Consider the following 56,417-nt stretch of genomic DNA (forward strand, 5'->3'; position numbering starts at 1 on the left):
TTATTCATCTTGTATTCCAGAACATAGTAGATTCTTAGAATAAGGTAGGCATTCTATAAATGCCTATTGAATTCATCTATTCATTTTAAAAGTTGTCACTTTTTTTTTTTTGTCATTGGTTGGTGCTTGGTTTATAGTAGTGAACAACAAATGACAAGGTAATATAAGGAAGAAGCTGCAGGACATGAGTCTTAGGAAAGCAGATGGAGAATAAATTACAAAAGGCCAGGCATGCCATCTTAAAGAGGTTAGAATTAATTCTACAGGCAATTTTCACCAAGAGTTTATACGGAGTAAAGAGATGTCATATTTCTGATATAGAAACATATATTTTGTAGGACATTCAGAGAGAGCAGAGACTGGTGGCTAATAAGTATTGATGAGGTAGAAATTTAAGTAGGAATTTGAATAATGTAACAGAGAGAGAAAGTGCTGATTACTGAAGGGGCAGATCTTGTGGAAAATATCTAACAGTGACATCTAGTAAGAACTGAGTTGGTAATAAAAGGAAACCAACTGAAAGAAGGTCAAGCAGATGGGTGTGGACTTGAAGTAAAAAGTAGTAAGGGACCACTGTGAAAGGGAGAACGATGAAATGAGAACGATATTTGAGAAAGGGGAGTGAATAATCCTCCCCATAAAGGAAGGGCTGTGGCAAAACAGGAGAGCAATATGAGTAGCTTTGGCCGGTAACCAGTGTGGAAGTGATAAAAGCCAAGGAGAACAGGAAACACTGAAAGAACAAATATGAAATAAGCACCAAGAGACTGGATTTTATGAATAGTAAATGAAAATATTTTCTTAAGAGCTGATACCAGACATCTTTCTCTGTTTTTCAGGAAAAGTTTATTTGAATGCGGAATTGAAAAATCTGAAAGCAAGGTTCACCAGGAGCAAAACAAAGATCACTGATGTGCTTCATGAAAAGTAAGTGGAAGGGCCTTCTCTAACCTGGCTGACTGAAATTCTCTTCATAAAGTCATAGAACTACTGGATAAAATGTAACTATTGTTATATAAACCATATACCATGCACAGTAACAAAACCCAGAAAATTCAAAGTGCCAGAAACAAACTGAAAATGTAAAGAACATGCACTGACAGGCAGTCTTCCAACATTTACTTTATACTTGGCTATAGGGCTCAGGGGGCTTCCCATGTGGCTCTCCTGTGGCTCAGTGGTAAAAAATCATCTTCCAATGCAGGAAACACAGGAGGTGTGGGTTCAATCCCTGGGTTGGGAAGATCCCTTGGAGAAGGGAATGGCAATCCACTCCAGTATTCTTGCCTGGGACATCCTATGGTCAGAGGAGCCTGGTGGGTACAATCTATGGGGTCTCAAAGGTCAGACACAACTGAATGACTAAACAACAATAGGCCTCAGGAGCCAGTGGCTACGTTCTGAGGCACAAGCAGTAGCCCTTGAGCTTCAGTGAGCCAGAGGAGCTGGAACTAGGCCCTTATATGAAACCTGCAGCCTTAAAGATCTGCCAGTCATTGTGATTGGAAAAGCTCCACGTACTAGCCTCTGGAAGAGGTAAGAAGGTTTGTTTTTTGTTTGGAGCTTTGGATAGGGGGATAAAACAAAAGCTACTTGTGATAAATTAAAACCACAGACCTGCAACAGACATGAATTTACGATATCTGTATAATTCAGGAACCACAAACTGAGAAACAATCATTTACAAATGTTCCCAGATCTTTAAGAGCCAAAGAACGCTGGCAGAAACAAATGTGTAAGTGCTCTGAAGGGACCCTTTCACAACTTGGGGCATAAGAGACTCCCATAAACCAAACAACCCCATGCAAGAACAGCACCACAGGAGGAAACAAATCACTATGAGTAAGAGTCAGCAACTGTTAGAGAGTTAGGAACGCAAAAGCTTGAAATAGTAGAAGTACCTAAAAAAGAAGATAAAGATATTTAACTTGACTAAGGAGGCAAAATAATAGAAATCAGAAGGAAAATAAAAGCAGATTTCACAAGGAACCAAACAGAACGTGTAGTACTGAAAACAGTGTGCTCAGCTGCATCTGCCTGTTTGCGGCCCCATGGACTGTAGCATGCCAGGCTCCTCTGTCCATGGTATTTTCCAGGTGAGAATACTGGAGTGGGTTGCCACCCCCTACTCCAGAGGATCTTCCCAACTCAAGGATTGAACCGGCATTTCTCCTGTCTCCTGCATTGGCGGGTGGACTGTTTACCACTAGCACCACCTGGGAAGCCCACTGAAAACAATATTGTCATTGAAATGAAAATAAATGTGTCTACATGAAAGAATATAATCACCTCCTTTTCTAGTCCTCATTTTAAATTATGCTCAGCTGGCATTCTTTCCAAGTTTGCCAGATTGGTTTTATTTGGTGTATTCAAAATGTGCTGCTACTCAATTTTGCAATATGAACTTCAGTTCTTCCCACTGAAACCGAAATTAATCTCTCAACAAAATGAACCAAACTTTCCTTATTTCTGCACTGAAGGTAAAATTCCTTCATTTTTCTTTCTCCTTCTGTCCTAAATTCCAGCGAAAGAGGATTGACTCAGTTCCATAGATTTTGTACGACTCCAAAATTAGAAAAGTGAGGCTTTGGGAAGTGGGTCCCTCCCAATGCCCTGGAAGAGAAGATCAAATCTTTTTCCTAGGTCCTGTTTTATTTATCAGTGTCCTTGCTGGTACTACTGCCTTCTACATAAGGACAAAGACTCCACCTGCCCACTAGTGTTCAAGCTTTCAAAAGCTTTTTTTAAAAAATTAATTTATTTTTGGTTGTGCTGGGTCTTCATTGCTACATGCTGGCCTTCTATGGTTGCAGCGAGTGCGGGCTACCCTCTGGTTGTAGTGCATGGGCTTCTCATTGCGGTGGCTTCTCGTCGCAGGACACAAGGTCTACTGTGCGCAGGCTTCAGTAGTTGTGGCACATGGGCTCAGTAGTTGTGATGCATGGGATTAGTCGCCCTGTGGCATGAGGAATCTTCCAGGACCAGGGACCAAACCTGTGTCCCCTGCATTGACAGGCAGATTCTTAACCAATGGATCATAGGGAAGTACTCAAATGCTTCCGATTCACGGTGATGAAACAAGAACAGTGCCCTATTTATACTGTATCTACGCTATACTCCATGGACTTGAGTTTGAACAAACTCTGGGTTTGGAAGGACAAGGAAGCCTGGTGTGCTGCAGTCCATGGGACTGCAAAGAGTTTGACACTGTTTAGCAACTGAACAACAACCCTATAGTCTATCTTTACTTCCATTCCTAATCACCCCACATTAGAGGGGTTTTAGTGGCTTCATGCCTTGGTGTTCTCCACTTCTCTATGGCAACCTCAGAGGCCAGTTTTCACTAAGCCATTAGATTTCCTTAAGTTCATCTGTACTAACTGCAATTCGTTAGTGCCTCAGATATGCTCTAAGACTAAAACTGCTGTAGATCTCTCCTTTTATAGGCAATTTTCACTATAATAATTACTTTTAGTGGAAGTAGTTAGATGTGTCTATTTTTATAACTACCCAGAAGTCCTTATACAGCAAAAGTGTATTTGCATGTATTTTTTCATCCATCTGACATAAATAATATCAGCTGGTTATTAATTTATTAAAATAGTGCAAAGGCTAACAATGTCTGTCCTGACACTTACATTTTCACCCCAAAGAACTATTTATTTCACAACTTGATAAAATCCACATTAGGGTCTGTTTGCAAATTAAAATTCTTCATTCTCAAAGAGATGAAATGAGAACATACTTGAAAAGAAATGTATTTAAGACTGAAGAGAATCAATATCAAAGATAACCGCTTGACTAAATGATGTTAGGTCTGTAACGACTGACTTACCTAAGTGGGTGAGATAAGAGTAAATAAAGTAATTTTTCTTATACAAACAGAAACCCCCCACAAAACTTTTAATTCTCCCAAGTAGAAAAGATTTTCAAATCAATGGCCCATTCTTGGTAGCCTGACTGGCGTCCAATACTGCAAAGTCAATCGAGGCCAAGAAAGCAACTTTAAATATACAACCTAAAATAGCATACTGGCCGCAGCATCTCTTTTATACATCACCTAGGGAAAGCACCATAGAACACTATGAAGCTATGTCCTTCCTAACTCATTAGTATCAACATGCTTAACTGTGAGTAAATTGGCTGTTTTAAGAAAAACAGACACTGATAACAGCATCTGTTATTACTAGCACTGGAGGCTGCACATGAAGAGAAGTAAACATACTAGCTCTAGAGCAAGACTGTGTGGAAGCACACCTCAGCTTCCCCGCTTACTACTTGGAATAAGTTGCTTAACCTGCGGCTCAGTTTGCTCATTTGTAAAATGAGAACAATAACACGGATTTCATAGGATTGCTAAGATTTTAAAAAGCGCCTGAAACGCAACCTGGCACCTGAAATCAATAAATATCAGCTGTTAAAAGGTGTTGCCCCTAAAATTCTCTGAAATGTTAGTTCTGCCATTGCTTATCACTCCACAGCTTTTCAGAGAAACGAGGGGAACTCCTATTCGTCCCCATCTACTATCAGCCCCACTCAACTTCTCCCGCAGGCGGAGCACAACTCTGGTGACAGCCTTATCGGCCCTTTGGGACAGGAAACCCAAGCCCGCCAGGGTCCTCTGCCGGCGAGGGGCGGAGCCAGAACGCGATCGACAGTCCTCAGAAGTTCGTCCGGCGCCGCCCCAGCCGCAGCTTCCATTTAGAGAACCCTGGCCCAGCCCAGGGGGATTCTGAGGCAGAACGAGGAGACCGACACGAAGCCATCCTGCCTTCGGTACTCGGAGACCAGGGGGGCCTACTCCATTGAGTCCCCCCCGGCCCTGAGAGGAGGCGGGGCTTCCCGGGCGCGATGGCGGCCAGACCCGGCCTGCGGCAGGGCGGGGCCGGCGAGCGCGAGGCCCCCAGGCTGAGGTGCGGGGCTGCCCGAGGTGTGCCGGATACCGAGCTCAACATTTGCCGCCAGCTTCTTTAGTCCTCAGGTCCGACCCGTCGCTTTTCCTGAGCCGCTACCTTCTCGACCTTCTTTTCTATCTCTTTGTCCCTTTAACTGCTTGATGGAAGAGAAAAATGGAACATTTAAGTCAGGCATCTCTGAGGCACCAGCCAATGGACTAGGTAGTGGAGGTGGGGTCCTGCGCTCGCGCCGAAATTCAAAGGCAAAAATAGTTCCGCCCCGGTGCCGCGCGCGGGGCAAATGTAGGAGCAGCTTTAGTGGCGTTCGCCTCTTAGCGCCCGAAGCCGGGCAAGACTGGCGCACTCTTCGCCTTAGTGATTAGGAAGAGCTTCAGCGGCGCCTCAAGCCCAGGCGACCTGACGCAGCGGCGAGGCAGGTGCGTGCGCGCGGCCGGTTGGGCCTAGCCGAGCATTCCTGGCGGGAGATGGGCGTCGGGGGCTGGGGAGCAGAGTAGCAAGGAATTTCAGAGTAAATTTAGTCCTAAAGGGATTCCTGGCAGAATGATTAGTTCCTGTCCAACCTTGGAGTAGGGCGAACAAGGGCTGACAGAAAGGCCTGGTGGGGCGAAGGAAGAGCCCGAGTAAAAGCAAAAGCCTTCGGGTATTTATCTGGGGTATGTCTACTGATAATTAAGAAATATTTACAGACCGCCCGCCCATCCCGCGCCTTCGTGTTAGGCAGTATTCTGGCATACAACGGTGAATGTAGAAGATGCTACCGAAGATTACATTATGATAGATTGGGTAGAGCAATAAATAAGGACTGATTAGTGTCAGCTGTAAGTCCGTGAAGGAAAAAGAAAGCAGAGGGAGGGGATGGGTAGAGGGCACTTTTTTATATACGAGAGTTGGGAAGGAACCTAGTTAGGTGACGTTGGAGTAAAGACGTGAGTGATATAAAGGAGAGTGAGCCATGTCAGTGTCCGGGAGAAGTGCATTCTGGACGAAGGGGATGCGATGGTAAATGATCAGTAATCTGTGTTAGCTGGAGTATGTTAACGGTGGAAGATTATGAGCCTGGAGAAGTAGCTGGTTGGCTTCCAGGTTCAATTAATTTCTGCGTGTGTGCGTGCTAAGTCACTTCAGTCGTGTTTGACTCTTTGCGACCCTATGGACTGTAGCTCACCTGGCTCCTCTGTCCATGGGGATTCTCCAGGAAAGAATCCTGGAGTGGGTTGTCCTGCCCTCCTCCAGGGGATCTTCCCGACCCAGGGATGGAACCCACATCTCCCATGTCTCCTGCGTTGCAAGAGGATTCCTTTGTCGCTGAGCCACCGGGGAAGCCCAGTTAACTTCTAAATAGAGGCTAATTCTTGTATATTTTTAAGTTAAAGAAAGATACCTTTACATCAGAGGAAATGGCTTTGCAAGTGGCTGTTTTATTTCTATTGCGCTGTCATTCTTATGGTTTAGTCTGTTTATTATGATTCCAGTTTTACATTGCACTTATGCGTTGTTTTTCTGTTTTGTACAGAACTGCTTAGTGGCTTGATTCCTAGCAGAGATTTACCTGTCAGTAGTTAAAATGCACATTAAGTCAATCATCCTTGAGGGATTCAAATCCTATGCTCAGAGGACTGAAGTCAATGGTTTTGACCCTCTGTTCAATGCTATCACTGGTTTAAATGGTAGTGGAAAATCCAACATATTGGACTCCATCTGCTTTTTGCTGGGCATCTCCAACCTGTCTCAGGTAAAGTGTAAACTTTCTGACTTAGTGAATTTAAGTTTGAGGAACCTCAAGGGGGGAATCTTTGCACTTGGAGAGGGCCAATATTATCAATATTCTCTTCATTTGCATTTTTATGTGAATTATCTTATACCTCATTGCAGTCCTTTAAAGGTAGGTATTACTACTCCATATTTTAGGTGAGAAGGTAGAAACTTAGAGGAGTTGCTTAAGGTTAATCTTCTTAAGATGTTTGAAACAACACTGAAACTCACACATTCTCATTCTGGTTTGTATCCTTTCCACCTGCCCCCCCCCCCCCCCCAATGTCTTTTTGGGATCTGCTATTGGGATTGAATAAATAGTGAAATTTTTAGACACTGTCTTTCCTTAAATTTTTCAAATGAGCTCTTGTTAAGAAATGAGTAGAAAACAGTTTAGTTCAGGATTTAAAAAGTCCTGTGGGGAGAGAGGCCCATTTCAGGTCGATGCCCATTTTCTTTGCTTTCCTTGCCTATGAATACCACTTCCTGTTCCTGACTTCTTAATGGATACTACATGGGTGGTTTACCAACAGCAAGAAAGCTATTTTTAGTGCTGTTTTGTGCAGTACTGAGTATTGTAACTGATAAACTTTTCCTTTATTTTAGGTTCGGGCTTCTAACTTACAAGATTTAGTTTACAAAAATGGGCAAGCTGGTATTACAAAAGCCTTGGTGTCAATCACCTTTGATAATTCTGACAAAAAGCAGAGTCCTTTAGGATTTGAGGTTCATGATGAAATTACAGTAACAAGGCAGGTGAGTGACTACTAAATATTTGGTTCCCTAAAAACTTGCATGTCTCAGGTGCATTTTGGCAATACAATTACTGGAAAGTTTATGAGCAATCTGATGGATCAAATACTGACTAGATTCCTTAAGAATATCTTGTTTTGCTTAAGCAAATTCCACCATTTACCAAGTGGATTGAAAGGGATGTGAAATCCATCCATGCAAGCACTCAGCCATGCTCATTTAAACCATAAACCATGCACTTGAGTCTCTCTGTGCTGGAACACCTGTAGCTCTTGGGATCTCACTGTTTTCTGAGGTAACCCATTCTGTTTTTGGAAATTAGCAAGTTATTCTTGCAAATTGAGCCATACGATACTGTTGTTTTCAAGTTTTACACATAAATCCTAGTTATCTTGAGAGCACCAAGAGAACATGTAATTTATTCTTTATTTCAATATATCAGTGTTCTGCTGTAAGTCTGTTTTCTCAGCTAAATTCTCTAGGTCATTCAATTGATATTTAGTTGTTCCTAGGTCTTCCACTTGTCTCATCACATGGAATGCACATTTGCTCCAGTTTTATTTATGTACGCGTGCACACACACACACACAGACATTTTAATGCTTGGCACTTCAAATTGCGTGGACCAGAATTGGTCCGGCTGGGACAGGATTAAGCAGAATTGTCACTTCTTTCATTTTAAGTACTCTAGTTTTATTTTTCTCAATATGATGTTGAAGAGTACATGATATGTTATGAGTTCATATCTGATTTACTTAAAATCAGTCTAACTTGTTCATGTTATTACTTAGCCATATACTGCCATTTCTGCGTCTAAGCAGGTCCTTGAAACCAATGGAGGACCTTAACATTTGTCCCTTAAAATCTTATCTTATTATAATCAGACCGAGTTTTCAGTTTGTCAGAGTTTTATCTTTAAAAATTCTGTTAATTCTTATTTACCCTTCATCTTAACATTATGTAGCTTATAGATTTCCATCTCTATTTTAATGAAAACTCTGGTTGAAAAAAAAAAAAAAAAGGATTGACTAGATTGGGACAAAATCCTGTTCTCTATCATTAAACATCTAATCCTGTTCTCTGTCATTAAACATCTATCAAATAATTACCCTTTCAGGATTTTAAGAAAATCTGCTACTAATCTAATCCAAAATTTCTGTCCTTTTGTGGTCCATATGACTGTATCTTCTCCAGAATTTTGTTATAAAGACTTCCTCGAATTTCTTTAGGATATATTAGGATTGTTGTTCAGATATTAATAAATGATCTACCACCCTAATACTGTCAGGAAAAGAAGTGAATTCATATGTATTTAATATTTATTAAGTGCTTGATGTGTGCTGGGCATTCTCAAATGCACTGGGAAATACAGATAGAAAGAATGAGAAACGAATCTTGTCTTTAAGGACTTCAGCAAATGGGTGAGGTGGTCATACCTCCAAAATGACGATGTACATGCTGCAGTAGACTGAACAAGCTATTGTCCAGTATAAGTTGTTCTTGTTAAACCCATGCTGCAGTTCCATGATTATTCTTTTTCTTTCAAATATTCACAAGTCTTATGTTTTACTAGTCGTTTTAGAGTCTTGACGAGGATTGTTACTAAAACTGTGTCTTTCATTTTTAGTATTTGACTCCTTTGGAAATCAAAAAGTGGAGGAAGATGGGTCAGCCTCTGAGTATGGAAAGTAGTAGAAGAGGGTGGTCAGGGATAGAAGCTACATTTCTATACATCTTTGGAGACATAAGGTCGAAGGCACCTTAAAGACCTAGTCTGCCGCGTGGGAGGTTAGGAGGCCCTAGATTAGGAGTCCGTCTCACATTGTTTTTGACCACCTTATACTTTCTTCACTATTTACCCTAGATTCATTTTATTTATCATTAGTTGGAAAAAACAAATAAAAGATAATGTATTTGGGAATTTATCATCTTAGCTCAAGATATATGTGTTCATTTATGTCTTTTAAAATTATTTCTTTTGCAGGTAGTTATTGGTGGCAGAAATAAATATTTAATCAATGGAGTAAATGCAAACAATACCAGAGTATACGATCTCTTCTGTTCTGTTGGTCTTAATGTTAACAACCCTCACTTTCTCATCATGCAGGTATTTTGTTTGTGGACTTATATCTCTTTCATAATAGTTTTGGCATCTTTTTTTAACTTACAGGAGAAATACTTCTGTTTGGATTTTTCATTTTTTAATTTGTTGTTAGCCTGATGTTTGGACACCTGTTAATAAATGTGGGTTAGTTGTTTGTACTTACGTGTTCTAGTATATTGCATACATTTGAATTTTGAAGAATATCTGGAGTTAATTTTCTTTGACTTATCTTGAAGGGCTATTGTTCTAAAAAATCAAGAGATGTTCAGTAATTATGCCAACATTTATTTACATGCTTACCCATTTTAGAGTTGCAGACTTCTACATCATTACCTGTCTCAGAAATACAGTCTTGAGTTAACTTTGTATTATTTATGTAATTTATATCACTGGTAAGAAAGTAAGTAGCAAAATTCTAGAATTATAAGCTACCCTTGTTCTCAAATTTTAAAAAAGAAACACCTTTTCATGTAGGTGGGAGAAATAACTGCCCAAAGATTGGTATATTAGGATATAACAGCTTTAGTACAGATAAACAAGTATGCCTTTAGGTTATTCTTTCTGAATTTACCATTATTACAGTAAGTTTGTCATTGTATTTTCAGGGCCGAATTACAAAAGTGATGAATATGAAACCTCCAGAGGTAAGAGTACTCTTTAAGCACAGTAAAGATGGTCATTGTAGGTATTGTCTTAATCTTTAGGTAATCAATTTTTAAACATAATTTTTCCATTATTAAAATTCTTGGGAACATTTATTTAAGAATGATTAATGGAGAAAATAATTTTGTTTTTTAATATTTGACACTATGCCCTAGTTTTTTTTTTAAGTGATATAATGTAAACTTTCAGAGCCTTAGTTTCCTCATCCATAAACTAGGGTCTGTAACCTTTACCTCAAGATCTGTTCTGAGGATTAAATCAGAATCTTTAAAAGAAGTAAAAGGAAAGTCCTAGGACCTTGTTAAACAGTTTTTTTTAAGTTATTTTTTTAAATTGAGATATAATAAAGTAGTTTCAGGTGTACACCAAAAAGGTTTAATACATATACAATATTCAGTATATGTGTTTATCACAAAATGGTCACCACAGTTTAGTCAGCATTGATTACTGTATATCACATCTTTCAGAATTTTTTTTGAAGATGAGAACTTTTAAATTATACTCTCCGCAGGTTTCAAATATGCAGTTAAGTATTATCAACTATAGTCACCATGCCATACATTACATCCCCAGGATCTTTTATTTTATAACTGGCACTTTTAACTTTTGCTCACCACCTATCCCCCACCTCTGCCAGCCAACAATCTGCTTTCCGTATCTATGAGTTCAGTTTTGGGGTTTTTTTGGGAAAGAGCCTACATGTAAGTGAAATTATACTGTATTATCTTTCTGTCAGACTTATTTCAGTTAGCATAATGCCCTTGTGTTCTATCCATGCTGTTACAAATGGCAGGATTTCCTTTCTGTATGCCTCAATAATATTCTATTTAATTTATATATATAAATATTATATTCTTTATCCATTCATCCATCAGTGGACACTTGGATTGTTTCCATGTCTTTACTATTACAAATGATGTTACAATGTACATGGAAGTGCAAATATCTTTTCAAATTAGTGTCTTTTGTTCCTTCAGATAAATGTCCCGAAGTGGAATTATTGGATCATATGGTAGTTCATTTTTAATTTTTTGAGGAACCTCCATGCTGTTGCCCGTAATGGATACACCAGTTTATAGTCCCACAAACAGTACACACGTTTTCCCTTTTCTCCACATCCTCACCAGTCTTTGTTATTTTTTGTCTTTTTGATAAAAGCCATTCTAACAGGTGATGTCTCATTGTGGTTTTGATTTGTATTTGCCTGATTTGTATTTGTGGATGGTTTCCTTTCCTGTGCATAAGCTTTTTAGTTTGATGTAGTCTTGCTTGTTTATTTTTGGTTTTAGTGCCTTTGCTTTTGGTATCAAATAAAAAAAAATCATCACTAACACAGGCGTTGGGAGCTTACCACTTACTTATTTTCTAGGAGGTTTATGTGCCCATACAGTATTAAAAGAAATTTTGGTTCTAAAGTAGCTTTTCTCAGCTGGTGTTCCATGTCAGAGTTAAACCCTATATATAGAAAGAGATTTGAGTGAAATTAATTCATTAGATACAATGGATTGCTTAAGACACTAAGACTTAATTTTATCTTGGAGCCCCCTTGAGAAGAGTTGGTATGAAGGAATAAAGGTTTTGTATAAGAGCAAAGGCTCTTTTGGTATTTTTATCTATGGAGAAGAACTAAAAAGATGGCTGATAATTGATGATACTAGTCTGGTTTAACCATAGGTCACACTTACTTTCTTCAGATAACATCTTAAGGGAGAACTTCTCATTCAAAATCTGCCCAATATATAGAAATCAAACTGGTTTTCAGAGAAATAATCCTCTTGAGATAGGGATTGATAGTAATTAGAAGCTTCTGATAAAGGAGTGCTAAAAAATTGTCCTTATGAAATTATAATTAGTATTTGCCTTTTTCAGTGTGCTTCTCACATGAATTACTTTACTTCTCAATGACACCGAGATACTTTCAGTCCTCAGCAGATGAAAAAAGGGAAAACTAAATTACTTGCCCAAGTTCTAAAAGTATATGCCGCAGTTGGAATGTAAATGTTAGGCCGTGCTTCGTCCTTGGAGGAACAAAACAGCTGAAGTCTCGCTTGGAACAGTTTAAGCAGAAATTTATAAAATGAAATATTGGTTAGCTTTTACTTTCTTCTTATATTTGAAGGAAAAGAGAAAGAAAGAATTACTGGCTTCAGTTTTCAATGATATGTACTCTGGAACCTCAGTGTAGCATAAAGTTTGATTTTAGAATTGGGAGTGAAGGCCAGAAATGTTTGTTGAATTTTAGGGTTATAGATAATATGTACATTTTTTCATGTACTTATCTATTATGGTCCTTAACTATTTTGTTAAGATGCTTCATGAAGTTAAGGCCTTAAGTAATATCCTAAGGTAAATTCCAATGAGACTCACTGGCTTTGATTCTTAAAACATTAATGCAATCATCTTTCCAGATTTTGTCCATGATAGAAGAAGCAGCTGGAACCAGGATGTATGAATACAAAAAACAAAATGCTCAGAGGACTATAGAAAAAAAGGAGGCTAAGCTGAGAGAAATTAAGACGGTAATTAAATTTATATAAAATATTTTTAGGGAAGCAAGTGCTTTTCTTTTAGAGTTTCCCTGTTGTAAAGAGGGAAATTTTTACCACACCTGTCCTCTCCCCAGCCTTTGTTCAGTTTTCCTTAGTCTTCTCCCTTTTAAATTTCTTTAATGGTACTTCACATACTCAAAAATAGTTTTTCCTTTATTTTCCAGATACTTGAAGAAGAAATTACTCCAACCATTCAAAAATTAAAAGAGGTGTGTACTATATATGTGAGGACAGCCAGCTAGAATGTCTCTCAAAATTGGTGATGCATCCATGATGATACACATGGGGGCGACACGTGTACCACTCCTCAGAAATGTTTCTTGGAGATGAGATGAGGAGTTAAAGTTGATAGTCCACGCTCAACCTTCTGGTTATAGAGGACAGTGCAGTTCATATCTGTTAAGTCATAATGGTTTTTAGAGATTGACTGTCATAATCTCAGAAAACAGCATGCCAGATTTTCATTCTTTGTTGAAGACAAGTGTAAATTTAAATTTTCCTGGATAGTTAGAATTGAGTGGAATAAACATTTCTTAAAGATATGGCACTCTTAGAAACTCTAGGTAGAGTGAGTAACTTCTAGGGTAAGAAGGGCTATCACTGCGATTACCGCTGTCAAGGCAGTTAGTAGACAATAGGTATTGAAACGGATGGCTGTTTTCTCTATAATCTTTGCACTTCTGACATCATATCACTGTTTCAGTGAAAATATTTTAAATCATGTATTTAGAAATTTCTTAAATGTTCATTAGAATTTGGTAGTTCTCAAGCTCTCTTCTGAATCCATACAGTAGCATCGATGTAGTTGGAAAAACTGAAAAATTGCGAACTTGAAGGTTCTGCCTTTTGTGTGTATGATTTAGTACAAAAACACGAGATGACGAGTTTAAACCTAGGTGTCATATTTGATTTTGCCAAATTCTATATCTAATAATATGAAGAGCTCATTTAATCACCCTGAATTTGTTTCTTCATCTGCAGATTAGGAATTTTCATTGTTAACTTTGTCCTAGTAGGTCCCAGTGGGAATCAAGTTTAGTAATATGTGAGCAAATATTTATACATATATAGTTATATGAATGAATGTAGGGTGGGTATCTTGGTAATAGTACTATAAAATACATTTAATAGTGTATCATTCATAGTTTTATAGACTTATTCCCACCAGTCTGTGAATCTTATGTCCATATTTCTTTGTTAATCCCAACTGTGTGGTTATATAATCCCAATTGTGTGGTTATATTTGAGAAGAAATAGCCACAAAGAATTCACTAAAGATGACATTATGCTATCTAAAAAGCCACAGTTCTAACGTTTGAAGTTTCCTTAAATTAATAGTCCATAATTACTCAAGTTTTAGACAAAATCCGTTATATTTATTGTGTAATGGGAAACATTTTATGTGTTGCTGTATTTATTTCCAAATTTGCTTAAAAATATTAATGTAGAGTTATACTTTATTGGTGATTTCTCTTTTAGGAAAGATCTTCCTACTTGGAGTACCAAAAGCTATTGAGAGAAATAGAACATCTGAGTCGTTTATATATAGCTTATCAGTTTTTGCTGGCTGAAGATACTAAAGAACGCTCAGCTGAGGCATTAAAAGAAATGCAGGATAAAATTATGAAGCTTCAAGAAGAAGTGTCTGAGAATGATAAAAAAATAAAAGCACTTAGTCATGAAATAGAAGAGTTGGAAAAAAGAAAAGATAAGGTCAGACATGTGTAAGAATAATAATACACTGAAAAATATTAAATAGTGTAACTATTTTGGATTTACTGGGCATTGTGTTCTCTATTGAAAAAAATTTAATGTATGATATTGATATAGTTTCAGTTCAGTTCAGTTGCTCAGCTGTGTCCAACTCTTTGCAAAACCATGGACTGCAGCACACCAGGCCTCCCTGTCCATCACCAACACCTGGAGTTTACTCAGATTCATGTCTTACCGAGTTGATGATGCCATCCAACCATCTCATACTCTGTCGTCCCCTTCTCCTCTCGCCTTCAGTCTTTGGCAGCATCAGGGTCTTTTCGAATGAGTCAGTTTTTCGCATCAGGTGGCCAAAGTATTGGAGTTTCAGCATCAGTCCTTCCAGTGAATATCCAGGACTGAATTTCTTTAGGATGGACTAGTTGGATCTCCTTGCAGTCCAAGGGACTCTCAAGAGTTCTCCAACACCACAGTTCGAAAGCATCAATTCTTTGGTGCTCAGCTTTATTTATAGTCCAACTCACATATCCATACATGACTACTGGAAAAACCATCGCTTTGACTAGACGGACCTTTGTTGGCAAAGTAATGTCTCTGCTTTTTAATATGCTATCTAGGTTGGTCATAACTTTTTTCCAAGGAGCAAGCATCTTTTAATTTCATGGCTGCAGTCACCATCTGCAGTGATTTTGGAGCCCAAAAGAATAAAGTTAGCCACTGTTTCCCCATCTGTTTGCCATGAAGTGATGGGACCAATTGCAATGATCTTAGTTTTTTGAATGTTGAGTTTTAAGCCAACTTTTTCACTCTCCTCTTTCACTTTCATCACGAGGCTCTTTAGTTCTTCTTCACTTTCTGCCATAAGGGTTGTGTCACCTGCATATCTGATGTTATTGATATTTCTCCCAGCCGTCTTGATTCCAGCTTGTGCTTCATCCAGCCCAGCATCTCATGATGTACTCTGCATAGAGGTTAAATAAGCAGGGTGACAATATACAGCCTTGATGTACTCCTTTTCCTATTTGTAACCAGTCTATTGTTCCATGACCTGTTCTAACTGTTGCTTCTTGACCTGCATAGAGATTTCTCAAGAGGCAGGTCAGGTCGTCTGGTATTCCCAACTCTAAGAACGTTGTGATCCACAGTCAAAGACTTTGGCATAGTCAATAAAGCAGAAATAGATATTTTTCTGGAACTCTTGCTTTTTTGATGATCCAGTGGATGTTGGCAATTTGATCTTTGGTTCCTCGGCCTTTTCTAAATCCATCTTGAATATCGGGAAGTTCACTGTTCATGTACTGTTGAAGCCTGGCTTGGAGAATTTTGAGCATTCCTTTACTAGCGTGTGAGATGAGTGCAATTGTGCCACAGTTTGAGCATTCTTTGGCATTGACTTTCTTTGGGATTGGAATGAAAATTGACCTTTCCAGTCCTGTGACCACTGCTGAGTTTTCCAAATTTGTTGGCATATTGAGTGCAGCACTTTCACAGCATCATCTTTTAGGATTTGAAATAGCTCAACTGGAATTCCATCACCTTCACTAGCTTTGTTTGTAGTGATGCTTCCTAAGGCCCACTTGACTTTGGATTCCAGGACGTCTGGCTGTAGGTGAATGATCACACCATCGTGATTATCTGGGTCTTAAAGATCTTTTTTGTATAGTTCTTCTGTGTATTCTTTCCACCTCTTAATATCTTCTGTTCTGTTAGGTCCATACCATTTCTGTGCTTTATTGTGCCCATCTTTGCATGAAAATTTCCTTGGTATCTCTAATATTCTTAAAGAGATCTCTAGTCTTTCCCATTCTTTTGTTTTCCTCTATTTCTTTGCATTGATCACTGAGGAAGGCTTTCTTATCTCTCCTTGCTATTTGGAACTCTGCATTCAAATGAGTATATCTTTCATTTCTCCTTTGCCTTTTGCTTCTCTTCTTTTCACAGTTATTTGTAATGCCTCCTCAGACAACTTTTGTGCCTTTTTGCATTTCTTTTTCTTAGGGATGGTCTTGATCCCTGCCTCCTGCACAGTGTCACAAACCTCCATCCATAGTTCTTCAGGCTCTCTGTCCATCAGATCGAATCTTTTGATTCTTTCTCACTTCCACTGTATAATCATAAGGGATTTGATATAGGTCATACCTGAATGGTCTAGTGGTTTTCCCTACTTTCTTCAATTTAGGTCTGAATTTACAATCAGGAGTTCATGATCTGAGCCACAGTCAGCTCCTGATCTTGTTTTTGTTGACTATATCGATCTTTCCATCTTTGGCTGCAAAGAACATAATCAGTCTGCTTCGGTATTGACTGTCTGGTGATGTCCATGTGTAGAGTCCATAGTTTATTAAAAATAAATGTATATAAATTATACACTAACATTTTTAAGTACATGATTGAATTGGTGCATTTGATTATAGGAAGTTGGAGGTATACTTCGATCTTTAGAAGATGCTCTTACAGAAGCTCAGCGAGTTAATACTAAATCTCAAAGTGCCTTTGACTTCAAGAAGAAGAATCTGGCAAGTGAAGAGAACAAACGCAAAGAACTGGAGAAAAATATGGCAGAGGTAAGCAAATGGGTGATGGACAGGGAGGCCTGGCGTGCTGCGATTCATGGGGTCGCAAAGAGTCAGACACGACTGAGTGACTGAACTGAACTGAAGCAAATGAGAAGTGTTTAATTCTAGTAATATACATTCCTCCATTCTGTTAATATTTATTGAATGCCTGCTGTGGACCCAGAGTAATTGTTTAGGCTAGGATGTAGCAACTGACAAAATGACAGTAATGAACAAAATGCCTTGTGGATCTTCATTCCAATGAGGAAAACGATGATAAAGAAAATAAGTGAAATATGTAGTATGTTATATAGTGGTGACTGATGAGGAGAAAAAAAGCAGTGGATAGGGTTAGTGTTGGGCAGAGAGGTGCAATTTGGAATTTTAAATTGGGTAGACATTAAAGGTCTCATTGGGAGGCCTCTATTTCATTAGAGACCTGATGGTGGTCAGAGAACGATATAGATAGATTGGGAGGCTGTGGGGGAAGATGTTCCAGACAAAGGAGCAGCAGTTGCTCCAAGTGCCTCAGGTATTGAAAAAAGCAGAGAGAAGTAAGGCTGGTTACCACTGAGTAATAGAGATGGGGTGTAGGATCACATGTGGTTTTGCAAAATATGTGAAGGACTGCCCTTTATTCTGAGCGGCATGGGAAGCTGCTGGAGTTGGTTGAGCACAAGGGTGACATTTTAATATTTTAGTAGTACTGTTCTTGCTGTTTTGAGGATAAATTAAAAATTAAGGGAAGAAGTAGAGAAACCAGATAGTAGTTGGTAGTGCAGGTGATAGTCCTTGGATAGATACAACAGAAAGTGGAATATTAGAGAACTTGTGGGATTTTATGTGTACTTTAAGGGTAGGTCCAACAGATATACCCAGCAGATTTTTTTTTTAATTGAAGTATAGTTCGTTGGTTTAGAATGTTGTTTTCTGCTGTGTAGTGAAGTGACTCAGTTATACACATATTTTGTTTTTTTATTTTCTTTTCCATTATGGTTTATCACAGGATATTGAATGTAGTTCCCTTTGTTACACAGTAAGGCCTTATTGTTTATCCATCCTATACATAACAGTTTGTACCTGCTAATCCCAGACTCCCAATCCTTCCCCCCCCTTTCCACCCTTCCCCTCGGCAACAGGTCTGTTCTCTGTGTCTTTCTATTTTGTAGATAAATTCATTTGTATCATATTTTAGATTCCACATATAAGTGATATCATGATGTTTGTCTTTCTCTTTGTGACTGACTTCACTCAGTATGATAACCTCTAGGTCCATTCCTTGGTATCCATTGGTCCAGTGGCAACTTTTCATTCTTTATAATGTCTGAGTAATATTCAGTGTGTGTAACGTCTTCTTTATCAGTTCATCTGTTGATCGACATTTAAATTGTTTCCATGTCTTTGCTACTATAAATAGTGCCCAGCAGATTGGTGTTTGTTTAAATATGAAAGAGGACTGAAGAATAACTCCAGAGTTCTGTTGTTGACAGTTTGAAATATGGTTACCATTTGTTGAATGGAGAATAATAGGCTTGAGAGCTAGTTAGACATCTAAGTAGAGATATTGATTTGATAGTTGAAAATACGAATTTTGAATCCAAGTTAGAAATGCAAATCAAAATACATATTTTAGCATGCACCAGGGCTGGTGATCAGACTTCTTTATATATATTCATTTCTTCAGTGATCCCATCCAGCCCTGTACCCCTCAATACCATCTACATGTTGATACCTTTCAAACCTATAATTAACCTTGACTCCTTCTTTGAAGGACTCATTTGTCCAGCTATTTAATTGACATTTTTATATGGATGACTTTAAAAAATCTAAAACTTAGCATATCCAAAATAGAACTCTTAAAGTTTCCTCACCTACCCAAACCTGTCTGAGCTACTGAATTTTCCTCATGTAAGTAATGATGCTGTTCACTGCAGAACCTGGAGTCCTCCTGAATTTTCCTCTTTCTCCCAACCCTGTGGTATCTAATTCATCGACAGATTTTGTTGATTTTAAAAGTATATCCAGAATATCCAGATATATATGTATATCCAGAATAGAGCCACCTTTCACACCTCTTTCACTCCTCACGTGGTTCATGCCATCACCTCCCAGGAACTCAGTAATACTCAGTAGTATCCTCATTAGCTGTCTTTTTTTTTACTTGCTTATTGTGCTCCAGCCACAGTTCCTCCAATACCCAAGCATATTCCTCAGAGCTTAGCAAGTATACCATCTCCCTTGTATTAGCATGGTCACACCTTTAGTTTCATTTATATTTCTGCTCAAAATGTCATCACAAAAAGGCCTTTCCTCATCATTCTTAAAACAGTAGCTCCATCATTTTTTGCTTTATTTGTTTACTATGTCTTCTACCTTAGAAATGTAGGCTCACTGAGGAACCTGTGTCTTTAATGTCTTTAATAATTCCTGGTACATGGTAAATATCTAATAAATACCCAGTGAATCATGAATTAAGTGAGCCAAATTTCTGATCACTTTGATGTAAATACAACTAGATTTTTTTTTTTCTTTTATTGCTGGTATCTTGTATAGCATTAGATATCTGGTTATTAGAATTTAAGTGAGAGTGTTAGTCTTTCAGTCGTTCCAGCTCTTTGTGATCCGATGGACTGTAGCCTGCTAGGCTCTTCTGTCCATGGAATTCTACAGGCAAGAAGACTGGAGTGGGTGACCATTCCCTTCTCCAGAGGATCTTCCTGACCCAGGGATTGAACCGGGGTCTCCTGCATCGCAGGCGGATTCTTTACTCACTGTGTGAACCACCCGGGAAGCTGTTCCCATAATAATTTAATACTTAAATTTCATGGCCTTTAATAGTTTATAAAAGCATTTTCATACACATGCTCTTAATCCTGAAATTTCTTTTATGCTTGGGGTGGAGTGAATATTATTTCAATATTATAGTTTTAGAACCTGATTTTTAGTTGTTTCAAGTAGTTTGTTTAAATTTGCAATAATATTTTAACTCGGTCTCTCTCAGATTTGACTATAACATGGAATGAAGGTATTTCTATTAGGATAAGAGGTACATTTATCCTAAAAACTGAGAAATTTCAAAATGGGAATAAAATATTTAAAATTATGGTTAAATTACCATGTTCAAACTTGTATGAAATTTGATGACATTAAAGGTATATATGTTTCAGTGGTTTTCTAAAATATAATGCTTTCCAATTTCAAACTCTTCTAAAGGATTCTAAAACTTTAGCAGCAAAGGAAAAAGAGGTTAAAAAAATAACAGATGGACTCAGTGCCCTTCAGGAAGCAAGTAATAGAGACGCTGAAGCTTTGGCCACTGCGCAGCAGCACTTCAATGCTGTTTCCGCTGGCCTGTCCAGCAGTGAAGATGGAGTAGAAGCGACTCTTGCTGGTCAGATGATGGCCTGTAAAAATGACATAAGTAAAACTCAGACAGAAGCCAAACAGGTAAGTATAGACAGCAAGAACTATGTGATTGCAGTTTTTATTTATTATTATTTTTATTTTTTGTGAAGCTCCTTCACACTATGCTTTGGCAATTGTTAAACAAAATGTTGAAAATATTGAGATAACTATCAAGGAACTTGTTTATTACATTCTGCTGCTCCTTATAGCACCTGAAACAATGAAATTCAACTATATTGATTGCTGCCTATTGACAATGTCAGTATAAGATGCCATAAAGCATAAAATATCTTTATAGATTAATTGAAATTTTAAGTGCAATAAATCCTCTGTTCTGTTTTCAGCATTGTATGGAATACTTGAGGTTAGTGTATATGTTTTCATCTTTTTGGTATTTTATTGACATTATAAAGTTGAAGTTTTAAGCTCTAATAGGAAAACAAAAACCACTACAATATTGTAAAGTAATTAGCCTCCAACTAGTAAAAATAAATGGAAAAATAAAATATGCACAGGGCAGTTGAAAAAAAAAAAGAAAACAAAAACATCATCTTCATTTATATGCCTGCCACACTTAGTTTTTTTAAATTTTTGTGTCTGAAATTTTGTAATGTTCTCGTTGGAAGTGTTGATATCTCTACCTCCCTTTTATCCCCATTCCAGTCTTTGGTTTTCCTACTCTGATTTCATAATCTTCAACGGCTTTTCCATCTATCAAAATGGTTTTCAGATTTGTTTAGTTAGTTGTGCAGCTTGGAAGTCCTGTGAACACAGGAGTTTTGATGGCAGAAGGAAAAAAATGTATACACACATGCATTCTTCTATTTGTTTTTTAATGGAAAACTCATCTTTAAAGTATATGCAGGACTCATCATTTATAAAAATATATGTACATTAAAAATGTATTAATCCTGTTAAAGGTTTTCAATCATATATTTGCAACTTTTTCATTCAAAGCTGATGGTTGCAAAAAATTTGTAAATCAACAGAAAAACTTTAAAGTCCTTTCAGCGTTTTTGTTAACCTATTTTACATTGGGAACAATCCAACATTATTCCATTTTAAAGGAAGGATACACTCATTTAGATTTTAGAATACTGGTTCATGGTTTTAAGGAATAGTGCTCAATTATATAAACTATAGCATTTCAGTGTCAAACTTACAGCATATAAATTTTTCTGTCAATTTAGCATCCCTTTCGTATATACTTTTATTCCTCATCAATACAGTTAGGTGCACAGTTGGACAGCATAAATATATATAAGTGCAAATAAACATACCTAAGTGAAAAAGAAGGAAGTGATTTCTAGCTTTCTATTTTGTTTTTAATTTGATCAGCTAATGACAATTCTTTGGTATTAATCCTTGAGCTCATTGATGTTAGTTTTATAAATATTAAAAATATAGACTTCAATTATAAGATATTTAATGATTTGAGCGTATATTCATTTATATTCTGAGTAGTATTTTGAGAAGAATACATTGGAAAATGATTGACCTGTTGATATACTGATCCAAGTAGTCAGTTAAATTTTCAAGGCTGATGTCTCTTAAAACAATCTAAATCTGGCCATTTTATCTCTAGCACTGTCTGCCTCATAGGCTGTTATATGTTTTTCTGTTACAGGCTCAGATGAAGTTGAAACATGCCCAGCAAGAATTAAAGACTAAACAAACAGAAATTAAGAAGATGGATAGTGGCTATAGGAAAGATCAAGAAGCATTAGAAGCTGTGAAAAAACTTAAAGAAAAACTTGAAACTGAAATGAAAAGGCTAAATTATGAAGGTATGCCTTTAAAGACATGATGTTAAATCATTAGGAGGTAGTGATTATTAATAGAAACTTAAAAGAAATAGCAAGTAGGAAATTTTTTTATCTCATTAATGTTAATGGGAATTAGTATAGAAATTATAATCAGAAAAATATTGAAGTATAAAACAGTCCTTTGAATTTTTGAAACCTCTGTATTTAGCATTTCCTACTCCTTCCTCAGTACTGAGTATTAATCACTCTGAAGTGCTACTTGAAAACTCAGAAATGTTATTTATATATTTCTACATTAGTTAGGTGTCCAATTCATATGTTTCTTCGCATGAAAATGATTTTATGTGTTGAAAATATGTCTGCTTGACACAATAGAAATTCAAATGTTAAGTATGCTTTTCTTTAATATTTATCAGAGATTTGCATTTTGCTTTTAGAAATGCTTTGGAAATAGAGATTACTAACATTTTCCTTAAAACAGTAGAATATTTGAGTTTCTAAAGCTTGGTTTCAATTTACTTATGGCTTACTGCTCAGAAAATAAGGAGGAAAGCCTTCTGGAAAGGCACAGGCAGCTATCTCGTGATATCAGTAGATTGAAAGAAACAGATGAAGCTCTCTTGGCCAGATTTCCCAATCTTCGGTTTGCCTATAGGTAAGAGTTAAATCTTGAATTTGAACATGGTAGTAAGTAGGATATATTTTTGTATAAAAGTTACTATAAACTGCTTTTCCTTAATTGGTTTTTCTTTTTTTCCTTAAATCTTTATTGAATGTTTCAGATTTGTAGACAGAGGAAATTCTTGTGAAATTTAAAGCTACTAATGCCACTAATCTCAAGACCAAAATGAGGAGAATTAGTCCAAAAAGTTTATTTATTTTATCATTAATGTTAAGTAGCTATGTTAACATTTTACAACTTGTTTTATTAATGCTATATGGCTTTTTTCTTGGAATACTTAATACATGTATTACAAAGATTAGAACATCAAAGTTATTTTTGTTACCTTGAAAACATTAGGTATACTGAAAGATCTTTTGATTTTAAAACAATAGTTTATTAAGGGTACAATAACATACTTTATACATACTTTAAAAAACCAGGGTACATTAATTTATAAAAGCTTTATTACTAAAAAGGCTATCAGCTGACAATGCAAGTTTGCCACAGAACTTCAATTTGGAAAAAACAAAATGACAACAGAAAACATCAATATTTGTGAAACACAATAAAAGGTGTGTCTGTAGCTGGACAGTCATGAGACATTTGAAAATTTTTAATTTTGTTAAAACTACTGATTATTGTGCTTTCAAGTTAATGTATCATCAGAAAGAGCTCTTGACTAGTAAAATACAACTTTTTCTATTTTCTTGTCTAAGATTAATTTTTGTCCACTTTTCTGTTTTAGAGATCCAGAGAAGAACTGGAATAGAAATTGTGTGAAAGGACTTGTAGCTTCACTGATCAATGTCAAAGATACTTCTGCAACCACTGCTTTAGAATTAGTGGCTGGGGACCGACTGTACAATGTTGTAGTAGACACAGAGGTAAACTGATTTTAATTAAAGGAAACATAATTGCTGTTAAAACTATAATAGCTGCTAGCTTGAAAAATCATGTGCTCTTAGAAGAATTGGGTACTTTCTTGACGTTTTAAACTTCTTCTAAGGCTAAATGTTGGGCTTCCCTGATGGCTCGCTCAGCTGGTAAAGAATCTGCCTGCAGTGTGGGAGACCTGGGTTTGATCCCTGGGTGGGGAAGATCCTCTGGAGAAGGGAACAGCTACCCACTCCAGTATTCTGGCCTGGAGAATTCCATGGACTATACAGTCCATGGAGTCGCAAAGAGTTGGACCTGACTGAGCGACTTTCACTTAAGGCTAAATGTTTATCTTTGCAGGGTAAAACGATAGAGTTAATAACTTTTTTATTATGCTATTGATTATATTATATTTTATTAACATTATTCCAGAGGGAGTTGTATGCTAACTCCAGAGTCCAGAATGCATAGATCCATCTTAGAATTTTGATTGTTCAGGATAGTGGGCACTGAGCATATTTGTAAATTCCTAAACTTGTACTGTTTCCATTTAAATGTTTTTTGTTATTAATATTTTTTTCATTTCTAATGCACAATGTTTTAGGTTACTGGAAAAAAGCTACTAGAAAAGGGGGAGTTGAAGCGTCGATACACTATAATTCCACTCAATAAAATTTCATCCAGATGTATTGCTCCAGAAACTCTGAGGATTGCTCAGAATCTTGTAAGTCTTTTTTTATATGCTTTGTCTGCATCTTACTGGTTTTTTTTTTTTTTAATTATAGAACATTAACTTTGTCCTCTGAAGTAAATTGGGATTTCAATCATATATCAAACCACAAAATTTTATTGTGTTACTGTGCTTTAAAAAGTTAAGATACCAAAGAGAATAAAATCAGCTTTTGTGAAATTAGATGGAAAGAGAATAGAAATGTTGGAGGACTGAAATTCCCTTTGATATTTTAAAGTTGTAATATTAGAATGTCTTCTTTAAAAGATTTTTATTGAAATATAGTTGGTTTAAATGTGTTTTAGGTATACTGCTAGATGATTCAATTATACATACATGTGTATATCCATTAGTTTTCAGATTTTTTTCCCATATAGGTTATTACAGAATATTGAGTAGAGTTCCTTGTGCTAGACAGTAGGTCCTTGTTAGTTAGCTGTTTTATATTTGTGTGTTGTGAAGTCACTTTAGTCATGTCTGACTCTTTGTGACCCTATGGACTGTACCCTGCTAGGCTTTTCTGTCCCTGGAATTCTCCAGGCAAGAATACTAGAGTGGGTTCCCATGGCCTCCTCTAGGATCTTCCTGACCCAGGGATGGAACCTTCATCTCTTATACCTTCTGCATTGGCAGGTTGACTCTTTACCACTAGCGCCACCTGGGGAGTAGAGTTCCCTGTGCTATATAGTAGGTCCTTGTTAGTTATCTGTTTTATTTATAGTAGTGTGTAAATGTTAACCCCAATCTCCTAATTTATTACTTCCCCTTTTGTAGCCATAAGTGTGATTTTTGAAATCTGTGAGATTTTGAAATCTGTTTTATAAATAAGTTCATTTGTATCAACTGAATTCTCTTAGCATTTGCTTGTCTGTAAAGCTTTTGATTTCTCTGTTGAATCTGAATGAGATCCTTCTGTGTAGAGTAATCTCTTGGTTGTAGGTTTTTCTCTTTCATCACCAGGGCTTCCCTTGTGGCTCAGCTGGTAAAGAATCAACCTGCAATGCTGGGTTCCATCCCTGGGTTGGGAAGATCCCCTGGAGAAGGGAACAGCTACTCACTCCAGTTTTCTGGCCTGGAGAATTCCATGGACTGTGTAGTCCATGGAGTTGCAAAGAGTTGGACATGACTGAGCGACTCACTTTCACATGAAATATTAAACTTTTGATTTCTGATTAATTAGAATTATAGCGCTTAGAGAGGAATATAGGAATTCTGCAGGTTTTTTTCATGCCAGGCACACTTAAACCAGCTATAATGATAACCATTATGGAACATAATCTGTCAGTCTTGCAGAGATGCTTCTCTACTAGAGTTTTTCTAGATTTCCCACCAACCTGTGAACATACAAAGCAAGTAGCCAGGATATGCCGTCAGCTGCTGAGCTAGATCAGGTTTCTAGTGAATAGATGAGTGCAAGGAAATATATTTAAAAGGCTACTGTGGTTGCATAATATTGATAAGAACACGAAACCAGTTTTAACTTTCAGTAGTGATATCAGTATTTGAGCAGGTATTCTAAGTTCATGAGTTGAAAAAACAATTCTGTGAAACCTGAAACTGCATGTATAATTAAGATAATAAGTGGATATTCAGTAAATTTCTGAAATTGAGAAGCCTTCAATGAAAATTGTTTATCAGGAGAAGAAAGATGAGTATAAATAGGTGGTAATTTTAGTTAGTACTTCTTTTACTTTGAAAAATCACCTTAGAGTCTAGAAGGAAGTTATTTTTTTCCTGGGTCAAGTTCCAGTGTTAGAAGTAAGTTGGGGTTTTAAGTAACAACAAAAGTACTTTTACCCAGATCCATTAGCCATACACACTGAATGGTAGCTGCTGTGTTAGAGGACATTGCTGAACATATGTTGCAGAGAGCTGCCTTCATTATGATTTCTGCTACTACTACCCTCCATAAAGTATATTAGGTTGTTTTAAAAACAACTGAGGTTTTTTTTAAGGCTGAGGTAGACATTATAAACAAAGGGTGAGAAAAGACAGTTGGATCAAAATAAAGGATTGAGAGGTTTTTTCAATTACTTTTTTATTCTCAATTACTGTTTTCATTTCTGTAACTGGAAGGTAGTTGCTCTAGCATGTTTTATTTGAATGGGAAAGTATTCACTTTGGGACAGCCAAGTTGATAGTTGAAGTAAAACATGTAATTGTGTAACTGTGTTGATCTAGAAATTGTACTTTAAGAAAGTGTGTTCACAGATAATCCACTTTGAATTTAGAAACTTGATAGTGGCTTCTACTTGATTGAAACTCATGACTGGTATTTTCACTAAATGTTTTTTTGTTTTTTTTTTTCACTAAATGTTTTACTTAGATTTTTCAGTGTTTAAACTTGAATTGTTTTTTTCTAAAAGTGAGTTTTCTATAGCATTTTAGAAAATTCAAAAGGGGTTATAGTGCTGGGTGTGTATATTAAGTTAGTATTTTATACTAACAGTTGTGGGCATTATTAGTATTTTATAAAATAGTATTTGAAAGGAAAGGAGTAATATGTATTGTGACATATGTTTTCCCACAGGTTGGCCCTAATAATGTTCATGTGGCTCTTTCCCTGGTTGAATACAAACCAGAACTTCAGAAAGCAATGGAATTTGTCTTTGGAATGACATTTGTTTGTGACAATATGGATAATGCAAAAAAAGTAGCTTTTGATAAAAGGATAATGACTAGAACTGTAACTCTAGGAGGCGATGTGTTTGATCCTCATGGGACGTTGAGTGGAGGTAGGATTTATATCATTTTGTCCTCATAACCTTGGTTCTAAATAGGATGGAGTCTTTTGTAAATAGGAAATATTGGGGTTGGAATAATTTAATTCAGTGTTTTATTCCTAATCAAAGGATTGAGTTTTCATTTGTGACAGTTACTTATTGTTAATTGAGAAATTATACACTGTCATCATCCAGATGGAACTCATAGTGTAGTAATCAGTACTACAGCTTTTCTTGCTCATCTTAAGTCTATTCTTGTTTTCTCATTTTTGCCTTATTAAGATATTCTAGTCACTGGGAAACAAAAGTATTTTTATTCAGTGCAGTTATAGCTTGGCCACCCAGTTTTTCTTTAGGAAACGTGTTAACTTCTAATATGTGTATATGCTACTGCTCCTGTCAAAAGTAAAGCAAAACTTTAAGTCTGCCCTTGAGCTGGTGCCTGAAGAAAGGAATTCTTAAGCAGTCACTGTGTATTTCCTGTCCTAATATTTGTGACACCGTTTCCATATCCATGTCAAGTGACCATGTAATAAATAACAAATACTGAATAGTACTTACTGTGTACTAGGCAGTGTTGTAAGCCTGGACTGTCCAATACAGTAGCTACTAGCCACATGTGACTTTCCATTTAAATAAGGTAATTAAAGTTAAATAAAATAACTTACTTAATTGCACTAGGCATATTTCAAGATTGAGTAACCACAGTGGTTAGTGGGTAATTGGATAGGGCATATATGGAACATTTCTATCATTCTATAAAGCCCCATCCTAAGGACTTTAATTAGTTCGTTTAATCTTTGTGGCAGCCTTGAGGTAGACGTTACTGTCTTTTCCATTATATGTTTGCCGAAACTAAAGTAGAGCAGTTAAAATAAGCTGATAAGTGGTAGAGCCAGGGGTCAGAGTTTAAGCTCAGGTAGTCTGATTTCACAGTTTGTGCTTTTAACCAGACCAAGAGACTTGGATGCCTCTTGAGTTATGAAGTATCTTGATTTCTTTCTAGTCCAAGGAAACAGTAGCCACTATAATGAGTTTCATGATCAAGTTCCCCAGTGTACACAATGACTAGTATCTACAGTTGGAAGATAGAGACCAAACATTTTAAAATACCTAGATTAGAAGGAACATTTTAGATTTCATTGAATTATATGTTCTTGAAATTCCTCCTTAAGTGATGGCAGATATGTAACCCCATGTCATATAAGCAAAGTGTTCATGATAGCATTGTTGATTGACCTTCACTTTCTTCCATCAAACCTAGAGTTTTCTTGACAGCTTAACACCTCAGCCTGTTACTGCCAGACAGTTATAATGCATGTAAGGTGAAATCAGTTTACTGTGCTATGTCAAGTTTAGACCATGCTACGATATGTTAATAAACAGCCCCCTAATCTCAGTGGCTTACAGATCTTTTCTATAATTATGCTACATCATGTTACTTGTCTCTGCTCCATGTTATTCTCATTATGGGACTCAGGCTGACTGAAAAATCTTTTTTTTTGAACATACTTTACTCATGGGAAAGGGAAACCAAATTATGTGCTGCCTCTGAAAGCTTACTTTCAGAAGAGGCAGATTTCCCCCTTCATTGGCTATAGCAAAGCACATGGCTAAGCCTGATCTTGGTAGAGCAGAAAATGGTCCTGAGAGGGATCCACCCAGCAAGCAGAGGTGATGATTATTTTGAGTAAATAATCCACCACATATACAGTATTTGTTACCACATATGTATGCCCTACGATTCAAATGATAAAATGGATTCTGTAGCTTCATAAGCCACTAAAGATTGGCTGTTGAATTATTTCAAGTGTAAATCTCTTAGGAAACTTTATTGTGTACTAAATATATGGCAACTTCGTGTCCAAGGCCTGTTTCAATTTGCCTCTGTCAGGTGCTCGATCCCAGGCAACTTCCATTTTAATGAAGTTTCAAGAACTCAAAGCTGTTCAAGATGAGCTCAGAACCAAGGAGAATGAGCTACAGGCTCTAGAAGAGGAATTAGCCAGTCTTAAAAACACTGCTGAAAAGTAAGACTTTGGTTGTATTAAGCTGTTATTAAAATTTTTTTTGGTCAAAGATCTGCATCTACATGGTAGAAGATTAAAAAAGCTAATATTTAAAGAAATACTTACAACTTAAAAAAAAATAACCTTGGTATTGAATAAGTCGTGAATTGATAAGTTATCAGTTATTTTTTTTTAACATAAGTGATGTTTTAAGAAATTATGGAAAGAACTAAAAGGAAGAAAGAAAAATCAGCCAAATATTCCTATTTTTCTACTGAGATATGTATATACTCTGTTAACATTCGGTGGGGATTAGTGGGAAAACACACAGATGCTCTGAAGGTTGATACCAGAGGACTCTAGAGTCCTTGATCTGAAGTTACATAATGTGCTATAGCATTGATTGGGCGTCTGCACTAAGTTTTGCAGCCTATGGCTGTCCTGTACATGTTGAAGATAGCTAGGTTGCCTGTGGAAAGTTAAACAAGTTCATGTCAAAAGTCAGGGCTAAAATTAGTGTTTACTTCCAGTGTTTTTTTCTTTGTGGGTGTGGATATAGGTATGTATGTGTACTGTTCAACATTACTTCTGTTTTTGTATGATACATATTTATATATGATGAAATATGTGTATGCCATTTTTTTTTTCCATAATTGGGTTCATGCTATTCAATGTAACTGTTTTTGTCACTTAACATTATTTACTATTGCGTTCCTCATGTGCCAAGTACTCTTCAAAGAACTGGGAATATAGCAGTGAATCAAATAGATAAATCTCTTCCTTCATCTTATTTTCATATGTGGAGTTGGGGCAACAGATAATATTAAAAGTTAAATTGATAAAAGGTATGTTAGATAATGCTAAGTTCTAAGAATAAAAATGTAAAATAGGAAAGAAGCGTTGTAAGTTTATATGGGGTGGGCAGGGAAAGCCTTACTGAGAAGATGACTTTTGAATAAACACCTGAATGATGTTGAGTGAACTCACCATGTGGTTATCCAGAAGAGTCCTTACTTGCTTTAAAAACTTCAGAAGTATAAATGCCACAAACTTAACAAAGTCCAGCATTTGAGAGTCTAATTGTAATTTTTTTCTAACCTCTCTGAAGATGGTGAGTGGGAAATGAGATAAAATTAAACATTTTATTTAGAATTCACAATACTGAATAAAGGTAAGAGAAAATAAAAGATAAAAACTTAAAATTTTTTTGAGGGGTAGACTTTTGGCATTTATCTCCTGAAATTATCAAAGCTTAGAATAGTACTAAGACTTCTTTGGGACACAGTATATATATGGAAAAGATTGTTTACACTGTCAAAGTGGCCATTCCAAGATGTAAATTGTATCAGAATGCCCACTTTCAAACATTATATACATGTAAAGCCTACCTTTTACCTTCATTGACTTATGACATTAATCATAAAATGAAAGAACTTTCTGTGAGAAAGAGACAAAAAGATGTTTCTGAAATGTGGAAGCTCTGTTAAGGGAATGAATTACAAACTCAATTGTAGTCACATTTGGCTTGGAACTGTTAAGTTTGTTGAGCAGTACTAGGTCATTTATTCTGCAGAGTTGTTTTGTAGAGTAATTGTGGCCCTGAGGTCCAGGAAGAAAAATAGACTTTGAAAAATGAAAGTGGAAGGGTCACCTAAAGCCATTCTTTCGTAGACCATATCAGGAAAATAGCTTGTCTTTTTTTTTAATTTCTTTACATTTTTAAATGAGTTGAAAAATGACTGAGTTAAAATTATGGCTTTTTAATTGCTGTCAAGCAGTCTCAGAAAAGAATACTTAAGGGAGTATTTATAAGTTGCTTGTTTTTTGCTCTCAAACCTCATGAATTTCTAGTTACAAGCAACCTTTGAATTTACTATAATTTAAAATTTCACTGCAGCTGAATTAGCAAAATACCTTCCAAAGCCGTAATTTGAAGCTGCCAGAACTGGGGGACAGTTACAGGATCTGCAAAAAAAAAAGTGCTGGGTGAATGTTTAAGTTTAGTACTATGTCATTTTAAACCACCAGTCTCCTTACAAAACGGAGGGAACGTTGTTATTTTTTTGAACATTTGAAACTGGGGATTGAGCTAACCAAATTTTTGAAATTTTATATAATTGTTATATATTCTATTTTTGTGATGGGGGCTGTTACGGAGTTTTTCTTTTAGATAAGGATCAGTGAGAAGGATTATTTTTAAGGTAACTTATTTATTCTCAAGATTATTAGTATTTGCTAAAATTAATATTTTTGTGGATAGTTACTATTGGTCTTGGTCATTTAGAGTATTTACCTTCAGTAACCAAGTCAAACTTGAGTTTAATTGATGCTTCAGAAGTTTGGAAGTCATCAAAATGAGTCTTGTAACCAGTGGCATCTTACATTATGTTGTATGGGTTTGTTTTAGGTAAGAGCTTGTTTAAATGCATGTCTCAAACATCAGAAAAATTGTCATTATAAACTCCTCTTCCTTAAGGTATCGCCACCTAAAACAGCAGTGGGAAATGAAAGCTGAGGAGGTAGATTTATTACAAACCAAGCTTCAGCAAAGCTCGTATCACAAGCAACAGGAAGAATTAGATGCTCTTAAAAAAATCATTGGTAAGATAAAAACATTTTGTGCTAATCTGTTTCAAGTGATAACCATACTTGTGGTATTTGAAGCTCTCATGCTTATTATATATTTGAATTAGTTATTTTAATTATATGTAATAATTTTCTGTTAATTTGCGCTCTTTTGTTGGGTTGCTCATAGCTTGTTTTTATTGTTCTCGTGTACCACATTACAAATACCTTTTTTGTTATATGCTTGTCTTTTGGTTTTGTTTATGTTTATAGTATTTTTGTTACATGTGTAATTGAATTTATAACTATCTCTGTCCCTAATTTTAAGAACCTATCTTAACATCTTTAATCAGAATTTAATTGTATATGGTAGTTTTAAATTTCTCTTATTCCTTAGGACTATTCACAGACCTATTTTCCCCCACTAATTTTTTTTTTTTTTTCTCTTTTATAAAATTAAAAATGTGGTCATTTCATTCACCTTCCCCACCCCCTGCCTCTAGCAACCACCAATCTTTTCTTTGTATCTGTGACCTAAGATATTTAAGATTCTATGTATAAGTAGGTCGTATGGTATTTTTCTTTCTTTGACTTATTTCACTTCATGTAATGCCCTCAAGGTCCACCCATGTTATTGCAAATGGCAGGATTTCCTTCTTTTTTTATGGTTGAATAGTATGCCGTGGTATGCTTATGCCACAGTTTCTTTATCTGTTCATCCATTAGTGGACTCAGGTTGTTTCCATGTCTTGGGTGTTGTAAATAATGAAGCAGTGAACACCACCTGTCTTTTTGATAGCCTGTATAACAGTTGAGGTGATCACTCTTTGTGGTTTTGATTTGAATTTCCCTTATGATTAATGTTGATTATCTTTTCATTTACCTCTTGGCCATTTGTACATCTTCTGTGGAAAATGTGTATTCAGGTCCTCTATTTTTTGATTTGATTGTTTTTCTTTCCTGTTGAATTATATGAGTTCTTAATATGGTTTAGATGTAACCCCTTTTCAGGTAGATGATTTACAGATGTTTTCTCCTGTTCAGTAGCTTGCCTTTTAGCTTTGTTGATGATTTGTTTTGCTGGGCAGAAGCTTTTTGGTTTGATATAGTCCCCCTTGTTCATTTTTGCTTTTGTTACCTTTGCTTTTGGTGTCAAATTGAAAAAATCATCAAAACCTATGTTATGGAGCTAACCACCTGTTTTCTTCTAGGAGTTTCATGATTTCAGGTTTTTCCTTCAAGCCTTTAATCCATTTTGACTTAATTTTTGTATGTGGTGTTAGAAAGTGGTCCAGTTTCATTCTTTTATAAGTGACTGTCCAGGTTCCTTGCAACATTTACTAAAGAGACTGTCTTTTCCCCATAGTATATTCTGACTCCTTTGACATAAATTAATTGACCATGTATGCATGGGCTTTGTTTTGGGGTTCTTTTATTCAGTAGTTTCATTGATCCTTGTGTCTCTTTTTATACCACTACTCTACTGCTTTAATTACTCCAGCTTTGTAGTGAATGAAGTCGCTCAGTCGTGTCCCGACTCTTCGCGACCCCATGGACTGTAGCCTACCAGGATCCTCAGTCCGTGGGATTTTCCAGGCAAGGGTACTGGCGTGGGTTGTCATTTCCTTCTGCAGGGGATCTTCCCAACCCAGGGATCGAACCCGGGTCTCCCGCATTGTAGGCAGACGCTTTACCGTCTGAGCCACCAGTTTGATATCAGGGAGTATGATGCTTCCAGTTTTGTTGTTCTTTTTCAAGATTGCTTTGGCTGTTCAGGGTCTTTTGTGGTTCCATACAAATTTTCAGATTGTTCATTCTATTCCTATGAAATATGCCATTGAAATTTTGATAGGATCTGACTTGAATCTGTAGCTTGCATTGGGTAATATGGACATTTTAACAATATCCTTCAAATCTGTGAACAGAGAATATTTTTCCATTTATTTCTGTCTTCAGTTTCTTTCATCAGTGTTTCATAGTTTTCAGTGTACATATCTTTCACCTCCTTGGTTAAATTTATTCTTAGGTATTTTCTTTTTGATACAGTCATGAATGGGATCGTTTCCTGTATAGAAGCAACAGATTTTTGTAATTGATTTTGTATTCTGCAGCTTTGTTGACTTTGCTTATTATTTCTAACAGTTTTTTGATGGCATCTTTTCAATTTTCTGTTTATAATAGGGTTTTCTGTTTATGTCATCTACAAATAGTGACAGTTTTACTTCTTTCTTTCTAATTTGGATGACCTTCTTTTCCTTGCCCTGTTGCTGTAGCACTTCCAACACTGTGTTGAATAAAAGTGGTGTGGGCATGCTTATCTTTTTCTTGGTCTTAGAGGAAATGTTTTCAGCTTTTTACCATTGAGTATGCTGTTAGCTGTGAGCTTGTCATGTATATAGCCTTGTTTATTCTCTCTATACTCCCTTTACTGTGTTTTTATCATAAATGTTGGATTTTCTCAAGTGCTTTTTCTGCTATTGAGATGACCATGACTTTTATCCTGAATTTGTTAATGTAGTGTATCATATTCACTAATTGGCAGATGTTTAAACCATCATTGTATCCCTGCAGTAAATCCCACCTAGTCATGGTGTATGATTCTTTCACTGTGTTGTTGAATTCGGTTTGCTGATGTTTTGTTGAAGATTTTTGCTTTTATGTTCATCAGGAATGATAGCCTGTGATTTTTTTTGCTTTTGGTATCCTTGTCTGGTTTCAATATCAGGATGATGATGGCTTCACAAAATGAGTTTGGAAGAATTTCCTTTTTGTCTGCTTTTTGGGAGAATTTGAAAAGAAAAGATTGGTTTTAATTCTTTAAATGTTTGATTTAATTCACCTGGACTTTTGTTTGTTGGGAGGTTTTTGATTCCTTATTAAATTTCCATATTACTAATCTGTCTTTTCAGATTTTCTATGTCATCATGATTTAATCTTGATAGGTTGTCTTTGTCTAGGGATTTATTTCTTATGGGTTGTCTGATTTGTTGGTGTGAAATTTTTCATAGTTACCTTTTATGATTCCTTATATTTCTGTGGTATTAGTTGTATCTTTTATTTCTGACTTTGAGTCTTTTTCCCTTAGGTCTAGCTGAAAGGTTGTCAGTTTTAAAGAACCAGCTTTTAATTTCATGGACTTTTGTTCTATTTCTTTTTAGTCTCAATTTCATTTATTTCCACACTGATCTTTATTGTTTTCTTCCTTCTACTAACTTTGGGTTTTGTTTTTTCTTCTTTTTGATGCAGTTCTAAATGGGACTGTTTAGTATATAGAAACAACAGATTTTTGGTGTAAAGTTGTTTGAGATCTTTCTTGTTTCTTTAGGTGGGCATTTGTTGTTGTGAACTTCACTCCTAGAACTGATTTTGCTACATCTAATGTACATTTGGTTTGTTGTATTTCTGTTTATCTTTGTGTTGGGTATTTTTTTATTTCTCTTTTGATTTCTAGAATGATATTCTACAGTGAAAACTAGTATAAGACATTGTATAATCATGGCTTTCAAGGTTATGTTTGTACCTAGTCCTAACACTTAATGTTGATTGTGACCATAACATGATCATTCTATCTTACTTTATTTTTTAATTTATAAATTCAGAGGTAATATGTTTCCTATGCTTCGTCCTAGGTATGTTCTCACAATATTTCTCTAATAAGAGTTTTCTTGAATAAAAATAAATGAGCAAGGAACACTAAGTTAAGCTTTTTTATGGGGTTAATTAAAAGTATTCTTATAACTAAAATAAAAATACCATAGTTATGTGCTCAGTTCTGGTTTTAGGAAGCATATGGTATATAAAATGGTCTGTTATCTTTTTATAAGTTAAATTGAAGGTAAAGTTTATGTTACTCAATTTCATGTGATTGGAAATAATTTCTTTACAGAATTTAGATAATTCAAGTATGGCTCTAAGGTATGACCTGTGTTTTCAACACACTATTTCTAGAATAAGGTTAAAACAGTTAATTTAAAAAAAAAAAACTCTTGCCTCCAACTTTCTATACCTTTTCTTCTGTTACAAGTTGAATTTGTAAGCCCTTATCTGTAACTGTTACTAGTTGGAAGATCTCATTTAGTTGTATTTGCCTGCTTTATGATGCAGAGGAAAGTGAGGAGACCTTAAAAAACACCAAAGAAATTCAGAAAAAAGCCGAAGAAAAATATGAGGTGTTGGAGAATAAAATGAAAAATGCAGAAGCTGAAAGAGAGAGAGAACTGAAGGATGCCCAGAAAAAACTAGATTGTGCCAAAACTAAAGCAGATGCTTCTAGCAAGAAAATGAAAGAGAAACAACAGGTCATTGTTTTTTTTAATAGAATTAATCTTTTCACATCAGTGTAGAACTGAAGGGTGGTAGAATACCATTGGTTGATTTGGCCTTCTTCATCGATAATCCAAAAGTGAGAGACAAGGTTGCTTGATAAATGTTTGATGTTGATGATGTTTCATTCAGGAGTGGGCCAGAGCTCGTATCCTGTAAGCCAAGCTGTGTTATGTGAGACTCACTGTTGGTGTTTCTGTTTGGTGATCATCTTGTTTGAAATATACACTGTGAAAGAATAATGATGACAAAGCATGTTTCATTTGCAGTGTTATTCAATTGTAGACTATTTTGGATAGTTTCAAGGCTGGAATTTGAACATATGTTTTTCTGTTTACAAAGGCTATGTGCTCAATCACTTCCATATAATTTCATTATTGAATACAATTTCACTTAAATCTGACTTTCCTTCACAGTTCTTTTTAAACCCACCTTATGATTCTACTAGTAAATATTTAGCTTTACACAAAGCATTTTGAAAAGAACTAAAGGCTATAATGGGAAATGGAGAAAGTAATTTTTTGTCATTAAATAATTGTTTAAAACAAGGTTTTTACCTCTCCTAATTTATCTGCCATATAGAATTCTGTATTGTTTTTCCCTATAGGAATAAAAGGATGAAATAGTTTATGCAAAGTTCTTTGAACCCATAAAAATTGTATGTACATTTTTTAATACAGAAAAATAAATTTCTTTTCCCCTTTCTTCTTGGGAAGCAGCTTACATGTTTTCAGTAGTTGAGTAAGCTATGGTCCTTACTTGCTTGAGTATCTTATTAGTTTTGCTGACATGTGTGTAATTATTTTTCAGTAGTTGGTAACTGTTGAATGCCCAGATGCTGTGTTTTTTATAGGAAGTTGAAGCTATCACCCTGGAGCTGGAGGAGCTCAAGAGAGAGCATGCATCGTATCAACAACAGCTTGAAGCTGTAAAGGAAGCTATCATATCCTACGAAGGTCAGATTGCAGTAATGGCCTCTGAGGTGGCTAAAAATGAGGTGAGAGGGGTTTAAGCATGTCAGAGAAATAGAGATGACAGCCTGCTTCTGAGATGGTGGCTTAGAGGTGTTTGACTTCAGAGGCCTCAGTCTCTTCACCCTTGTCATGAGAGGGAAAATGATGATTACCAATCAGAAAGAGTCCTGAAATATCACTAATTGTTTTAGTCCAGGTCTACTAGAAAATGAAAAATACCCAGTAATTTGACCAGGCAGAGTTTAAAGAAAAATTATTAACAGGAATTTGAAATGATGTATGATTGATTGCTAAGGGGTAGAGAAAACTCTAAAGAATATATGAACAGCAGATACAGGAGCAGTCATTACCTATAAGCTGAGGCAGTGCACCCCCAGAAGGAACAAATCTGGAAAAGAGCCCCATTCTACCTGCAAAGCCGAGAACTGCATGTAGTTGGAGAACACCTCATTGTCGCCCTCTGCTGGTGGGGTGTGGTGTAGGAGGGGAACCATGCGGAGGAAAGTGCTGCACGGGACATCTGCTGGGAAAACAGCTTCCTGGAACGCCAGGGGGACTGGCCGCAGGGAGGTGCATAGCCTGGGACCGTCTGTAAAGACTGCTGCTGGGGTGCCGGGGGAAGCCAGGTAAGTGACAGCCTTGCCTTTGAGAAAAGCACATCAGAACCAAGAGGTAAAGCCCCTTCCTTCTCCAGTGTCCCCACGGCATCCTTTACTGATGAGGCTTCATATTGTTACACCTGGCAAGGGAGAAGTGTTCCCATCTCAGAAGCCGGCGCTAAAGGGTGGATTTGGGGTGCAAGGGTTTCATGTTGTGAAGATATTTCTCTTTCCTATGAATATTAGAAATGCTCCCTCATGAGTATTGGATACCCTCTTGACCCTTTTTTGTGTAATTTTGACCTTGAATTCTGTTTCGTTTCATTATTTCTACTCCTACTTTTTAAAACTCAGATATAATTGGCATAACATTTATATTAGTTTCAGGTGTACAATATAATGGTTCAGCATTTTAATATATTGTGAAATGATCACCTCAGTAAGTCTGGTAACCATATATAATTACAGATTTTTTTCTTGTGATGAGAACTTTTTAAGATGTGCTATCTTAGCAGCTTTGAAATATATAGTAGTAGTTATTATTAACTACTGTCACCATGCTATACAAAGTATAATCACCTTGGTTTTTTTATACCACTTTTTTTTTTAAGTTTTCTGTTCTGTTGCAGTGAGGTACTTTTTGTAGGTCATGTTAACTAAAATGTAACAGCTTCTAACAGGGGAGTGCCATCCATTTACCTACTCTAGAGTAAAGTGTGTTTTTGCCTTTTGGCCTCCACTTTTACATTTCCTGTCACACTCTTTCCTCGAGATAATTGTTTTAATTGTTGTACTGTGCATTGTTTCCTAAAGTGGTTCTTTTCTCTTCATTCTATTTGTGGTTAAACTCGAGAGTTTTTTTATTTTTAACACATTATCAAATCAATAGCAGAACAATTTTTTAACTATATTTTTGAAGATCAGGGATCGAAATGCTTTTGAGCTTTGTGTTTTGTGTTGCTGATTACCATTTCTACAGCTTCTTTTCTGCCTTGCCTTTTTGTCTCATTCCTCCATATCTTTTACCATCTTTCATGGACCTCAAGTTGTGGAATTTTAAAAAACTTAGATGTCATATTTTTAAAGAGAAATGTGGAAGTAAAATAAGCGACTTCTTCCTTGATCTAAATAACGATAAAATCAAAGCATATACATATTTCTATAAAGAGAATATCTATTTCTCTGTGGAAAACTATAAAATGGATCTCTTAGTTTGTAAATGTTGTTCTTTTAGTCTCGATATTCTAAATTGTTTCTGTTTGCCCTCTTAGGGAGCTAAGAAGAGAAATTGCCTTCAAATTAATTATGTTCAAACAAAACTAAAAACTTTGGCTCAATCTGAAGTGATAGATATCCTTGTTTTTCTCTTAACAATTGTAGATTGAAACAGTTATACCTGTGACGCCATCTTAAATCTTTAGGTGTGAGAGAATCTTCTTCATAAACATGTTTTTGTCATGTGTTTTTGTTTTGGATTTTTTAGATGAATACTGTAATTTAACTTCCTCCTGCAAAGGACTTTTAATGACACAAACATTATAAAGAAATTACTTATGTCATGTTCAATAACTTAACGATAATGTCAGATATTGTTTATTTCTCAAAATTATCTTGTTTTCTAACGAGCATGCCTTAAAAAATTCCTAAATTTTTACTGATGCTTATCATCACTTCAACAGATCTATTATTACTCAGAGTCTTTTAGCAAGTTATTCTCCTCTTTGTTTTCCTGTACCTAAATCTGAGTTGAGCTAGGTTCTTTTTTTTTTTTCCAGATGTTTGTGTGAGTCTGTGACTTTACCAGAAAGACCTTTAAGATCTAGCAAAGAACTTTGAGGTGGAGGAGGTGAGAGTTGGTAGACTAAATCCCAGCCATAATTTTCACTTGAGAGGGAAACTGATGATAGTAAAAGAGTGAGAAGTTTTTCTCTGTGCCACAGATCTGTTTCTTCAAAACAGTTTCTCTTCCTGTTCCATATCTCTGCTGTAACCCCCGTGCTAGAACCAAACACCCTGACCTTCTGTTGCCACTGTCGGAGGCCTTACGGCTTAGTTCTATAGAAGGGAAAGGAACAAATGCCGGCTTACCTAACTTCCACCCCCGTTCTTTGCCTTCATAATAAATGGCATTTGCGGGTCTGTCATATTATTTTGTAACCACCACCAGAATCCCACTTTTTTGAGAGACCTCACAGGACAAATCCCAGTAACCTCTCCTCCACCTAGGTGATGCCGGTTATTCTGTGTCACAGGAACTTTGTTGCCTTCCAGCACGAACAATGCATCTCATCCCTTTTTTCCTAGTGGTGATACAAGTTTTATCTGTAAATGTGTTAGTCATTTTCATGGTTAGATGACACATTGCCATCTTGTCTAGAAGTCTGTTGGATGATCTTTCAGTAAAGCAAAAAATGTCTCCATCTTACCTTGCTGTATGTTGTCTTGTAATTATTCATTTCAGGAGTTAGTAAATAAAGCTCAAGAAGAGGTGACCAAGCAAAAAGAAGTGATAACAGCCCAAGACAACATAGTTAAAGCTAAATATGCAGAAGTAGCAAAACACAGGGAGCAAAACAATGAATCTCAGCTTAAAATTAAGGAACTGGACCACAACATCAGCAAACACAAACGGGACACTGAAGATGCTGCTGCCAAGGCATGTTTGTGTTGTTTGTTTTTATTCTTAGTCACATTTTTGCCTCTGGATTTTTGAAATGTTCTGGTAAAGTGCTCAATGAAGAACTTACTGTAAATGGCAGACTACTGTGTAACAGTTTTGAGGCATACAACTATGACTGCTGCTCAGCAGTCACCAAATGGCAAAAATGTTTTATTTTTAAATTGAATTTCAGGGGCTTTATTCCCATCTCCAAGATGTTTTTAACCAAATATTGAGTGGCCTCCCATGGAAATAACTGTTTTTTTTAATCCCCACTTGTTCATAGAACTAATTGCTAATGTATTAATAATTGTAATATATATTCTTTACGTTATTGCAAATTGAATTTAGGGAACTCACAGAGAAATATACATAGGGAACTTCTGAAGTAAGGACTTAGTTGGTTTAGGATGTCCTTAGGAGGATTAGTATAGTCAGTGTTCTAAGTCTCATTTGAAATCTGACGTTTTGCCAAGCAGTGTCTTTGAAGTTATCCCACAGTTTTTTCATCACTCTTAATTAAAATTTCTTTCATGTATCACAGTAACCTAAGTACTTTAAAGAAAATGCATAGTTTTGTAGGAATTCATTGCTTAGTTAGGAGGCTTCATTTATGTGGTTTTAATAATTCACTCATCATGTTTTCTTACTGGTGTGTAACAGTTTGGTGCCTTTTAAATCTTTTTTAGCATCATAAAAGTACAAGAGATTTAATTTCAAGAAGACTTTTTGTATGTATGAGAACATACAAAGCAGTCTTCCACCCTTTTCTGCAGGAGCCATGAGTGCCTATTCAGGTTCATTACTTTGTTTAAAAAGCATTTTTTTAATGACCACATGGTAATATCCTAATATTTTATTAGTATTGATTTCCCATTTGCCTAGTAGCCTAGTATTAGTGGATTCACTGAACTATTACCAATGCTAATATTACTGTTAATAGGTTTTTTCTTTTTAAATATAATTGAAAATACTAGTATTGCTGGTTGCTAAGGGATTCTATTTACAGTTAAGTGAAGAGGGTAGAAAGAGGGACTTGCAAGCAGAACTGCTAAAAAGTCAAGTATTCTTTGAAATACATAGTTTATCAAATATTTATTGTATACTTATACAAGGCACTAAAGATACAAGAATGAGCAGCATGCCACAGAACGTGTTCATGGAGCTCACAGATGGGCAGGAAAGATAGACTAGAAACGACCATATTACTTTGGAGTCTGGTGGTGTGACTCTACTCATGGAATTAATAAGGATGATTGACAAAGATTAGCTTTCAGCAGTCAATACCAATCTTAACCAGTTACCCTAGAAGAAAGTCTTCCTTAAGCACTATAATTAAAAATTCTTAATGGCTATATTATATGAGTATTTTACTGTGCCTTGTCAAAAGAGGGTAGCAAGGGGATGGAGTCAATATTTAAGGTAATGTTTTACTTAGATTATAATTTCAAGAATTATTAGATACCAATCACTATTAGACTTTCATGATTTTACAGTTATCTATGACTTAAATATTCATATAAGACTAAACTTTCACAAGTTGTTTTTTTGAAGCAATAGATTGAATTTGGTAAAATCTGGAGCCTCATATCATTATAATGGCAATGTTTACACACACCCACACACACACACCCACATACACTTTTTAACTATTTCTCTAAGTTCACATTTATTTTGATGCTTAAGTAATATCTTTTTCTATTTTTTTTTTTTAGCCTATCGGTAAAAACATTCATACTTACAGGTTCACAATCAACAATGAATCTAATTTTTTTTCAAATGAGACATTGTGGGATTTTTCTCAAAAATGTTTGTAAAAATTAGTAAATATTTAAGAAACTAATTTTTAAATATAGGTTTGTGAGCAATGATATTATTCCATTATCATCTTGTGGCTAGGTGTCCAAAATGTTGAAAGACTACGACTGGATTACTGTAGAAAAACACCTCTTTGGGCAACCCAATAGCACCTATGATTTCAAAGCTAACAACCCAAAAGAAGCTGGTGAGAGACTTCACAAGTTGCAAGAAATGAAGGAGAAACTAGGAAGAAATGTCAATATGAGAGCGATGAATGTACTGACTGAAGCTGAAGAGCGTGTAAGTCACTTTGCTATGACTATGTAAAACATGAGTAGCATTGATGGTTTTATATGACCCCTGGTGTGTGTACTCAGTCGTGTCCGACTCTGCGGCCCATGGACTGTAGCCTGCCAGGCTCCTCTGCCCTTGGGATTCTCCAGGCAAGAATACTGAAATGGGTTGCCATTTCTGTCTCCAGCAGATATGACCCCAAGACAATTATTAGCGTCAGTCTTTGCTTTATGCTTTTGAAAATTTGTTTTGTTTTGTTTTTCTTCCTTTTCAGTTACTTCTTTTCTTATTTCATTCTTTTTGTATCATCAGTTATGTGTTCTGTTGTGCTTAAATGACTTTTCCACTGCTTTTCCTTTTGCTGTGAATATGTTCAAACCCTTTCTTATTTTTGGTTTAAATAAAAACACTTCGATCGTGTTAACTCCTCACATTTATATCATTTCTTTCTCTTGTCTTTTTGAAAGGCTTTGAAGAAGACGGTACAGGTTTTCCCCACTATCTAAAAAGTAGGGTATTCCTTTGAAACCCTTCCTGCCAAAATGGTATAAAGTCAAGAAGCAATTACCGTAGGGCCCTTCTTGCTAACAGATGAACAGAGCAAAGTGAGATAAATCGCAGATGCTCACAAACCCAGTTCAAAGCCCTGGGAGGAGGCTTGATGCTGAGATGCTGTGTTGCTCTCATGAGGAGCTTGATGGAGCCACTCTCACTGCTTAGGGTGTATGCTGCTTCTGTAAGGAATGGCTCACTGCAGAACACATGCTGAATATTATTTATGCTTTTTACCTTTTCTTGTAAAAGTAGTGATATAAAGTGAACTTTGGAAAAGTGAGGGAATACCTGTATCCTGCTGTCTGCCTCCTCACCAGTCATTCTAACCACTGTCTTCCTTTGATTCCAGTGTATTGCAAGAACCATTAAATAAGTAAATGACTAAAATTGTTATATACATTAACACTGTTTTACTAATCTGTAAATCCAGCAGCATCTTCTCTGTTTTAAGGCTCTCAGTTACTTGATGGTGTTATCCATCTCCCTTACCTTTTACAGTCTGCATGTCACTAGAAAAACCCAAAAGGGAAAGCAATTCCTATTCTTTATGGCCCCATTGGAGATAGCAATCTGAGTAATTTTATATTATGCTTTGTATCTTCTTTAATTCTGTAAAACTCTGAATTTGTATAACAGTTAATGAGAGTGCTGTGTAAGTGGTAATACCTATGAGCTCGATCACTTTTAACAAATTTTTTGGTAAAGGGTTTCTTAAAGCTATTACTGACATTAGTATCTACAAAGAATCTATATTATGTTAGGTACGAAACAGATTAATAATGCACATACTGTGATCTTTCTGTTAAATACTCCTGCTGGTTTTCGTTTCTCCATTAAAGCTTTGCAATATATGGCACATTCGTGGAAGGGAACTATTTTGTCTGAATTTGAGCTGCTTAACATCGTGAAATTTGTTTCTTTTTACTTGTTTGCTTTTATTATAAATAATAACTTAGGCTAGTTTTGTGTTTTTTTTTTTAATTTTACCAATTCCCATCTCCATACCAGAGAGGAAGGGCCTATATTGATCAGTGGTTTGCCTTTTGTTTTTTTGTTACTGTATTTTGGGTCACCACATGTAAGAAAATATATGGAATTATTCAAGGAACAGTATAAAAATGTGGCCAAGCTCGTAAAACCTTTTCTCCACAAAGGAGAGGGACAGCAAGCAAGACTGGCTAGAGTTTTTCAGGGAGAATATGAAACCGCCTTGACATGCGAGGCTGTGAGGAGAAATAAGTTAAAAGGATGTTTAGAAAGTTCTGCTGCTCCTCATGGTTTGATTATCCCTCTGTAGCCTCCCTCAAAATTTTTTTCAGTAAATTTCTTCATTAAGCAGAGAAGGCCACTCAGATGTTGGAGTGGAAACGTGAGGCACCAGTCATGTCTGAAGTGGAGGAAGAACAGTGCAGGGGCCGTAAGGCTACAGGGAGCTTATGTTCAGGAAGCTGAAAATGAGGCCATATGGCTGGAGCCTGGGGAGGACTGTGTTGCCAAAAGTTCAGAGACAAATAGGAGCCAGATTATGTAGGACTTTATACATCATGGTAAAGAGTTTAAAAAGTTAAACCTTTATGTCACTGCTAAGACTGACCTTGCATGCAAGGCTACTTTTGAGTTTACATGACAAATATTCCTTTTTTTGCCTTGACTCCTGGGTAGATAAGGAATATAAGTGGAGTCAAAATGTTTCAAGAGTTTGTGCTATAAATTCTCAGCTATAGTAATTGAATTTTACATATAGATATATTTACTTTCCTCAGTTTGGCTTACGTTATAACTCAATGTAGTGTATCTTTTTGGTAAGAAGGAGTTGTATGTATTGCATATAAAAATAATAAAATCTCTATTCTTGACTGAAGCCTAAAATAGAAATCTTTTAGTTTTCTCAGTTAAGTCTGCTTTTTATCTTACTAGTATAATGACTTGATGAAGAAGAAGAGAATTGTAGAAAATGACAAATCCAAAATCCTGGCAACTATAGAGGACCTGGACCAGAAGAAAAACCAAGCCATAAATATTGCTTGGCAAAAGGTATTTGAACCCAAAATATTATCATTTATTCTGTATGAGGCAAAGATGGAAGATGACGTCATGTTAATAGCGTTGTATTCTAAGATAAACCTGAAGTAACAACTTAGAAGGAGGCACATGCTCATACCTTAATTAAAACCTTGTAGACTTTTTAAAGCATTTTGTCCTTTTGGACTTTACTACTGACTTGGAAAGATTTGTTTGTCACTCCATCATGGTCTCATCATCTGCTTGTCTGGTTCTTAAGCTATATTAAGTTAACTTTGTAGATATCTCCCATTTTTCTTTCTTCCATCACTTGCTAATTCTGGGTTACCTTTAAAAGGGACAGTATTTGCCCTCTTTCTCATGAGATCATAGGTTCTAATATTGGACAGTATTCTAAGGTTTCTTCCAAATATCTGCCATACCCTTTACTCATCCTCTGCTTAAAACTGGAAGCATTATCTGTTTCATACTGCAGAAGTGCTGATTGTTGGAATACCTGTCCAAAGGACCCCTTCAGTTGTAACCTCTTCAGTTTCTCTTGCCGTGACTTGCAGAGGTCAAATAGTGCTAAGAATATTTCTATAGCAAGATTGTATTCCACTTACAAATTATTGTGTTTCAGAATTCATAAGTATTATACATTCTTAGGTTTTTTAGCAAATCATTTTTATAATGTTAGATTAATAATTATAAAATACGTTATTTTTATGTAAGTATAATTTATTAACAGACTATTTGCTCTTATTTACATGAATTATCTTAATAATTTTGATAATTATCTCTATTTTATAAATGAAGAAACTAAAGCTTAGAAAGTTGAAATTAGCCTAAGATCGTAATAGTCAAAATGTAGGAAAACTGGAATTCTCTTTTCCTAAATTAGAACTTAAGTTAAAATTACCTTTTGTTGCTCTTTAGGAATTAGAACTGGTTAATTGGGAAGTCAGTATTTCCAGGATTCATATTCAACAGAATCCCAATTAACCATTTTGGTTTTGTTTTATGACAACTTCAGCAGATTTCAAGGTTCCTTACTGTTATTTCTACTTCTCTGGCTGCATAGATTTGTCTCCTTTAGCATAATCATTAGCTTCTGTAAAATTTTCCTACCATAACAAAAGACTGCTAGTCAGAAGCTTTCATAGATGCTGTGCTGTTTGGCATTTTAGCAAGCCTGGGCCTCTCGGATTTAATTGGGCACCTTATCACTTTTTCTCTTTTTAATTTTGCAGGAACTTTATTTTTTATAATGGCAGAATAGTTGTCTTTTTCATTTGCATTATTTTTCCTGCTCTACAACTTCTTTTCAGTGTTCCATCTCCCTGTAGTATTTCTGTCATTTAAAAAATGCTTGCAAAAAGTTGGCCCAAGTATCCTTGTACAACATTTGGATTTAACAGTAGACCTGAGATTCTGTCTCTTGGTTTCCCCATGGTTGCTGGATTTAATTCAAGTACAAATTTATATTTTAAACTGATTTTTCTCCAGTCTCTAAAGTTCTCCCAAACCAAGTAAATTTACTGAGTGCTTATTATATATGTCAGACAGTATTCTCCTATTAATTTTCCCATTTAATTCTCAACAGTAACCTAATGAGGTAGGTATTATTATCAGCATTCCGTCCTTCCTTATGGCTTCAAGTGTACTTCCTTCACAACACCAGAGTATTTTAGAAACTGGTTGTATTTTTGTTTCCTTCTTAACCTCATTGGATTTTCAATATTCAGCTTATTTCCTGTCTATGATAGGGCTGTATTCTTCTCTACCTATTAACTGATAAGATTGTCTTTTCCCTTTTGAATAATCCACATGGGATCCCATGGTCATCTTTTGGATTTATTAGCATTTCACTGTCTTAATTTTGAGCTGCCTTTCTCCTGTCTGGACAAAAATATTCAAGTGTTTATAAACTATACGTTATCTTCCATCTTTCCCCCATAAAAAGAGTGGACCTCTCCCCATTGTAATGAACTTTGTGTAGCTCCGGAAGTCTATCCCAGATAAAACTAGAATCTACTTTCTCTGTGTAGGCTATTAGCATTTGTGCAGTTGTTCTTAAAATATATGTTCCTTAGCAAATTTATATTTAGGAGACTGTTTAAGTCTAGGAGATTTCCTTATTACTACAGATATTCATAAAATATGTATTTGCACTTGAATTTTATACTCGAATGTGGAGAATTTGGCTGTCATATATCTTTGTGGGCGGGGGGGGGGGAGTGGCAGTGTGCATGCATGTATACACTCAATTTTGTCTGGTGAACCTCTGAGATTATTAGTCATGTCTGAAGACAGATGGCTGAATTCTCAAGTCAGTGATCAAGTGTGTATGCACAGAAATTACTCAGTTACAGCCTAGAATATTGGTCCTAAATCTCTGTGTAATCTCCTGCTGCAACTTAACGGGGATAGGTCAAGTAGCTTCTTCAGCCTTTTTCTTGTGGGGCTCAGTCCTGTTCCTGCCCCTTGACAATCTGTGAGAAGTATAGAAAAGAACATTTGATTTTATGCCTCTTTTTCTCCTAGACTTCACTGATCTTAAGGTTTTTAAAGTTAGCTGATAATGACAGGCCTGTCTTACCATATCAGCCAACAGAAAACAAATTATACCAAAAAAAGTTTTTGTTTTTCTCCTCCAGCTGAAAGTTCAATCTCCTATATTATCCAATTGTGTGTCTCTGAGGATTCCTGCAACCATGGCCGCCTGTTGTATCAAAACTTCGTCTTAGTGTTAGAGGTATAGCCTGTAGTTTCCCCTCAAAGTTTGAGCAAAGCTCAGTAAATGATTTCTTTAAAGAGACACACAAATATATCACAGCCATATACTCTTGTTGCAAGCACTGGACTGTAATGTTGCTATGTTGTGTTGCTAGCAGCTATAGACAATCATGAGTGAATGGGCATGACCAGATTTGTCATATGGACCATAATTTGCCAACTTCAAAACAAGAGTAACAGATAACAAAATTCACTTGCTGGTTTACAAGTATACATGTCATTTGATTTTTCTTGGAAAACTTTCTATAATATAAATCATTTTTTCATCCAGGTGAACAAGGACTTTGGGTCTATTTTTTCTACTCTTTTGCCTGGTGCTAATGCTATGCTTGCACCACCAGAAGGGCAGACTGTGCTGGATGGTCTGGAGTTTAAGGTTGCCTTAGGAAATACTTGGAAAGAAAACCTAACTGAACTTAGTGGTGGTCAAAGGTAAGTGAGTAATCCCTTTGAAATAATTCCTCTTATTTTATTATAATCCATCAACTCGTCACCTCCCAATTTTATTTCAGATTTGCTTTTCTATATTTGCATGTGGAATTTAAGGAGTCTATTCTGTGAGACTATAAATTCTGAGTAGAACACTTGATTAAAATGATAGGCAACAAAGTAGAAATAAGGATTAGCATCTAGGAAACTAGACCAAATACATGAGAAACAATTATTTTCAGATACTAGAAAATGAATGACCCAGGAGTAAGGTCCTGAGAGAAAAGAAAGAAAATGCTAAGTCCAGTGTTTACTCTAGGTTTCTCCCTAGGAGTAATTTCTTGACTGCAGATGCAGGGAGGGAAACCCACACAAAGCCTAGTAGTCTTACTAAATGAAGGAACATTAGAATTTGGGGAAGGCCCAGGGAAATGCATCGTGGCATTATATTTGCACCATCCCTAAAGTGAAGGCTGTTCTAGACACACCTTAGCAAAGGTTAATTGCAGGCCTAACGCTATTAAAAGACCGACCACAAAGTTGAGACTGTAAACAATATAATCACAGTGTTCAGCATCTAATAAACACTAGTAGGCAGAACTCAAGAAAATGTGGTTTATAACTTAGAGGAGAAACAGACCCAGAAGTGACAGGTGATGAAACTAGCAGACAGGAAGTTAAAGAGAGTTACATTAACGATCTCCAAAGATTACAAGCTGAGAGAAATGGAAACTATTAAAGAAGATTCCACTGAAACTTCTAGAGATTTAAAAAAAAAAACCTGAAAGGAAAAGTTCTCTGCCTGAGATTGATAACAAATTCAACATTAAAAGGAACACGAGTGAATTTGAAAACATAGCAATAAACTATTAAAGTTACACTGAGAAAGAGCTTCAGTGACCCGTGGGGCAACATTGAGTGCTCTAACATACATGTTATTGGAATTTCAAAGAGAGGAAGAGGTAAAACAAGATACTTGAAGAAATAACAGCCCCAGATTTTCCAGATTTGATGAGTTCTGTTAATCCACATACTTGATTTCTGTGAACCCCAGATAAGATAAAGTGAAGTCGGTCAGTCGTGTCCGACTCTTTGTGACCCCATGAACTGTGTAGCCCACCAGCCTCCCATTTCCTTCTCCAGGGGATCTTCCTGACCCAGGGATTGAACCCTGGTCTGCCGCATTGCGGGCAGACACTTTACCATTTGAGCCACCAGGGAAGCCCAGGTAGGATAAGGGGTGGCCAGATGCTAAAGAATCTGCCTGTAATGCAGAAGAGCTGGGTTGATCACTGGGTCAGGAAAATCCCTTGGAAAAGGAATGGCTGCCCACTCCAGTATTCTTGCCTGGAGAATTCCATGGACAGAGGAGCCTGGCATGTCACAGTCCATGAGGGTGGCAAAGAGTGAGATACCACTGAACAACTAACACTTCACATTTCACTTTCACACGTAGGATAAATGTATACACTCGCTTCCTACACATACAATAACACAGCAAAGCATGTCATATATAGTTGCTGAAAACCAAGGATCAGGAGAAAAAAAATCCTAAAAGCAGCCAGAGGTAAAAGGCTCATTAAATGCCAAGGAACAAAGATAAGAATGATTAGACTTCTTGTCAAAAACTATGCAAGCCAGAAATCTGGAACAACATCTATAAAGTGCTAAAAGAAAAATGTGATAACCTAGACTTCTGTATGTAGAAATATTCTTCATGTTGAAGGCAATATATCTTTTCAGAAAAACAAAAGGTGGAAGCATTTAATTCCAGCAGAACTGTACAAGTTCCCTGGTAAAAGGAAAATGGTGCCAAATGGAAACTTGGGTCTACATAACAATGAAGAGTACTGGAAATAATATGTCTGGACTTCAGGAAAGTTTCTCCAACCTTACACAGTGATTCAGACAGCATACTGAGAGAAACTTTAGAAGATCATTTGGCCTAAGTCCTTACTTGCAGAGAGCCAAATGATTAAAACCCCCTGAGAGAAAATTGTGGATATTCATATAATTGAAGATGTGTATTAATTTTATATTTTCCCCCTGCAGGATGTACAGTCCATACTCCTTGATTGCTCTCATATGCTCTTTGCTGTCATGGAACTCTTCTCCTTTGGATGTAGAAAATACTAAGCTCTGTTCATTTCTCTTATGAGATCTTTTGTCATTTTTATGAATAGAATAGCAGTCCACTCTTTATTTTTCATTATTGATAAAATTCCTAAATGTTCTAAGAGTCAAAAAAAACAGCTTCTGCTGCCTGGTCAATCAAAATTGAATTCCACAGTATAGATCCCAACATCTTTTAATTGTTTTTGCCAAAGTCCTAGAAAAAATTTTTGAGGAAAATAGAGAATATTTGCTTATTTTCTTACTGGAACCTAAAAATTATTTCCATAATTAAGACAATATAAACTTATTTTCACATATACCACAGTCTAGCATAGTAGTTTAACCCTTGGTGAGCCTTTTTTTTTTCCTCCTGAATGATTAAGTTGAAAGCTTGATGCCTTAAATATTCGGCACAGAGAAAGCCATTGAAAAGCAGTTTTAGGTCACTTTAATGACCTCAGCTACCCTGTAGGGTAGAGGTCAGCTTGCTTGCTTTTTATTGTACTGTTTCATTCCTTTCCTTTGCTAGAAAATTTGGTTTCACCTTCCTAGACCCCCTCTTCTTCTACACACATTCTTCCCCCACTTACATGTTTCTTAATAAATACCCTATTGGAATATAGTAAGCCTTAGACTGTTTATCTAGTGCTGCATGCTAGAAGATACTTGAAGTTATAGAGTTAAGTGTATTACCGCTGTTACTGTAATTTTAATTCTATTTTTAAATAATTATAAATGTTTTACATTACAGTAAATAAAGATTTTTAATGAAATGCTTAAGAAAAAATATTATGAGAAGTATTGTATTTCTTCATACCAGATTAGAACAAAATCTGTTACAATTAAAAGGGATAGAAAAGAACTGAAAAAGAGTTTTGGGGAAGGAAAGGAAAAACTATTAACAGTAATATGATGTCTCTTAAGATTAGATGCTAAATTTAACATTCTAATTATCTAACAAGAAAGAAGAATATATAACTGTTCTATTCAAAATAACACTCCTTGAAAAGAGGGAAGAATGGAAAGCTAAACTAAAAGAAACACTTTAATACAACAAAAGTTTTCAAGTTTGAAACTTTTAAGATTCTTTTTTTCTATAACTACCTTCCAGCTAAACCAGCACTATTCATAATAATGGGATACCAGATTTGCTTCAGCGCTTTGGTAAAAAGTGGTAAAATCAAGTTTTGATGGTATTTCCTTCGGCCTTCTTTTCTTAGGTCTTTAGTGGCTCTGTCATTAATCCTGTCCATGCTCCTTTTCAAACCTGCCCCAATCTACATCCTGGATGAGGTCGATGCAGCCCTGGATCTTTCTCATACTCAGAATATTGGACATATGCTACGTACTCATTTCACACATTCTCAGGTAAGAACCAAAAAGAGGCTCAGAATAGTTCTAAGATTTGTTTTTCTAAAACTATTCTTTAGTAGTTGTCAATATATATAAGGAATTTAGGATTGAGGAATACCAAGGTGTTGTATATCTCTTTAAATATATAATTCTATTCAAATGGTTCCAGAAGGAAAGAGGCTTTCATCTCTTTTTAAAGAAAGAGCCTGGAATTATAATTGCAGGTTATAGCATGAAGAGGAATCTATTTTTTTTGTCACTTGGAATTATTTAGGTTACTTATTTTCTCTAGCTAGCTGCCAGAAGATGCACAATCAAAACAAGACTATTTCCAAAGATGTACCTGGAAAATATATCAGAAAGTCATGTGTTGCTTGATGGATACTCTTCATTCCTCCTAAAAAGCAGAGAAAAACCCTTGAAGCTAAAAACAGTTTTTTATTGAACTGTTGCTGCAGTAACTAGGGCTACCAAATACGATTATATAGATAAAGCATTGAACAGTTCTGGGGGGCTTCGCTTATAGTTATCATAGATTGTGTATTTATTATGGCATTTTTTAGCAGATAACAGTGGCATTTAGAGCTAGCAATAAGACAGTTAATACTAACTGGAGAAGATAGCAACAAGCAGTCAGCCAGCAGGAAGTAGTAACTTGGGTAATGAAGCACTCACAGTAAAATTAAGAGACTCCTAAAACTGCATATGGAAAGAATTCATTTAGGTGCCTAATGATAACTATTTATTATGTGCATTTGCTTGGAGCCCAGCATTTAAAGAGATAACAAAATCAAATTTTTTCCAAATGATTCTTAACTGCAGTATAAAAAGAGCGAACTTCAAGGATGCTACAATTTTTTATGTTTTCCTTTTTCCCTTAAGTTCATTGTGGTATCCCTAAAAGAAGGTATGTTCAACAACGCAAACGTCCTTTTCAAAACCAAGTTTGTGGATGGTGTTTCTACCGTAGCCAGATTTACTCAGTGTCAAAACGGAAAAGTTCCAAAGGAAAACGAATCCAAGGCAAAAAGACACAAATGATCACATATGGAAGTTAAAAGTAAAGATTCACTCCTTCACCTTGACCTGTTTTTTAAATATACACTTTATAAGAACTTGGGATTCATGTTGTTTATATAAAAATTTAATGTTGTTACCTAGCCCATTTTCTCTTCCTTATATAATCACTTATAACAGCATAAATTCCTCTTTTCTAAATCGGTGTTAACTATGGTCCAGTTACTGTAATTGTGATTTTATGTATGTCACCAAATGTTTTTTCTTACACAAGTCTTTTCTATATTAGGGAGCCTGAGATACAGAGTTGGTGGTAAATTTTGTATGTAAGAGCAAAATTACCAAGAAGCAGATGAAATTAAATTATAGAATAAATATAGCTGATAATCAGCTTTTAATAATTAGCTAATTCCTAAGGTAATATTAGTGTTTCTGTCGCTAATAATGTCATTCAGGTGAGGAAGAATCATATAGCACGTGGCTGGACCAACAGAGGGAACACAGAGAAAGCTGCGAGGCATGCGCTGAGCTGTTTGTATTTAGTTCCTTGAGGACAGTGCCAGGTCTCTGATTTAGACTCAAACAGAAAGCAGATCTTAAACAGATTCCTGTTGTTTTAATGATGTTTGAATATCATATTATGCTTAGTAATATGTCTATGCAGTCTTTTTTTTTTTTAATCTTTATGAGTATTTTAATAAGAGCTTGGGAGAAAGGTATCCTCTGCATGCTGCTCTCTGATGCAGGTTTATCTGAAGTCTCCTAATACGGTCAGAGATTTTGTTAGCCTTTTCATAATCCAATCAATAACTGTCTATTGGTGAGTGAGAATATAGGAGCCAGCAGACTAAACCAAATTAATCTTTTTCTTTTAGTCAGATACATATATAAATAAATAGATTCATCTGTTCTACCAAAAGGACTCAAAATTTGATGACTATTTCTTAGTGTCCTCTGTTTTCCAATTCAAAATGATGAATTTCCTTTTAAGATTTCAAAGGATGGCGCTAACAAACAGCGTAAGAATACCACTGATAAGATTCTTAGTACCTCTCAGTATAGCCCTAGAACCATGTCTTCCAAACTCCACATCTTGAAAGTTCTGACGTGGTTTAACCTGACCTCAGGCATGTTATTTTGGCCCCGCGTTTCTTCTTACCACTGAGTTTTTGTTCCTTTTTGGTATCCTTTTCCTGGTATAGGCTCATACTTCCTGGCCTTGGGTTTAATATTTCTCATCCTTCATCCTCATACATAGCTGAGGATGTCAGGTAACACCCAGGTAACTGATACTGTGGGGCACATTGGAAAGATTGAATATGGAATTTGTTCTGTCCTCTGTTGGAGGAGGAGACAAAGCTATAGATGCTGAGTTACAGGAAAGCCCGGTATTGTATACAGTAGACGTAAGGATGGTGGTGGTGGTTTAGTCACTAAGTCGTGTCCAACTGTTGTGACCCCATGAACTGTATGTAGCCCGTCAGTTTCATGAGATTTCTTTCCAAATGTATTGCAAATTGTTTGCCAAAAAATTAATTCACACTGTTGTCAATATAGTATACCTGTTGACTCCAACCTAGTCAGCAGTGGCTGTTAATTATAATGCTTCTAATTTACTAGTTATAAAATGGTATTTAATTTCTATATTAATTATAATTTTGTAAGTAATTTGTAGGATTGACTATTTTACCATATGTGCTAATTTTCTTTCCTCTGCCAACAAATTTTCTATTTGTTTGCTTTTCCAATTTTTGTCTATGTATATAATCTTGCTTTTTGATGGAAATTCTCTAATGTATTAAACTTTTGTGAGTAATGTTGTCATTATTCTTTAATTAGAGGGAACACACTAAGGGGAATGGGAACATTTGTTTCACAATAATATGAGTAACTAGTATTTGAGCTTTTTTTATACATCAGACACTGTATTCATTCATGTTTTCACACTTAATTCTCATAATAGCCCAGGGAGGTAAATACTATTGTCATTAGCACTATATAACTGAGGAAACTCAATTGAGCCGCGAGGTTAAGAAACTTGCCCACGGTGTTAATACAGTTAGTGACCGGCAAAATACAGATCTTACTGTTAGCCTCCAGAACCTATTTATACACTACCTCTCTGATAGCGTGAACATCTGCATTTGTTATACGTAGTAAATTTATGAGATGTCTGGATGACTAAAGTATACCATGTGAAACTTAGGGAAAAACCTCCAACACTCGAAGAAAGGATTCCTTGCATTTTGTTATTGGCATTTCAGGTATGTTAACAGCAAATTCCAAAGCAAAGATGAGAACCCCTCTTCTACAGTACACGGTGGAGTAATTTAACAGGCCACCACTCCCGCAGTCACGTCATTTGCAAATTAAGAAAGTTGCTTCTTTTTTAATTGTTATCTTTTTTATTCTCCTGCCTTATTACACTGGCTTGAACTTTCAGCTCCACGTTGTATGTAAGAGTGATGCAAGCTGGCATATTTGCCTTTTTCTCAGAGTTAGGAAGAAAGCTTTTCAGTGTTTCACCACTGAATATAATCTTAGTTACAGGCTTTTGGTAGATATTCTTTATCACCTACCTTAATCTTTATTCTAGATAAATAAGAATAAAGCAAACCCAAATTAAATGGAAAGATGGAAATAATAGAGGATAAAAATCAACAATTTATAAGAAAAATAAGAGAAAATCGATGAAATCAACATTTGATTCTCAAAAGAGCAATAGAATCAGTAGATCTCTAATTAGACCAATCAAATAAACCAGAGAAACTACCAATCACTAATACCAGGAATGAAAGAAGAGTTGCCACTATGAATTTTAATTATGGATACAAATTATGACCATTTTTATGTCAGTAAACTTGACAGCATAGGACACAATGGGAAAATTAGGAAAATAAAAATCACTGGAACTGACACAAGAAGAGACAAAATCTGAATAGCCTTAAATACTATGAATACAGTTGAAGTTATTATCTTCCCACAAAGAAAACTCCAATCCCATAGTTTCTCTTATAAATGTTTCCATTCAAGGAATAAATAACACCAGTCATCATTACACAAAATTTTTCAGAAAATGGAGGGGGAAGAAATATTTTCAACTTATTTCATGAGGTCAGCCTTGTTCTGATATTAGAACTAGACCAAGACATTACAAAACAAGAAAATTACAGGACAGCGGTCCTCATGAACAAAAATCCTGAAAATATTAGCAAACAATCTAACATCTATAAAAAATAAGTAATTTTCAGATTTTTTCAACAGATGGAGCTGACATATATGGAAAACAAGCACTGACCCTTTACAACATACATGAAAAATAACTAAAAATGAGTCATAGATCTAAAAGTAATAGTCACAACACTTCTAGAAGACAATTTTAGTGGTCACAGATCAGGCAAAGATTTCCTAGAACAAACAACAAGCCATAAAAAAAAAAAACAAAAAGAAAGAAACATTAAATTGAAAATCTCTTCAAAAGACAGGAAAACAAAAACCACAGATTCAGAGAAATAATTTACAATGTACTGTGTTTAGTCGCTCAGTGGTGTTCGACTCTGCAACCCCATGGACTGGAGCCCGCTAGGCTCCTCTGTCCATGGGGATTCTCCAGGCAAGAATACTCAAGTGGATTGCCATGCCTTCCTCCAAGGAATCTTTTCAACCCAAGGATCAAACCTGTGTTTCCTGCATTGCAGGCAGATTCTTTACCAGCTGAGCTACCAGGGAAGCCCTTGCAATGTACAGAGTTAACAG

General features: G+C 36.0%; 1 protein-coding gene across 1 annotated transcript; it reads left to right on the forward strand.

Annotated features, from left to right (window-relative positions):
* Positions 1 to 5,130: 5,130 nt before the first annotated feature.
* SMC2 (structural maintenance of chromosomes 2) lies at positions 5,131 to 54,477 on the forward strand. The gene is made up of 25 exons (XM_043453449.1): positions 5,131 to 5,332; positions 6,430 to 6,648; positions 7,275 to 7,424; positions 9,406 to 9,528; positions 10,131 to 10,169; positions 12,597 to 12,707; positions 12,902 to 12,946; positions 14,217 to 14,450; positions 16,865 to 17,014; positions 20,219 to 20,452; positions 22,038 to 22,197; positions 22,714 to 22,831; positions 23,586 to 23,724; positions 24,321 to 24,440; positions 26,977 to 27,181; positions 29,064 to 29,199; positions 31,655 to 31,779; positions 35,848 to 36,041; positions 36,920 to 37,063; positions 40,101 to 40,295; positions 42,198 to 42,398; positions 44,865 to 44,981; positions 48,019 to 48,179; positions 51,512 to 51,659; positions 52,527 to 54,477. Exons 2-25 carry the CDS (start codon positions 6,481 to 6,483, stop codon positions 52,683 to 52,685), a joined length of 3,576 nt encoding a protein of 1,191 aa, XP_043309384.1. The 5' UTR covers positions 5,131 to 5,332; positions 6,430 to 6,480; the 3' UTR covers positions 52,686 to 54,477.
* Positions 54,478 to 56,417: the final 1,940 nt, after the last annotated feature.

Source organism: Cervus canadensis, chromosome 30 (genome assembly GCF_019320065.1).
Source record: "Cervus canadensis isolate Bull #8, Minnesota chromosome 30, ASM1932006v1, whole genome shotgun sequence".
In the NCBI taxonomy this organism is placed as follows: Eukaryota; Metazoa; Chordata; class Mammalia; order Artiodactyla; family Cervidae; genus Cervus; species Cervus canadensis.

Excerpts from the sequence above, each read along its gene's own strand:
- SMC2 (XM_043453449.1), top strand. The coding sequence starts at position 6,481 with ATGCACATTAAGTCAATCATCCTTGAGGGATTCAAATCCTATGCTCAG. Across the intron at positions 9,529-10,130 it reads CTCACTTTCTCATCATGCAG|GGCCGAATTACAAAAGTGAT; the intron begins GTATTTTGTTTG and ends TTGTATTTTCAG. Across the intron at positions 42,399-44,864 it reads TGACTGAAGCTGAAGAGCGT|TATAATGACTTGATGAAGAA; the intron begins GTAAGTCACTTT and ends TTATCTTACTAG.